Source organism: Cupressus sempervirens, chromosome 6, assembly GCF_028749045.1.
Source record: "Cupressus sempervirens isolate cs-2001-9-10 chromosome 6, ASM2874904v1, whole genome shotgun sequence".
NCBI classification, from domain to species: Eukaryota; Viridiplantae; Streptophyta; class Pinopsida; order Cupressales; family Cupressaceae; genus Cupressus; species Cupressus sempervirens.
The window spans coordinates 51,471,614-51,543,702 of NC_143123.1; positions in this window are offsets into that span (position 1 = coordinate 51,471,614).

Here is a 72,089-nt window from a genome sequence, read left to right on the forward strand (position 1 = left end):
TTAGTGTGTGATGTTTAAGGGTGGTTATGCCAAAGCCAAGCTAGGTGTCAACGACCTAGACAAAATTGTTGTTCTCATAGATGTTCTTCCCAACACATGACTTGTCTGCAATGCTAAGAAGATGCTCTATGGAGAGATGCTCCCAAATAGAAGGGAATACTAACATCACGATTTTTCCACCCTCCATATTTCTACTATAGGGGAAGAGGCCCATCAACTAGAGGAGTTCAATGACCAATACTAATATCCCTATAGATCCTTGAAATTATCACTTTTAAAAGGTTAGAAGAAAATGATAGGATATTTACTAATAGCCCATAACACATGTACTAATAGTTGATCATTTATTAGCTTTCTTGGTTGCTAATTGCTCCATTTGTACAAAAAGTACTATTTTGTTTTTGTGGGCAACTATAAGGGGGTTAACATAAAAGGTTTCATGCGAATATTTTGAAATAGCACTTTGTGACCACTTTGCACTTAGCAGAAACATATTTCCCTCTTTATCTATAACAATTTGATCATGTGTAGATTCTTGATTGACTAAAAAAAAAACCTAAATTTTAATGCTCATCTAGATAACAATGTGTGGAGGCTTGTTGGTGCTATTTTACAAGATGGAAGAAAAAAAACATTTGGTAAAGGTCAAACCACACTATTGTTAGTGATTGAACTTGATCCTATTTGTCTACCGTGATAAAGGAAATGCATTTTGTGTGATGGGAAAGATAACAACCCGGTACTTTTCAATGAGTTGTGTGGCAGTCAGCTATTGCCCTACATTTTAGTCTTATCAATAATTTATACAGTATACATTATAGAATCTCATCAATTTGTCTTTTGAAAAAGTGGCTTAGATGATACTAGTAGTGACTAAATTATTTATGATAGTAAGTCTCCCAATTGCTATTAACCCTTGTTTTGTTTTCCATATAGAATCTCAGTTTAGACGAAATTATAGAATCTCATAATGTATACAGTATATAGTATAGAATCTCATGAATTTTCATTTTGAAAAAGTGGCTAAGATGATAGTAGTAGTGACTAAATTCTTTATGATAGTAAGTCTCCCAATTATTACTAACCCTTGTTTTGTTTTGTTTTCAATATTTTACAATATTCTCTGCACATATATTCAAGGAAAGTCATTATTGGAAAACATTGTGAAGCCCAGCTTACAATACACATTTGTGTGTATTTGCAGCTATGTTACCAGAAATGAGAAATGAGAAATGTAACCGCAATGGTGACGTGACGAGAAATAGAATTTTAAAAAGTTGTGTAAAAGAAACATATATATATATATATATATATATATATATATATATATATATATATATATATATATATATATATATATATATATATATATATATATATATATATATATATTGATAAATATTAAAAAAATAATTTATTTCTATTGAACTAATTCCTAGCTTTATCTTAAATTGCATCATAAATCTCTACTTCTTGAATTTCAAATATATTAATGCATAATTACATTAAAAAACTAATAGTTAATTGATACTAAAGTGGTCCTATAGATTTACAAAATCTTAAGAACTATTTTTGAAAATATTTAATTAATTATAGTGCATATCCAAATATTAACAAAACTAAAACTGCACATTAGTACACTGCATGTTACATTCCCTCCAAACCCTTTAAAATATATTTATAACTTTTAACCCTTTACAACATTTTAATAATAATATATTCATCTCAAAAATTCTTTCCACACAGCCAGAGAAACGACCGTTGCATGATGGGAAACCTATTTCGACTGTTGAAACGTGAAACAAGGCTTTGTTGTCATGTTTCTAGCAACTAAGATTTGCAGGACAATTTTAATGAGAGCATATGAAAAGGATTTCTTATTTGTTGATGATGATTAGATTTAGAATTGAAACCTTATCATTAGGCCCAATAATTATGGAATCAGAGAGTGGTTTCATATATTTCAAGAGGATGAAAAGGACTAGTTTTAAAAGTAGTTTAAGTACCTATAATGCTTTCCCATGTTGTAAAAAAAGAGAGAAATGGTGAGTACATACAAAGACATAGTTGTGATTTTTCCTTTCTTCAGTTCAGATTTAGTGGTTTGTAAAGTTTTAACAGAGGAGATTGAGACATGTATTCTTGGAACCAATAGCAATTTGCTTCAAATTCATTGGAGCAAATTTAATATTTTTTTAGTTTACTAGATTTTCTTGGCTTTAGTTGTAAAATCAAAGTCCTGAAATGTTGTAGCTTGACTATTTTTGTTTGATTACCTCTTTCTAATTTCCATCATAGATTTTTGAAATTTTGTGATACTTTGTGTTGATTTCTGTCCTACTGTACTCTCCTAAAGATTATTCTGTAGTAGGCCCTCTTGAATAGATTATTTCTTGATAGTTATCTTTTATGAAGATAAATATCATACATTACACATCTCTGATGACTTTTTTCATAGGATTTGAATAGAACACTTAAATTTGTAGTAGCCATGGCAGACACAGAGCTGATTCCCCACTGCAATGGCACACCAGTACCAAACAAGGTTTTATTTAACATAGGAGAACCCAAAAATACAACGCAAATGATATCTGCAGCTCTATCACAAAAATGCAAGCCAAATGATATATGCAACTCTTGTATTGGTAGCTCTAACTTTGGTCGCATTAGATATGATGCTAGATCTTGATTTCCTCTATCAAATCATTGTGAAGAAGAAATGGGCAGTTCACACTGCATTCATGGGTGTCTAGGCATTTGCAGCTATTTTGATCTCTTGTGAAGTATGTCGTCAAATATGTTGATAACATTTTGGTTAGGACTATGGTCATCTTTCTTTGGTGAACCAATTTTAAACATTGGCCTAGTGTAGAAGGCATGGATTGAAATTTGTACAAGGTCATCAAAGAATTAATTATTCTAAATATATTGAAGGAACTTTTGGTTACTTTTCTTTCTGAATTGCATTCAAATATATTTCATTCATGTGGATTGGGGAAAAGTTTTAATATGTGTTGTCAAGCTTAAATATGCAAATATTAGCACGGTAACACATAATAAATATCAAGGCATAAACAAAAATTGAAAATACAAGATTTTTTTCATAACATCTGATTACACTAAAACAAGTGCATTTGTAAAGGCATGTTTGATTCGCTCTATTTTATATATGTGTGTATGCTCTCTCTAAACACAAGAAAAAAAATCCCCAAATGACTTTTATTTGTAAGTGAATGCAAGCTACAAATGTTAATTAATGAGGGAGGAAGCATTTAAAAGTTAGTATGAAGAACTACTCTCAAACTTCCAACCTTGAATATTGATAGAGATACAATAGTAAAGCTATGAATGATATGCATGTCATTCTCAAAATTTACAAGACAAAAACACAACTTATTTATTTATTTTTCTTGTCATGTAAGGTCCTACTTACCCTTGCATATTAAAACATTAACTAACTAACTTACATGTTGTGTATTATTGTAATTCAACTTACAAACTACATGTTATCCACCACTAATAATCTACATGCTAAACAATTCTCCTTTGGGCCTATAAAAGTAACATATAATAAGGACCAAAGATACATCAAATGCCCTAAAATGATTTCAATATTCTCCATATATTAAGTGCATTGGTTAAACATCATTGGGTGGAATTTTGTATAAGTTGTTTATACATATTTCTACAACAAACATAACTTACTTCCATTGAAAGATATGTATATATATACATTTCTTGAATTAACAAGTATAGTTAGCATAAGATAATACAAACAATAAATATATATGATTCTTCAACAATATTTACATGTATAAGATACTACACCATAACCAAATAATACCAATCCACTCACTAATTGGTTAATTATACTATCTAAATTTCAGACCGTCCCTACCCTCTTACTCTAGCACTAACACTTAATTTAATATTACCTAAATCATTTCTTCTACTAATTGAACTTCATGTTTACAAGTCTATCATTAATAGGCTAGTTCATGTTGTATCCTAAGACCGAGCCTTTAATATTTCACTACCGGGTGAAAGCACAGACCTGTGTCACCCTTTTGTAAAGGAAAAGGCTAACAAAAATATAGCTGTTCACCTTCAATGACATAAAATTGGTATTATTATTTTGAATTTGAAAATGAAGTAAACTAATGAAATGTGTAGAAATGGATGAAGTTTAGGATTATAATTTTCGATAATTATTTGTAATAAGAATTGATATATTTTCTTAATTTTTATAAACAATTTTTTAGCTGTTAAAAAATGCTGAAAATTGGGGGCCTAGTTCTCACCACAAAACTATAGGAAAATAAATTTATTTCATTTTCATCTCAGACTATGTTATAGATAACATATATAGCTAGAACAATAAAAAATAAAAATTAGGTTTAGACCTATATTTTCTCTTTTATAATGATTCAAATTTTAACTCACTTGAAATTGATAGTTTTCATCTCCCACCACATTTTTCAAAACAAATCTATTCTAAACAAGAGAAAAATTATACATTCTAGAAGATGACTCTCTTCTCTAGAACATCATATAATTTTTAGATTCTTTCTCAAAATTGACATCTTTTCGAGTATTAAAATACGTGCTTGTAAATTTTTTAAATTACAATATACTATATCTAATTAAAATAATATAAATTCTATACGAAAATATTCATGACTCTAAGCTCTAAAAAATGGTGTTTATATGTTATTAAAAAAAAATCATAAAAAATCGTAAGAGTTATTGAAACACCACTTTTCTGAAATAATTTATTTCTATAGTAATTAAATACAAGCTAGTATTACACATGCATTTAATAGTATGATTTGAAGAAATGCTAAAATGTTTTGTTTTGATGTAAATTTCAAAGATTTAGACATATTTCTTGGAAAATGACTTCCAGCATTCAAATGTTGACAAAAATTGTAAGCAATTCTGTGCTATATAGATTTTAGTGAAGATTTAAGCTATTAACAGAAATTAGAATATCTTTCATTGGTTTTTTAAGAATACAATAGAAACAAATGGATTTCTACTTTAATGGATTTACATTTGATTGAGATGATTTGATTTTTCAAAGTCTAAAGAAGAATTAATTTTCGTAGTGTGCAAGGAAAAAGTCTTCCACATCACTGAGGCACATGAGAAAATGCTATGTAGCATAAAGGCATAAATCTATATAACAAGATTTCGTGTAGAAGTGGACTTCCTTTGCAATTTAGCTTTAATTGTGCATAAAGGCATAAATCCATATTCGCATTACCTATTCTTTACTAATTTTTCTGATACTCTTTAAATTCTTCAGTTCAAATTTGTAGGTACGTTTTGAGACCAGGATTAGCCACAGAAAGTAGAAAAAATGCACCATTCTATTTTTGCTCAATATGTTCTGTTTCTCCTCTACATTCTTGTTTGTGCAGGCAAAGGCAGTGGAGTAAAGAATGTTAAACACAAAGCGCCAGCTTTGTTCACTTTTTGGGATTCAATCGTTGATTCAGGAAATAATAACTGGGCATTGTTCTAATGGCAAGCTGGTATGTTTATAGTATTATGTATTTGGTGTACGTTCTGATGTGTTCCTGATAACTTGCATGTTTTTACTATGTAGTTTTTGTGTTTGTGCAGCTGAATCTCTTGGAATTAAAGAGACGGTGCCGCCATATTTAGATCCACAGCTAAATTTTAGAGGCCTCCTCACTGGAGTGAGCTTCGGTTCAGCTGGAAGTGGATATGACAATCTGACTGCAGTGGCCGTTATGCGTCACTAGGGTTTTTTATAAGATTTTGATGTGATGTTGATATGTTACATTATGATATTGATGTTAGGGTTTGATGAAAACGATGCTAATGAGAAATGGTTCAGTAATATCTATATATATATTTTTTTTATTAAAGTGAATTTAGCATTTGTTTATTTATTTTGTGTGTTTGTGAGAGAATCATTATTTATAAAACATAGGTCAATAGGTTCAATAATGATTTACAAGAATTTATTTCTTATGAGAATGAATAGTACTCTTAACATTTCAGCCATTTAGATGATGCTCATCTGAATCGAGGATCACCTTCCAAGCATTAAACTCGTTTATGTAGACATTTATGCCATTGTCTCAAACCTCGTGAACCATCCCCATAAATACGGTACTCATTGGAGGTTTCAGGTTTGTGTAATGAATACAAGTTTATAGCTAGACTCTGCAGCCTTTGCCAACATCCCTGTCATATCCAATCGATCAAAGGTTAAAAGGATAGGGGCATTTAGTCATGTTTAAAGCTTAGTACAAGGATGATTGAGAGTTTTTGCAGCTGCCCTAAAAAATATCATTCAAAATATGGAGGCATACAACACACACTTGGTTGGATATGTTGTGTATTTGATAAAAAAATAAGTTTAATTTTCAACCTTCATTAATATTTCATTAATAATTTCAAACCTTTTATTAATTTTAATCAATTTTGTTGCACATTACACTTTTAAATTTATTTGATTTCTTTTACATATTTTTTGAATCATGCGAATCAGACTCTTAATAATTATTTGCAAGCACTTCTGAATTTGATTTGTGAAGTTTTTTAGCATCAATGTTTCGAATCTCACTTTGTGATCCATCGACAAGATGAAAGCATAATTTGAGAACAAAAAGAGAAATGTATCTATATTATTATTATGAAATGCACCTTTATTATTATTTATCCATATTAAATGTTTTCAAATTTAATTGTTTTGGTATGCACACATTCTTTAACTATTATGTACCATATATTATTGTTGACCATAGTTTTTTTTGTTTGCAAAAAGAGAGGTGGTTTAATCAATCAACTTAATCAACCCAAACTAGGGCTCCTATGGCACTTTGATTTATGGGTTTTGAACTAGTACAATTTCTTGCATACCAACTCTATATCCTTATGAAATGTAATTATCAAAGTTAAATTGTTACCTAAGTCTTGCAACTCAAACTCACCTTATCTTGTCGTCGTCTTTCCACAATGTATTTGATGTCAGTATGTGTGTTAACATAGTTGTTATTAGAGATCAAAGGATTATAGTTCTAAAACAATATTTGGTATATGCACAAAATAATCTACAAAAGATTCCTCTTTTTAATATAACTATATATGGATTAATTTAAAATGTGGAGTGTTTGTCAGAGGTAAAAGTAGGTCGACTATGCAGCCTAACTAATGATTTAACTATAAATGTAGATATATAGAAGTAAGTCCTTGACTCTCAATTTTTCCAATAACCTCATGTCAAATTCACAAATTTATCCTTCAAAATCTTATGGATAGTTGTAATTGTTTACAATTTGGTGTGTCTTCTTCGATAGTTATAACAGCCCATAGGTGTAGGATGTACCTTGTGAGAGTAGAACAACCTGGACATGGTCCTTTCAAATAATGGCTATTTAGTCCATGATTAATTGGATGTTTAGTGCAATGCCAAAAAATTGGAATGCACTCCCAAGTGCTAGAGGACTGAATAGAGTATAGGAGCAATAATGACAAATAATGACCTAGAATCAAATGAATATGTTGTTTTATATTTTTGACTTTTTATCTCTCTCTATTTCTATATCCATATGTATTTTTGTAATTCACACTCTCCCTATCAACCTCGCTATCTATATCTTTATATGATTCTTTCTCATACACATCAAAAATCATTTCTCCCTCCTTATGTCTATCTTATCTTACCTCTTTCATTACCATTCGCTTCATTGTTTCTATATCCTATTTCCTTTAATTCTCTTTAATCTATTATATATGTACAATGTACATCAATCTATCGAATCCAATACACACATATTACCTTATATATCTTTATAATTATCTCTCTCTTCCTCCTCTCCAGTTCTTACTTCTTTGCCTCCCAATACCATCCTCTTTTTCCCTCGCTTGACAACTATCATCCACTTTGATATTGAATCTATCTACATACTATCTCTCTTTATGTTTTCCTGTCTAATTTTATCTACATCATTTTTTTCAGCTCTCTACCCCTCTTTTTGTTTATATTATTCATCTCTCTCTCTCTCTCTCTCTCTCTCTCTCTCTCTCTCTCTCTCTCTCTCTCTCTCTCTCTCTCTCTCTCTCTCTCTCACAATAATTATCTACCCCTCTAATTTTTATTTCTCAAATGAAATGGAAAAATTAGCTATTTAAAACTAGTATTTTAAAATCTTCTTTGTCTCATCCTCTTCATCTTAATATAAATCTCTTTCTTTATTTTTATATCCTTATGTCTCTCTATCTCTAATTCACACTCTTCCTATGTAGCTCCCTATTCTTTCCTTTATATATTTCTTATACACGCATACACTTCTTTCTCCCTCTCTCTTTATCATTCACCCGTTACTATCTATATTCTATTTTTTTCTGTCTATTTAATCTTTTCTATGTATGTATCTATCTACTATCTATCACGTTAGATATATTTATTATGATTTATCTTCATCTCCCCACTCTTCTCTTCCCTCTTCCTATTTCTCTCCCTCTCACTTCCTTCTTCTTTGCATTTTCCTTCATATTTATCTCCCTCATACACACTCTCTTTAGCTATTTTCCCCTACCCATTTTGTATCACTATCAATATTTTCACCTCTCCATCTTTCTTCTCTCTTAATATTAATCATCTTATTCACTCCCTCTGACCTCTCTCCCATTATCCCTCCCTATATCTATCTACCCTTTTAACTTTTGATTCTTATATAAAATTGAAAACCTACTCTTCTGACAGACACACAGTATATCATCTTATTGTAATTTTTTCAATATATATATATATATATATATATATATATATATATATATATATATATATATATATATATATATATATAAGGAAGGATTTGGTATTTATTTCATTGTAAACACTTCACTACTTGTCCAGAGTTAAATATAATTACTGGGTTGGTTCTAGAAATCACTACAAGGGACTCATGTGAGTAAGTAGGTTGGGATTTGGTATTTATTTTACTATAAACATTTCATTATTTATGAGCTTGGATTTATACAATACATTTATTTCTACCATGGTTTTCCCATCTTGAATTTTAACATATATCTAATTTTATGAGTTTAGATTTATACAATAGAGTTATTTCTACCATGGTTTTCCCATCATCAATTTTAACATCTATCCAGTGCTCTTTTGTACTTAAGCATTTTTGTTTATCGTTCAACGATTTCACCTTATAGAATTTGCAACATCTACATTAAAATATTATTATATGAAATCAATATGTTGTTTACCCTCAATAACAAAACATTCCCACCATATTGTCAAGTCAATCATAGTAAAAAAAAATCCCCATCGTATTATGAAATCATGCATAGTTGAACCAAGTATCCCAACATATCAATTAAAAAAATATGCAATTGAATCATACATGGTGAAGTTGTCACCATATACTACATTGAAATCATGCATAGTTTTTGGATAAATATAGCATTGAAATATTTTATAGGTTTTCATTTGGATATTTAATAGAAAAAATCATTCTAGGAATGGAATGTCTTTTCTAGAAACTTCTCTTAGAATCCATTTGAATTTTCCTAAAAGTAGTTTACATCAAATTCTGTGCCACTAGCTCATCAATCTTATCTTCCTCTTGGTTCACAAGTTCCAAGAGAACAAACTTGTTGGCTTAGATTTGGCGAATCTTTGATCTTTATCATAATGCAACAACTCAACATTATCAACCTTCTGATGCTCGGCACATAATGTGTCACTTAGCATCAACTATAAAATCACTCGACATCAAATAGATTTTACTAGTGCTCAGCATCAACTGAAATTTACTCGGCATCAACTATCTTGCTCCACATCCACTAGAAATTTCTTTCACTCAGCTTGAACTAACTTTCTGCAAGTAGCTTGCACTAACTTTGCTTGTCACCTACTAACCACTCGGTCAAGCTTGGTAGACAAACTTTATTTAACTTATTCTTCTAAATTTTCTAAGTGTAGCCAACCATTTTGTAACCTTAAGTAGATCATCACTACATCATGTCATCATTGTCTTAACTGATCCTTGTACTTCATTACATAAGCATAACTCAACCTTTCCCCTAGGTGCTTTTGTTACATCTTATTGATCAAATCCTCCTCATCAATCAACTAACTAATAGTACTTGAATCTTGTAAGAAATTATCTTAGCGTCAAATAACAAGTTTGACATCAGTGACAAAACAATGACTAAAACACATAATCTTCTTCAACAATCTCCTTCTTAACAATCTTTCTAGTCAATGATCATTTTAATCAGATTTCAACATCAAAGTATTCTTTGACAACAAAGTTCTTTTTTCAACCACTAAAGGAGTCAAAAAAATTTCTAGTCCATGATATGTTCTCTACAACCTCTAGGAAACAAGAGATTGATGTAGGGGAGTGACAACTTCATAAGAGAAGAGGCAGAGGAGGCAAAAAAGTGGATGTTGGAGTTGAGATCAAGTAGGGAAGACAACCCAACATGAGCGAAGGACCAAGAAAATGGCAAGGGAGATTGCAAATGGTAAGAAATCAACCTTGGATTCTATTACTTAAGCTAAGAAATGAAGTTCCACTCATGGAACATAAGGGGTCTAAATGACCCTCAAAAAGTAGTTATCTCTAAAGAAAATTATCTATTATTGTCACTGAACATGTTTCTATTAATATGTTCTATTGTATTCTAAATATCTATGCTTCCAACACCAAAAGTTGGAGACATAATGCTTGGAAAACAATATCCACTTTTATGGATAAAAATAGTGGCAAGAAGTTTCTATGTATGTGTGACATTAACTCACCTCTCTACCCCTTATAGAAGCTAGGAGGGTTAAACAATTTCACAGATAGTATGCAAGAATTGGTAGACTTTACTAATCTTAATGATCTCATAGATGTGGACACACAAGGCCCCTCTTTTACCTAGTTGAATAATAGGAAAGACAAGGATCTATCCAAATTAAGCTGCATAAACTATTAGCTGTCTCTGTTGATTTGCAATATCTGGTCTCCTCCACTTTAACTTGCCTTTACAAAAATGGTTTTCGACCGAGCACTGCAATTGTTTAATTGGTTGGATGGAGGTTGTAGTGCCCCAAAGCCATTTAGATATGAAATTAAAATTTGTGTGGAGGAATGTTGGAAAGTCAAAATTGATGGCATTGCCATGTTTTCACTTACTGCTAAACTCGATAATGGTAGGAGAGATTCCACCCATTGGGGGAAGTCCTTGTTTGGGGATATTTTTAAGAAGTAGGAAATGGTTGAGTCAAAACTAGAGGAACTTTGGAAGGCTATGGCTAAGGGGGATTTGTTTGCTGACACTATCAAGGAGGAAGAAGTATGGAGGAATCAATAGGAGGTTACTACCAATCAGGAAACATATTATAAACAAAGATCTAGGATCAAATGGTTAATGGAGGATGATAGGAATACAAATTCTTTTCATAGGTAAAATGTAGTCATAAACTCATTTGCATTATGTAGACTTTCAAAACTAGATAGCCCTTTTCATCCTGGGCATCACCCACTAACGAAAAAGTGAAGGTTGTCTACATTGTACACAATGAGACTACAACTAGTGTTACCAACAATTTGGCAGCTGTACGGAAAGTGTTGGGTAGGAATGAAAATATATGAGTGCTTTCCATCTTCAGAGGTAGATTTTACAATCAAATATAAAATATGCTTTTGTTTCATTTCAAGTTTTTTTGTTGAACATTTAGTGTGAACCCATACTCCAAGTTTCTCAACTAAATTGTCAAGCCCAAATTAGCCCTTCACCCTGAAATTCTCTTCCCTTCCCAAAGGATGAGTGAAGTCCTCACCCATAAACATCAATGTAAAACTAATAAATATATTTAAAATAAGAAATATAAAACATTTGACTCTATATTTGAACTTGTTAAGAAAAATAGATTGTGATAATTAATATTGATTAGACATTCATTTTTGTCTAAAGTGGTGTGAGGTGGATGTTAAAATGATAATTGTTTTGAAAAATCTAATCAACTTGTCACAAATGTGGAAAGGATAAAGTTGTAATTAATGCATGATAGACTTGTTAGAAAATGTTTGTATTTTTGTTGAATAAAAACGAATTACCAAAAATATTATGGTCTAATACAATGAATGAAAAATGTGATTTATAAAATAATAAAAAATTAGAAAAAGATATAAACATTTGAGTTGTTTTCTGATCTTTTAAATTCTATGAGTTGATTGCTCAACTGAATTGAAAAAATGAGTTGAATGAAACCATCAATGACCCTTTTATTTGAATGGTGCCATTATATATGTAGTTTGAATAAATTCCTTATGTTGTTAAGATGCATTTAATTGTTTTTGACAGTTGTAAAAAGTAAAGTAAGAAAAAAAAGCCAAGTTTGTGGCTACTGAGAAGAGATGGAATATTTGCCACACTAATTATATTCACAGCCTTTTATGGTTTCCAGAAACAGAATGCAACTCAACTGTAGTGCCTACCCCTAGTATACTTTTTAGTTATTATTGTCGAACTCTTTTAGGCCAGCTTTATGTTTATGTTTGATGATCAATGACATTTGCTTTCTAGATTGTTGGATATTTTTTCATACTCAATTGATTATATGATAAGTTACTTTGCTACTAGTTATTTCATGTATGCATGATTATTCTTCGATGATGATGATTGTATTTAGTGATTCCAATTATTTCATGATGATAGTTAGATGGATTATTTATATGTGTTTTCTATGGATTTTTACCCAATACTTGCATTTGTATGGTGTACCTGTATGTTTTACTTTATGTATGATGTTTTTGATATGGTTGAGGGAGGGAGTTGTAGTCACCTGCTAGTCAGGATCTACATGATGCACCACTTCTCATCATTGCCTATTTAGTTTAGAATATGTGTGTATGTGCATGCATGGATTTTATCTAGATTGCAGGTACCAGGTATTGGCTTCCCTGATTAATAGGATGAGCATACCCTATTACAACATCTCAATGGTAAAAGAGGGGAGCTAATTCTTGAGTCCAAATCCTAAACTTAAGCCAATTGTCCTAGAAAGTAGGACAAGTATATGAGTTGTCTACCCTTCTGAAATTGTCAAGTGTCGTAAATTTGTGATTATAACCCTTGAATTTGATCTAGTTATCTGTACTTTATTATAGGTTTTCGTAGTTTGTCTTGTGGATCTGTGATGATTTTCTATTATAATTAAATCAAATTAAAAGAGTATTTAATAATTTAATTTAATGGAAATTTTATTAAGAAAATTTAATATTTAATTATATTTAATTAATTCAAAAATTTATTAAATAAAAGAATTAAATTAAAAGATATAGTTAAAATTCTAATTTTTTGTGTAATCATATTTATTTAATATAATAATAAAATATTTTGGAGTTTTATTTTTAAAATAAACTCTGAATATAATTATTAGTTAAATTAATAAATATTTTATATAAAAAATGTTTTGAGAATTAATTAAAGAAAGAAATAATTAGATTCAATAAAGATATTTAAATTAAATTGCAAAAGGTTGCACATGAAAATTGAAATATAATAAAATAATAAAGGATAAAGCGTTTTCGCGTGATTGCACAATCGAAGCCCTAAATTGGGGAAAAAACTCTTTATTAGAGATTTAGAATTCATTTCTTGATTAGCGAGATTTTGAGGAGAAATTTCTGAGAAGAAGGGTTTCAGAAGAAAAGGGAATACATGTGTGCTATGTGAATTGTTGTATTAGCATCAAATTCAAGTAGAATCTTGTGGTTTATTTGCACAGTAATTTTTCGTTCTTTGAATTCTTGTCTTCTTCATGTCTAGATAAATTTATTTTCAAATTTTTTAATTTGGTTGAAACCCTTGTATTGAAATTTACCATTCTTTGTTGTTGAATACGTCTATGAATGAATTAATTAAATTGAAGCCCTGGTGTAAATTTTAATTATTCTTTGTTCTGGGATTTTCTATATATGAGAATTGAGATTTTAGAAACCCTGGTTCTGTTAATTTAATAGAATGGTATTTTAATCGGGTAGGGTTTGGAAAGGAAATCAATTTATAAAATGCAAAAAAATTGATTGGTTATTTGGGTTTTCCCTATCAGATCTAATTCATAATTTTATATTAAAAATTAGAAAATATATGTTAATAACAATTATCACATATAATTTGTTATTGAAAATCGTCAAATTGAAATTGTAATGGGGGTGAGGGGGCATCTACGATTTTGGTTTTCTTAAAAATAATAATAATAAATCGTGAGTGGGAGGCAGGCCACCACACCCCACCTCCCCTCATCTCCTTTTTCCCACACCAGCAATTACTACTGAGCAGACATCAGACCTGTTGCTGACGCAATAGTACTCTATTGCAATTGCAGTAGGCTATTGTGGTGACCTTTTAAAGGCAGGTCAGTGGGCCTCTAAACTTGCATGTCTTAATATGATTTTTTTAATAGTTTTTTCTTAATAATTTAAAATTATTAAATTTTTATTATTTATTAAATATTTAAATTTAGATTTAGATTAATGTTAATTAATGTTAAATAATATTGTTATTATTATTATTACTAATTAATTAAATTAATATTAAATGTTATTTAATGAATTTAAATTATTTTTTACTATATTATTAATTAGTGATTATGTTTATTAATAACTGAATTGAATTTATTAATAAATTGATAATTATTAATGCTAATAATTTAATAATTATTATTTAAATTATTTTATAATATTTAATACAGGCATTGTTATTCTTAAAGGTTAGTGGTAATTGTGCAATTGAAATTAAAAGAAAATGGATTCATTCATATGGGAAATTGTAAACCTTTTTATGAGAAAAATCTTTAGCAAAATGTAAACTTGAACCATATTGTTAAAACAAAAATTATATGTTTTCAAGACCAAACAAAAAGTATGAAATTATAGTGCTAGTTTTATGTTTTCTTGTGTGTTAGGTTTGGGGTTGACTTAGAGTGTTGACTAGTTTCAGGATGTCTACCAGAGGCCGAGACTTATCGTGTTTTGTGATGTCATGGTTTTGTACATATGTGTACTTGATTTTGGATCAATCCTGTCGAGTGATTGTATTGGTGAAATATGTGATTTTTGATTAGTAATATTTCAATACTTTCTAGTTGCTTGTTTGAACTAATGTGTGATTTATGGTCGTATGAGACCTTCTTTTACTAAGCATAGGGTAGGTTATATGTATGTCATGTTGGGAAGTGGCTAGCAATGAAGGCTAGAGCCCTAAAGAGGCTACCTAGGTAACCCATTGTAGGTTATGTTAATAAGTGATATAACATTTCATTAAATGAGAGTAAAATGAATTAATAAGAGTTCATTATTTTCCTTGCCCATGCTTCGAGTGCTAGTATAGGCTAGGATGGGAGTAGAGAGGATGTTTGGTTGTGACCTTGCTTCGTTAGTATGCCTTGCCTATACGAAAGGATACTGGTGTCGCATAGAGTCACTAGGGGGCTAGCATCCAGTGGGACTACTAGGGTAACGTTAGAGTTGGCTCATGCAATGACACTTGTCTACTTACATAACAAATTTCGTATACATGTCATTATTGCCTCTAGGTTTAGATGTCATTTGTGTCTCGATAACTTTGAGTTAGATTCCTTTCAGGTTTTCGTTGACCTAGATGTTGGATTTGACTTTTGAGTTTGATATCTTGTTTGGGACTTGAGACTATCTCCTCAACGTGGTGGGAGTGGACCATTTAGGTTTCATGAGGTTGGGTGGTAGTGCTTTGTCGCATAGAGTCATTAGGGGGCCGGAGTCCAATGGGACTACCAGGGTAACCTTAGGATTGGCTCATGTGATGACACTTGTCCACTTACACTAGATTTCCTATGTGTCATTATTGTCTTTGGGTTTAGATGTCATTTGTGTCTCAGTACCTTTGAGTTAGATCCCTTTAAGGTTTTCGTTGACCTAGATGGTGGATTTGACTTTTGAGTTTGATATCTTGTTCGGGACTTAAGACTGTCTCCTCAATGTAGTGGAAGTGGACCATTTAGGTTTCACAAGGTCGTGTGGTAGTGGTTTTTACATTTACCATTGACATCCGACAGTTCGATGCCACGGTTGGAGTTCCATATTTTGTATTATCTTTCATTTTGTTCTTATGTACTATGGTGGATGGTTGTACTCTATTATATTGTATTTGATTTCATAGATCTTACGAGATGTTGTTACAATTTGTTTTATGATTTATATTCTTTTAGCCTTTCATACCTTGTGATTTCTACAGTGGATGATTGTGCATTTTGATTATTGCCAAGTGGCATTCGAGATAATTGTATATTATTTAAATGGATTTGTACTTGTAATTATTCTTTGATGTGGATTTGTTATATATTGTTTTTAGTGTTAATTAAATTTAAATGTGATTTAATGTCATCGAACCCTTAAGAGATGTAATTTGTTTATGTGTTGCTCATGTATATGTGTGTGTTATTGCTTCTGCTATTTTAAATCTATTGTTGTTTATTATCTTTCAAAAAAAAAAAAGTTTGGCAAACTTAGTGAAAAGTTTATGTAAATTTCTTTTGGGTTCTCTAGTAGGGCATTACATCAACTTTTGTCTTTCGTGAGTGCATCTTTGGCATTTCAAGGTTGGAAGAGTTTTCCTACATTTCTCCTCTCACAGTTTCCATTTTCACAATTTATTTTTCAATAACTTCAGATTTTGGTTTGATAGAGATTTTTCCTTTCTTTAGCTCAGAGTCAGTGATTTGTAAGTTTTTAATAGAGGAGATTGGTTCATCTATTCTAGGAATTTAGTGAGTTAAATTTAGTGATGCTCTTTCTTGCTGCAATTAACTTCATATTTAGCTTCATATTCAGTTCAACTTTAATATATTTTTCTTGGCTATTGCTATGATCAAATTTCCCATAGTTTGAAGACCTACCTTTCCTTGGGCATGAACAATCTCAATATTAGCATTCATCCCTCTTTGAAAAGTCTTTAATCAATATTTTTGAAAGAGAACAAGACTGTACCTGTAAATTTGCATTAGTTAGATTAGATTTGGGCACATTCCCAATTCTTATGAAATCAAATTCACTCTCCAATTTTTTAAAAAAAAATCTCCAAGAAAATGGGATCTTTCTTTCAATGATTTGTCAGGCTGTAGAATCTCAAATACAGGCAAGAAACATAGAAAATGTAGATTCACAATTCAATTGATGCACCCACACAGAAGAAATTTATTTAGTTTAATGGAGAGCTAAATTCTTTGCAAGATGAATGACACTCTGACTATCTATAAACAAATAATTATCCCTCTGAGGGTGTCCCAATTCTTCCAAGAAGAACTGAAGCCATATCATCTCCTTGGCTACCTCTGTAGTGGATAAAGCATTAACCTTCTGCAATCGACAAACCCAACTCATGGCTACCCCAGCAATAGCAATTACATAACCTGTAGTACTCCACCTGGTATCAATATCCCCTACCAAATCTAAGGAGACATATCCTTGTAAATCAATAGTAGAGCCCCAAAAGTGTAAACAATTACTGGATGTTCCTCTCAAATATCTAAGAATCCATTTGATTGCATTCTAATGCTCAATTCTTGGATGACTCATATACCTCCTAACAACTCCCAGTCCATGTGCAATATCTAACCTTGTACATACCATAGCATACATCAAACTTCATACAGCTGAAGCACAAGGTACCTTGGACATCTTATCCTCCTCTTCTTGTTTCTTGGAAAACATCTCCTTAGTCAACTTCAAATGACTAGGTAAAGGTGTGATGACAGCTTTAACATTCTCTCTAGAGAAATTTTGCAACACCTTTGCAATATAATCAGTTTGGGATAAAGTCAATTTCTTGTTCTTCCTATCCCTACAAATCTTCATACCAAGGATTTGTTTTGCTGTCAAAATATCATTCATAGAAAATGCATGTGCTAATTGGCATTTCAATCCCTTAATGTGATCCATGTTAGACCCAGCTACAAGCATATCATCAACATATAAACATAAAATAATGTAGTTGTCATTATCCAACCTCTTACGATAAACACAATGATCTAAATGACACCTACTATATCCATGCTCATGCATAAAACTATCAAATTTCATATACTATTGTCGAGGTGCTTGCTTCAAGCCATATACACTTTTCTTCAATTTGGAAAGTAATTTCTCCTTACCTTTGACCTCAAATCCCTATGGCTATGCCATATATATCTCTTCATCTAAATCACCATGAAGGAAGGTTGTTTAAACATCAAGATGCTCCAAATGCAAATCTTCAGTAGCCACAATACTTAAAACAATACAGATATAAGTCATTTTAATAATAGGAGTGAATATCTATTTGCATCATCAATAAATATAACATAATAATGAGAGCCACCAAGGGAAGATACCTGAGCTAGTCCCCATACATCTATATGCACAAGCTCTAATTTCTCACTTTTATTTTCCTTCCCTGTCTTCACAAAACTCACTCTCTTTTGTTTTCCATACACACAACTTTAACAAAAATCCATATTAACATATTTCAAACCTAGTAAAACTTTCTTTGAATGAAGTACTTTTATACCTTTCTCACTCATGTGCCCAAGTCTATGATGCCATAGCATTGTATGAGAATCTACATCAATCATTTGTTCTCCCTGCTCAACTGCAGCAACTGTTCATTTTTCTCTAAAACAATTAAAGTAGAAGGAACATTATGAGCTGTACAAAGATATAAGGTGCCTACTTTCACACCTTTTTCTACTACAAGGGAACCTTTTGAAACCTTCCAATTTTTATCATTAATAGTAACTACACAAACCTCATCATCGAGTTGCCTTGCTGAAATTAAATTCCTACTCAGTCTTGGAACATGTCTTACCTCATGTAGTAGCCAATGATTCCCATTTTGCAACTTAATCTTAAACTTCCCCTTTCCAACGATCTAATAGGGTTCATTATCCCCCAAATAAATTAGCTCAAAATCCCCTTGGACATAATCAATGAAATAACCTCTAAGAGGTGTAGCATGAAATGAAGCACTAGAATCTAAAACCCATGAATTATCAACACTTTCTAAAGAACTTGTCTAGTTCAAGGCAAACAACCTCACCGATGGTTTGTGCAATAGCTGTCAAGAATGACCAGCAAGGGATAGGAAATCTAGTGAACTCCACCCAAACATGGACCTTAAGCTTGCTATCATCAAAAATAGTAAAATCATGCGACCAATGTTGAAAAACCAAGAGGGAGGGCCTAACAGTCTAGGGACCTCGAACAAACATATGTTCAGCTTGGTTTGAGTTGCCAAAGAAAAAAAGGAAAAAGCCTTTGGTAAGACTTTGAACACCTTCAAGGCAAACACCCTGAAGTGTCCAAACCTCTGAAACCCATTCCCATAGTATGCTTTCAAAAGGAGTGCGACCCACAAAATACCTAATAAGGATTTGTTGTTGTAACCAAGTGCATGCACTGTCAAACTCCTTCACATTTAAAACAATATCAAGAGGGGAATTACCTCGTGAAACACTTGGAGACAAATTTGCATGGTCACTTATTTGGCAATGCCATTCTCTCCAACAACAACAACTCCAGCTCTAGCATCAATTGCTTAGCCAGAGAAAGCTGAGGTCATTATCAATGAAAACTATTCTCGTAGTAAATGCGATATGTTAGGAGGCAAACCAGTGAAGGGTTAGATGGAAGATGTACAAACTTTAGAAGAGCACATTTTAACCTTGCTCATTTGAACTAAGAAACGTTGCAAATTTTGGCAATAGGAAAGATATGGATGCGAAATCAAAACAAGGTCAAATCTCCAAAAACTGAGATAGGTTGTTGTAGGCCTCGACAACGTGATCCTGTAGCACTTGACAGTTCATCAATACCTCGCATGAGCTCAAAGAAATGCTCAATCAAAGATCGCAGCTCGATGGTGCTTAGAGACCCTTATAGATGCTTCTCTTCATTGTGGTTGATATTATTGAAGGAATATTGTGGCTGAAATGAGGTTGGTCCTAGCCTAAACCCAACCAACCGGAGCTAACATAATAGTTGTGGATTGCTAGGAATGCATTAGAAGCTTCAAAACCCTAGTTGCTAGGAAAGCACAAAATGAAGGAAAATGAATGCAATCTATTTTACTAATTCAAATCAATCCATTGAAAATGTGAAAGCAATCCCAGGATTGGATTCAATTAGCTCATCACGCAAAACCAAAAAAATTCTTGTAAAACTACAGATCAACACTCTAGAAGGAATAAAAAATTGCTCCAAAAATTGTCTTCTTGATTCCAACCAAAAAATTCATTGATCTCCAACACATATACACTCCTCTAGGTCATTTTTTCATTGCCCAACCAACTTTTGCAAGAAATTGCAAAAATTGCACTTTTGCAAAATTTGCACTTTGGAACTTTTTCATAACTTTTTGCACTATTATTAAATTTGACTCCAACTACATATGAAATGATCCCAAATATTTTCTAAAGCCTAAAGATGAACAAAAATGATCAAATCCAACTTTGAGTCTACCTTTGAGAAAATGTTGACTATGTTTGACCAACTTAGAACAACCTAGACAAACAAACACTAGGTGATCTATTGGTCTCCAAATGAGTGCACCAGCCTATCAAACATTAACAAAAGGGTCTCTAGGCTCAACCTACCCAATTTTTTTTCCCTTAGAGTTTATTGGCCAACAAAATTGATGATTCCACTAACTAGACCCCTTGTCTACCTTGTGCTCCTGCACCAACTGGTTGCTTCAGCGAATAGTTTTGGGCTTGTTCTTGGATTGGTATGAACCAACACACAGATTCAAGAAAACATGAGAACCAAATGGTGCACAAGTGATAGTGTGGATCTTTAACTGCTAACCACCTACTATCATTCAAAACAAAGAAGTTTCTCACAAAATGCTTCAAGAAGTTGATTGCAAAAACACACAATTTGTAGGACTTCCAGACCTTCTCATAGTTGGGTGGTTATTCACACTTTAGGACTCCTCTTCAATGCTTCGCAACTTTCTTGCCAAAAGTTTCTCAAGCAACTTTTGAAAGCTGCAAAATTGCACAATGCAACTTTTACATTTTTTTGCAACTTTTCTCCAATTTGGTCAAATGACCTTCCTATCTTCTCAAACTTAACCATAAACCTTACCTATGGTAGAATACTCACCTTGACTCTTCCTAGATCCTATTGACCTCATGATGATGGCATCATCATGCATTGTGCCAATTACAGAGCTCTTTTAAGCCTAAAAAAGTGTGTCATACTGTGACAGCAAGGATACAGTCCAAAACAACCCATCCAAGCTTTGTATATGTTTTAGAGAAGCCAAATGGATATCCAAATCTATAATTTATTTTCTTGATGTTTTTGAAAATATGAGAGAAAAATGCAAGAGGGCATCCATCTAAATCCATATAAGTTGAAGATAATTGAACATTTTTTTAAGGATATCATAATACCCACAAAAAAGAGTTCAAGAGACAAATTTATAACAAATTTATAACAATAATGTACAATATTTACATCTCTTATCAGTTTTATATACAAAATTTGGCATCTGAATATGAACATGTGACATCTCTTATTGGATTTTCATACAAAATATGGTATATAAATATGCACATGTTACATGTCTTCTCCTTTTTATATACAAAATTTGGCATCTACATATGCACATCACTGTGAAGTTGCAACATTTCGCATAACATATATACAACATTTTCAAAATTATTCTACCATATGTAGAATGACTCGACTATATAGTACATAATCAATCAAGGGAATCTTCTGGATTACCTCTAACCCTTATTGTGTTGAGTATTGCCTCGTGATCAGATCCACATACTTTACACAACATCTTTTTTAGAGGCCTTCCACGATATGGTATCAATTGAATATTTGTTGTAACAATAAGGTTAGAGTAATGAAGAATATGTTTGTGTGTCTCAAAATCTTCAAATAACCACGTGGTAGAATTCTTGATAGGGTATCTACATTTAATTGTAAAGACAATTTAAACTCAAAATTGATACATTATACATGAAAAATTGGCTTAAAGAGATTTTCATGGAAGGGGAAAAAAGTACACTACCTTCTAATCCATGTGCCTATTACAACGATATATCCTATTGGGTATTCAATATCCTCACCATGAATGACTATATCTATCAATTTCTTTCTGGGCTCAATACGCTGACATAGAAAGTAATATGTTCCTTCATCATTATTGTCATATGAAATAAATGCATATACATGACCTACATTATATAGAAGGATACGTTAATGCCAAAATTGAAAGTAATCTATTTTAACCAAGTATTTAATTGATAACTTAGTACCTGGTTCAACTAGGTCAGATACATGCTCAAAATTTATTGACGCTTCAATTTGGTTGAGTTGTACTGATGTATGAAGTTGATATTAATAAATTGGATGCAAATGTCTACAAGACCACTGGTCAACCCACTCTTTTGATTCACATTCGTCCCATAAATGATGCATACAAGAAGAGAAAAATCATGCAAGATTTCTAGTATGAACAGCTAGTGACGCTGCATTTGAATTTTGAAATAAATGCATCTCTCTTGATATTGTAAGTGTACAAAAATCTTGCAAATTTTCAATGTTAGGTTCATGTAATAACCAAAAATATCTAGAAACTATATTAATGTAGACTTACTTGTATTACCTAGTTCCACTATAGAATTGCACCATTGGACAATTGTTTCAATATTTTCTAATATTGCACCACCTTCGCACTTTAATTCCTCTTTACTAAGGGTTATTTTCACACATGCTCCAACAACATCATGCTCTCCCTTTCAATGTCTCATCTCAATGAAATTCCAAAAATGTTGCACTACACTTGTCACATGCAACCTACTCAACCAATATAACATCCTTTCATTCTTGAATTGTGTGGTGCAATTGTCTGACCAAATAATGTATTGATTGTATCTTTCATCTCTTTCCCTTAGACTTTCATAGAAGAATATAAAACATCCTTTCATCACAAACTCTGATGAATGAGTTTGATCATCGTTGAAATAGAAGTGATACTCTCTTAATACTTTTATGTCATCCTCTGTGCTATCATGTGCTTGAATAAATGCTATGTGTACAAGAATTGACACTGAGTTTTTATACATTGGTTGCACTTTTTTTTGAGGTTTTAGTTTATAGTTTTAAGTGAAGTCAACAATTGGTACAATCATATCCAAGGGAAAAGTGTCCTTACACAACTTGAATTGCTCATCTAACATTCTAGCTCTATGTGTATGACCTATGTAGTCAAAAAATCAACTACACATACATCACTTTTCACTAATTCACACATCTTTAATTATTTTTCATCTTTAAAACCATATATAGTTGAGTTGTACTTTCCAAGCGAAACTAGCGTCTTACCAATTTCATGTGTGCTATCTAGATGTAAGCACCTATGCAACTTTTGCAAACTACTACATTAAGGAAAAAAACCTTTCAAACATATGGTCTTATTATAAATGCACCCATCATCTCATTTACATAGTACACTTGCAATAAATTCTCTAGTTGACTTAGGAGGTAATTGTAGACCACATTCCTACAATATTTTGTTAGTATGCAAAGTACAATATATATAACGATAAACATCATAATGCATAGAAAGCTCAACATGAACCCTACAACAAAATGTAGTGCATGTATGATTTGTCTTAACATAGAACATGGTTTTGTCATCTCAAATAACCTTTGGCTGATTTTAATTTGAGGAAATATTTCAAGAAACATTTCATAAAATTGTGTTTGAGTCATATCCAAAAATTGTTTTGCATGTGGCTCATGGTTTGTTTTTCCAATTCATCTTTTCACAACATTTTTTGGTTTGGTGAAGCCCTTATGTTGTCACGCAAAAAGTTTTCTATTAATGTTCTTAGTGAATCAACAATAACTTTATCCTTATGTGGGAGTCTAACTTGGAATGACTAAAAAGAAGTCTCATTAGAATTCTCAATTTTCTCTAGCCTCACTAAGGCTTTGACTAATGTTGTTCTACTTATCCTTAATGATTTACTTGTTTTTCTTACCATGTGAGTTTTTGACATTTCCTTTCCATTATGATTGATGTAAGGACTTGTTGACTTGTATTAGCATCTTCAGTATGTGCTTTTGAACCAATGGATTGGTATGCATCAAGGAGATTTCTAACAATGCTTCCTTCACCACTATTTTTAGATGTTCTTAACCCCAAAATTCTCATTGTCTCTCTAAATTTCAGATTTTTAACCATTTCAACAACAAGTTGGCATCTTCCACTTTGATTTAAATTTTCAAAATAGTTATTCCAAATCTTTTGAACAATTCTCCTACAATTTCTTTCTGACATTTTATCAAGCATTGGCTTCAAAATATTTCCATTAATGTAAATTAGAAACTTTGGTTTTCTATGAATTATTGTACGAGAATTTGATGTAGTCGCATGCTCTATATTTTTCATTACTTACATTATGTGCATTCATCATTTCAACTTGAGATATCACATTAGGGGTATTAGGTGACCTAAGTGTAATTATCATAATCTTTTCAATTGGGGTATGTTGAACATTTTGGTTTGTCAAATTGGTGTGTTTGCGACATTGGAGGCATTTGATGATGTACCTTCATGTAATCTCCTCATATGCTCCCTTGTTTTTAACTTTTTTGCCTCTCATTTTTAAACCATTCCTCTCTTATTTTTTCTCATGATTATAGACACAAGTTACCCTACAAAAAATAACATGAATAAAACACACAATAAAATACAAAACTAAACAAATTTGTATGATTATTTTATGCTCAATCACAAGATACTAAGATAAAATAAGATGTTGGCACATGAAAAATATAAAATTTAGCATTTCCAACCATAAAAAACCTTACACAAGTTGCATACCTAGTATAGAAATACATGTGAAATATCATTAGAATCTAGTGGACCACACTGAAACAACATAATAACCATTGACATGTTGTTTTCTTTACAGTTTTAAATAACTTGATTGGGTTATGTATTACTACTACACAAAGGTAGATTGAGAGAGAGAGGGGGGGGGTGGTGTGTGTGTGTGTGTGTGTGTGTGTGTGTGTGAGAGAGAGAGAGAGAGAGAGAGAGAGAGAGAGAGAGAGAGAGAGAGAGAGAGAGAGAGAGAGAGAGAGAGAGAGATGTGATAGAGAGAGAGAGATTAGGGGATGTGTGTGTGTGTGTGTGTGTGTGTGTGTGTGTGTGTGTGAGAGAGAGAGAGAGAGAGAGAGAGAGAGAGAGAGAGAGAGAGAGAGAGAGAGAGAGAAAAGGGGATAGGAAAAAGAGAGGGGGGGATAGGATATGATAGAAAGAGAGAGAGAGAGATTAGAGGATATGATACAAAGAGTGCGAGCGAGAAGGGGATAGGAGAAAGAGAGAGGGGGGTAGGAGAAAGAGAGAGGGGGATAGGCTAAAGAGAGATAATGTGTGTGTGTGTGTGTGTGTGTGTGTGAGAGAGAGAGAGAGAGAGAGAGAGAGAGAGAGAGAGAGAGAGAGAGAGAGAGAGAGAGAGAGAGAGAGAGAGAGAGAGCGATTAGGGGATAGGATAAAGAGAAAAAATGAATGTGTGTGTGTGTAAGAGAGAGAGAGAGAGAGGATGGGATGGACACAAGGATTAGGGGATATGATAGGTGCTTATGTAGTATAATACATAACCTAATCTCTCTCCCTCACTCTCTGCCTCAATCTACCCTTGTGTAGTAGTAATACAGAACCTGATCAAGTTTTGAATGCATTTTTTATTTTCATAACCCGATCAGGTTATGGCTTGGTGGTAGCCTCGGGAAACAACCCAAAGGCTTGGGAGACTATTTTCCCTCCATTTTTTACTTTAGACATTTTTTCATCTTCTAAGATGAATTCTCATCTTTGTCTTCATTAGGTACGCTAGCGGTGAACTGGGTATCTCTAAAATCACCACCATAATCTTACATGTCTTATTAGCTTCCGAATCATACAATTTTTTTCTTTTTTTGGACAACGTTAACATTGTAAACTTTAATTACTTTTACCAATGCCTTGAAATTCCTCACAGACATATGTCTACCATTTTTTAAATAACTTTTGATATACTTAACCAAATTTTAAATAAATTACATATTATTATTCTACACTTGATTATATATACATTTATTTAAAAAGTTTCCATTTTCAATTATTTTGATGCAAGTTATGCTCAACATATGCATAGGTACCAAAATTTCAAGATGTAGTCTGTTCAATAATTCATAACAAAAAAATACTCATCATAAAATTACAAAAAAATATAGAACTTCTATATATGACTCTTAACTATTATCCTACCAAAGGGATATACAAAATAGTAAACATAACTATGTCTTTTGTGTTGCACATGAAAACAACTATGTTTTGTTTTCTAAAAAAATTAAGAATTGTTTTTCGTGTGCGTAGGGTGTGACCTACCTAATCCTATCCATTTTGTAAAAACTCTAGTATTTTAGAAAGTATATTCAAAATACTACAATTTATATGTTTTATACATCTTTTCATTTTTTGTGGATGACCCTCAAATGTTTCATGCAAGTTCAAGTTTACCTGATTTCAGAAAAAAGGTGTCCAATTATACCCCCCTTTTTGTACACCATCTTGGTGCACTCACCCAATGAACCATTAGTTCAATACTTAAGCCTAGTCATTATTATTTCGAAGAAATTAAAGTAATTATTATTTAAACAAACCTAATGGGTCACAATCCTTAAACCCAAAGGCAATAAATAATGGTAGGAAGAGACCATATGTGGAAGGAGGAAATAATCAAAATCATATCAACATTTACCATCAAATAATAGATGATTGGAGATTTGAAAGGAAACTAAAAATCAAAGTCCTAGGCAACCCATGTCATGTGAAGAATGAAGCATAAGGTGGAATAGATTATTATTATATCATAAGGTATCCCTATTTCATTAAAATGTAGTATGTAGATAAGGAAATGTAAATATATTAAGCATACAATAAAATATAATAATAATAATTCAAAAAAGGTATCGATGTGGTAAAGTAATGATTTCAAACTTCATGAAAGGGTAAAAATTCAAGGCTCCTTTTACAATAGACAAGGTGAAATTTCATAAATGTAAGTGTATGGTCTGTATTTATTATTGTGAGGAAGCTCTTGATCTATGCAGCTCTTGTATCGATAGCTCTAACTTTGGTCGCTTTGGATATGATGTCAGATCTTGATTTCCTCTATCAAATCATTGTGAAGAAGAAATGGGCATGGGCTGTTCCTACTGCATTTTTAGCTATTTTGATTTGTTGGGTGACTTGGGCCTAGAAATTTTCATTTGCTGTTTAATTGGAAAGAAATTAAGCTTGAAAAAAAAGTCAATTTTGACTATTTAACACTTTTATTATAAGAATTAAGTCTTCGTGTGTGATGTTTAAGCCATTGCAGGAAAGAGTAAGAAGACATAAAATATGATTTCTCTTCTCAAATATGTTGTGAAACATGTTGATAACATGTTTGTTAGTACTATGGTCACTTTTCTTTGGTGAATTAATTTTATACATTGGTGCCCTCTAGAAGGAATGGATTGAAATTGATTTGTATAAGGTCATTGGAGAATTATTCTAAATACATTGAAGGAACTATGTTTAAAAGGTCTTGTTTACTTTCCTTTATGATGTTCATATGAAAAGTATTTCATCCAGGTCGGTGAGGGAGAGTTTCAATTTGTGTAGTCAGGCTTAAATATGCAAACATTAACAGGTTAGCAAGCACATAATAAATATCAAAGGATAAAAAATAAATTGAAAACACAAGATTTTCTTCATTGCATAATATTAAACTAAAATAAGTGCATTTCTAAAGGTGTGTTTGATTTGCTCTATTTTATAGATATGGATGCTCTCTCTCTAAACACAAGATTTGCTCATAACATCATATTAAACTAAAATAAGTGTATTTGTAAAGGTGTGTTTGATTTGTTCTATTTTATAGATATGGACACGCTCTCTAAACACAAGAAACAAATCTCTAGATGAATTTTGTTTGATAATGGGTGCACGCTACAAATGTAAACCAATGGATGGAGGAAGCATTCAAGAGCTAGTATGAAGAACTAGTCTCAAACTTCCAACATTGAATATTGATATAGAATCAATATTAAATTTATGAATGATATGCAATTAAGAACTAGATATGATTCATTATTACCAAATGGAAGACAATAATTTCTATGATAGTACTAAACTTGCTCTAGAAAACCAAGATAATAATAATGTGATTTTTAGAGAGATGATTTCCTCTTGGCAAGGGCTCTATTTATAGGTTTTTGGAGCAAGTTGGGGGGCTTGGATGAGGTGGCACCTTTATGTCATCCATATAGGAGTTACATGGGTGAGGATAATAGCATGTAAATGGAAAATTGTTCACCTATGTGTGAGTAACCTGGGATGGTGACTTGTCTATGACAAGCGAGGACAAGTGTGTAAGAAAGTGGATGCTCAAGATTTGGAACATGAAAGGGGAGACAAGTGTAAGAGAAACAACTTCCATTTGGGGTAATGAGAACGTGCCCCATTTTTGGTATGCTTGTGTGAGCAACCACTTAGTTCTAAGAGGGTTAGGAATCACCTTTTAATAATGATTAGTGAGTGATTAGTAAAAGTATTAGGCTTACTAGGTGAGGTGATGGGTGTAGGTTCAGATCTGTAATCACCCAAAATTTTAATCATTATAATTTATTTTTATCATTTGTCATTATTTGTAAAATTTGTTTGACAATAAATCGTCAAAAATAAATTTACATTAGGTGTAGTATTGGGTTTCACAATGTTCTAAGTCAGATTCGCCATTGCAAACACTTCTACAAGAGATATAAATATTTCATTATAGTGTGATGATAAATAATCTACAAAATCTATACCTATATACATGAGAGAAAATTGAGAGCATATATTAAATGTGAGGTTAGGTACAACTATCAGCCAACTACTTGAAATGAGAAATGATAGAATATATCTAACCTTAATCAAAAAATAGTATTGACAAAAATGGTATGTTTTAATATTACTCATGAATATACATTTTCACAAACCTCAATTATCAGACTTTTCAATCTTTGCCACTCTCCCTCTTCAAATCCTTCTACACTATACAGCTTATCACACCGAACAACCATTTTTCTTGTAGGGTTTCTTGCTCTTCTTGTGGAGGGTTTTCATTTTGATTTTGTTGATTAGGTTGGTGATTTGGTGGTTGATTATTCACATTTCTTGATACAAAATCAATTACATTTTAAATAAATAAACAAATTTGAAGCAAAATTTAAAAAAATACAAAACAATGCAAAAAGAAGAATAGAAAACATACTTGACGATCCCGATCTTGATTTTCGATGATGAGGAGCCATTTTGAGGAGGAGAGTGAGAAAATTCCTCAACTTCCACAAACCATGTGTGCGCTATTGAGGGGAAAGAAGAAACTAGCACAAAGAAATAAGGGAAAATGGAATGGGTCACAAGTTTGCAGCCCATCTATAGAGTTTTTAAAAAGCGGACACGCGCTTTTAGAAATTTAGAAATTTTAGTTGTGTGTCATCTTTTTGGCACCACAACTTGGTGCATTTTCCCTAAGACATTGTGTAACTTTGTTGATAATATTTTTTTCACTTGCATCAAGATCCACAACAGATTATCCATCATTGAAAGGAACTTGAAAATTGTTAGGACTGATACTCTTGATTCCATAAAAATGCTTGAAAATGAATTTCTTTACTTTTTAGTTACATTTTAAAATAAATTTCTTTAGTTTTCAATTACACTTTGAGTTTTAAAAAAAATTGACACTATACAATATTGCCAACAAATACAAAAACTTGATACAATCTCCTCCTGCCGAAACTACCACCAAGGGTAAGAACTATGGGGCAAGTGCCACCTGTTATTATTATGTATTGAGATTTATTATTATTATGTGTTAAAGTTATAGAGTTTATTCCAATCTAAGACCTCCCACATTAGCAACTCACAATTTATCATTGTGTTGTAGGCTCTTGCCTATTTTCATTCAAGGGACACAGATTTACTCAAATTGACAAACAATTATACATTTAATGTAATATAGAGTTTTAGTTTCATTTTTCTATTAATATTGAATGGAAATAAAATATAGAAAGATTCTACTCAAATCTAGATTTTAGTTTTAAACTTGTTTTAAGATTTTTGATGATTCATTAAATAATATAAAAAATTAAACTTAATTTAATAAAGAAAAGTGAATTGATTTGCATTCACTATAAATGTTTAAATTACTAAAAAATAAAATATTAATTCATAACTATAAATATTGTATCAATGAGCCCTTGGTCTACTGGTGAAGTTGAATGGCTCACAAAGAGCCCACTAGGGATCAAGTCTTGTTTAGTGGAAGGCTCTGACGTGATAAGGGATGAGGTCAGGATTGTACCCTAGGTGATTTTGATGGCGTGGATTCCCCTTAGTCCTTGGCTCTAAGACAAAGAGGTTTTAGGCATGAGTGGGCATGTATCGAGTCCCTAAATCATCTATGTGGTGGCCTTCGCTAATTGGTAGCTCGTAGGCTTCATACCTCCTTAGGTTGCCTCATAGGTCTAGACCCTCCATTAAAAAAAAGTATAAATTTTACTAAACTAAAACTACTTCTACTAAATGCTACACAATATAAGTATAACTTGAATTAAGAATTTATTAATAATATACAATAAGTATAATAAAGATCAATTAAGGTTCAATCTAGATCAAGAAATACAAGAGATAAAGAAAAAAAACTAATCCAAGAAATAAAAATAGAAATGTTGAAAGTTACTATTTGGTAAAACTCAAGTATAATTATTTATGAAATTTTAAAAAATTAATAGATATTGAAATTAACGTTTCTTCACTCTGCCTCAATAACAATAAAGAGAAAGAGGGAGAGAGGATTTGGGTTGGAACTTGTTTCAATGAGGGGTATTTAATGGTTGTTAATGATATTTAATTCTATTGAATTGATCTGGGTTGGAACTTGTTTCAATGAGAAATGATGTAAGGTCTATTTGTGCATGCACCAATGGCGATGCAGACATTTCAAAACATTCAAAGTGGTTTGAAGATTAGATGTGCTAAATTGTGATTTGAACGAATGGATAATGTTGAAAATTTGGCAGGCATTTATGCACACAATCTTCTTTTTAACAAATTAAGTGTCAAATCTATGCAGCCAAAGTTCCTCGTTTTCAAAGATTTATTTTTTAATCAATCATCATTTGTCATTCTCCTTGTTAAAGTTATCTTTAAATGTCTTAACGAGTGCAAATATAAATTAGTATGTTTTCTCTTGTATAATATTTCATGTAAAAATTGAGTTGCAATTTCTGTTGAATTATTAATTAACTTGATAAATTCATTATTTATTGATAGAAAGAGTGAGGGATAGATACATAGAGTGGGTAGGGGGAGAGAGAGAGAGAGGGAGAGGGAGAGAGGGAGAAAGTGTGTGCACACACACACACAAGAGGGAGGGGGAGATACATCTGATTGGATGCTTCCATGTTCAAAAAACCACAATGAAGAAAAATAAAATGAAGGGATGTATTGAGTCTTGCAACAAAGTTGTAGTTTCTTACAACAAAAAGCTCAATAAAATCATCACGCAGATCGAGGATCACCTTCCAAGCATTAAAATCATTTATGTAGACATTTATGCCATTGTCTCAAATCTTGTGAACCATCCCCATAAATACTATACTGATGGTAGGTTTTAGGTTTGTGTAATGAATACAATTTTATAGTTGGACTCTGCAGCCTTTGCCAACATCCTATCATATCCAATCGATCAAAGGTGCCCATAGGTGCAGGATGTACCTTGTGAGAGTAGAACAACTTGGACATGGTCCTTTCAAATAATGGCTATTTAGCCCATGATTAATTGCATGTTTAGTGAAATGCCAAAAAATTGGAATGCACTCCCAAGTGCTAGATGAATGAACAAAGTCTAGGAGCAATAATGACAAATAATGACCTAGAATCAAATGAATATGTTGTTGTATATTTGTGAATTTTTATCTCTCTTTATTTCTATATCCATATGTATTTCTATAATTCACACTCGCCCTATCTGCCTTGCTATCTATATCTTTATATCATTCTTGCTCATAGACATCAAAAATAATTTCTCCCCCCTTATGTCTCTGTTATCTTACCTCTTTTATTACCATTCACTTCATTGTTTCTATATCCTATTTCCTTTATTTCTATTTAATCTATTATATATATGTACACTATACATCAATCTATCAAATCGATTACCCACATATTACCTTATATATCTTTATAATTCTCCCTCTCTCCCTCCTCTCCTCTTCTTACTTCTTTGCCTCCCAATCCCATCCTCTTTTTCCATCCCTTCACAACTATCATCCACTTTGATATTCAATCTATTTACATACTATCTCTCTTTATGTTTCCCTATCTAATTTTATGTATATCATTCTTTTCAGCTCTCTACCCCTCTTTTTGTTTATATTATTCATCTCTCTCTCTCTCTCTCTCTCTCTCTCTCTCTCTCTCTCTCTCTCTCTCTCACACACACACACACACACACACACACAAATTTTTATATACATGGTGAAGCTGTCACCATATACTACATTGAAATCATGCATAGTTTCTAGATAAATATAGCATTAAAATATTTTATAGGTTTTTATTTGGACAAAATAGAAAAAATCATTCTAGGAATGGAATGTCTTTTCTAGAAACTTCTCTTAGAATCCATTTGAATTTTCTTAAAAGTAGTTTACATCAAATTTTGTGCCACCAGCTCATCAATCTTATCTTCCTCTTGGTTCACAAGTTCCAAGAGAACAAACTTGTTGGCTTAGATTTGACAAATCTTTGATCTTTATCATAATGCAACAACTCAACATAATCAACCTTCTTATGCTTGGCACATAATGCGTGACTTGGCATCAACTAGATTTTACTAATGCTCAACATCAACTGAAATTTACTCGGCATCAAATGTCTTGCTCGACATCCATTAGAAATTTCTTTCACTCGGCTCCAACTGACTTTCTGCGAGCGACTTGCACTAACTTTGCTTGTCACCTACTATCCACTCGGTCAAGCTTTGTAGAAAAAAATTATTTAAGCAAAAGCATAACTACATAAGCATAACTCAACCTTTCCCCTAGGTGCTTTTGTTACATCTTATTGATCAAATCCTCCTCATCAATCAACTAAGTGATAGTACTTGAATCTTGTAAGCAATTATCTTACCAGAAAATAACAAGTTTGACATTAGTGACAAAACACTGACTGAAACACATAATCTTCTTCAACAATCTCCTTCTTAACAATCTTTCTAGTCAATGATCTTTTCAATCAAATTTCAACACCAAAGTGTTCTTTGACAACAAAGTTCTTTTTTGCACCACTAAAGGAGTCAAAAAATTGTCTAGTCTATGATATGTTCTATACACCCTCTAGGAAACAAGAGATTGATGTAGGGGAGTGACAAGTTCATAAGAGAAGAGGTAGAGGAGGAAAAAAAGTGGATGTTGGAGTTGAGATCAAGTAGGGAAGACAACCCAACATGAGCGAAGGACCAAGAAAATGGCAAGGGAGATTGCAAATGGTAAGAAATCAACCTTGGATTCTATTACTTAAGGTAAGAAATGAAGTTATACTCATGAAACATGAGGGGTCTAAATAACCCTCAAAAAGTAGTTATCTCTAAAGAAAATTATCTATTATTGTCACTGAACATGTTTCTATTAATATGTTCTATTGTAATCTAAATATCTATGTTCCCAATAGCAGAAGTTGGAGACATAATGCTTGGAAAACAATATCCACTTTTATGGATAAAAGTAGTGGCAAGAAGTTTCTATGTATGTGTGACATTAACTCTCCTCTCTACCCCTTATTGAAGCTAGGAGGGTTAACAATTACACAGATAGTATGCAAGAATTGGTAGACTTTATTAATCTTAATGATCTCATAGATGTGGACACACAAGGCCCCTCTTTTACCTAGTTGAATAATAGGAAAGACAAGGAGCTGTCCAAGTTAAGCTGCACAAACTATTAGTCTCTGTTGATTTGCAATATCTGATCTCCTCCACTTTAACTTCCCTTTACAAAAATGGTTTTAGACTGAGAGCTGTAATTGTTTAATTGGTTGGATGGAGTTTGTAGTGCCCCAAAGCCATTTTGATATGAAATTAAAATTTGTGTGGAGGAATGGTGGAAAGTCAAAATTGATGGCACTGCCATGTTTTCACTTGCTTCTAAACTGGATAATGCTAGGAGAGATTCCACCCATTAGGGGATGTCCTCGTTTGGGGATATTTTTAAGAAGTAGGAAGTGATTGAGTCAAGACTAGAGGAACTTTGGAAGCCTATGGCTAAGGGGGATTTGTTTTCTGACACTATCAAGGAGGAAGAAGTATGGAGGAATCAATGGAAGGAGGTTACTACCAATGAGGAAACATACTATAAACAAAGATCTAGGATCAAATGGTTAATGGAGGATGATAGGAATACAACTTTTTTTTATAGGTAAAATGTAGTCTTAAACTCATTTGCATTATGTAGACTTTCAAAACTAGATAGCCCTTTTCATCGTGGGCATCACCCACTAATGAAAAAGTGAAGGTTGTCTACATTGTACACAATGAGACTACAACCAGTGTTACCAACAATTTGGCAGCTGTACGAAAAGTGTTGGGTAGGAATGAAAATATATGAGTGCTTTCCATCTTTAGAGGTAGATTTTACAATCAAATATAAAATATGCTTTTGTTTCATTTTAAGTTTTGTTGTTGAACATTTAGTGTGAGCCCATACTCCAAGGTTCTCAACTAAATTTTCAAGCCCAAATAAGCCCTTCACCCTTAACTTCTCTTCCCATCCCAAAGGATGAGTGAATTCCTCACCCATAAACATCAATGTAAAACTAATAAATATATTTAAAATAAGAAATATAAAACATTTGACTCTATATTTGAACTTGTTAAGAAAAATAGATTGTTATAATTAATATTGATTTGACATTCATTTTTGTCTAAAGTGGTGTGAGGTGGAAGATAAAATGATAATTGTTTTAAAAAATCTAATCAACTTGTCACAAATCTGGAAAGGATAAAGTTGTAATTAATGCATGATAGACTTGTTAGAAAATGTTTGTATTTTTGTTGAAGAAAAATGAATTACAAAAAATAGTATGGTCCAATAGAATGAATGAAAAATGTGATTTATAAAATAATGAAAATTTAGAAAAAGATATAAACATTTGAGTTGTGTTTTAATCTTTTAAATTCTATGAGTTGATTGGTCTATTGAATTGAAAAATTGAGTTGAATGAAACCATTAATGACCGTTTCATTTGAATGGTGCCATTATATATGTAGTTTGAATAAATTCCTTATGTTGTTAAGATGCACTCAATTGTTTTTGATAGCTGTAAAAAGTAAAGTAAGAAAAAAAAGCCAAGTTTGTGGCTATTGAGAAGAGATGGAATATTTGCCACACTACTTATATTCATAGCCTTTTACGGTTTCCAGAAAGACAATGCATCTCAACTGTAGTGCCTACCCCTAGTATACTTTTCAGTTATTATTGTTGAACTCTTTTAGGCTAGCTTTATGTTTATTTTTGATGATCAACGACATTTACTTTCCAGATTGTTGGATATTTTTTCATACTCAGTTGATTATATGATAAGTTACTTTGCTACTAGTTATTTCATGTATGCATGATTATTCTTCTATGATGATGATTGTATATAGTAATTCCAACTATTTCATGATGATAGTTAGATGGATTATTTATATGTGTTTTCTATAGATACTTACCCAATACTTGCATGTGTATGGTGTACCTATATGTTTTACTTTATGTATGATGTTTTTGATATGGTTAAGGGAGGGAGTTGTAGCCACCAGCTAGTTAGGATCTACATGATGCAGCACTTCTCATCATTGCATGTTTAGTTTAGAATATGTGTGTATGTACATGCATGGATTTTATGTAGATTGCAGGTACTAGGTATCAACTTCCCTGAATTGCCATGATGAGCGTACCCTATCACAGTATCTCAATGGTAAAAGAGGGGAGATAATTCTTGAGTCCAAATCCTAAACTTAAGCCAATTTTCCTAGAAAGTAGGACAAGTATATGGGTTATCTACCCTTTCAAATTTGTCAAGTGACGTAAATTTGTGATTATAACCCTTGAGTTTGATCTAGTTATCTATAAATGTGTGATTATAACCCTTGTGTTGAAATTTACTATTATTTGTTCTTGAATATGTCTGTGAACGAATTAATTAAATTGAAGCCCTATTGTAAATTTTAATTGTTCTTTGTTCTGAGATTTTCTATATATGAGAATTGAGATTTTAGAAACCCTCGTTCTGTTAATTTAATAGAATGGTATTTTAATCGGGTAGGGTTTGGAAAAGAAATCGATTTATAAAATGCAAAAAAATTGATTGGTTATTTGGGTTTTCCCTATCAGATCTAATTCATAATTTTATATTAAAAATTAGAAAATATCTGTTAATAACAATTATCACAATAAATTATTTACCGTGGTAATTTTTATCACATATAATTTGTTATCGAAAATCATCAAATTGAAATCGTAATTGGGGGGGGTGGAGGGGGTGAGCATCTACGATTTTGGTTTGTTTAAAAATAATAATAATAATAAATCATGAGTGGGAGGCAGGCCACCACACCCCACCTTCCCTCCTCTCCTTTTTTCCACACCGACAATTACTACTAAGCATGCAACAGAGCTATTGCTAACGGAATAGTACTCTATTGTGATCGTAGTAGGCTATTGTGGTGACCTTTTAAAGCTAGGTTAGTGGGCCTCTAAACTCGCATGTCTTAATATGATTTTTTTAATAGTTTTTCTTAATAATTTAAAATTATTAAATTTTTATAATTTATTAAATATTTAAATTTAGATTTAGATTAATGTTAATTAATGTTAAATAATATTGTTATTATTATTACTAATTAATTAAATTAATATTAAATTTTATTTAATGAATTTAAATTAATTTTTATTATATAATTAATTAGTGATTATGTTTATTAATAATTGTATTATTTTGTTAATAAATTGATAATTATTAATGTTAATAATTTAATTATTATTATTTAAATTATTTTATAATATTTAATACAGACATTGTTATTTTTAGAAGTTAGTGGTAATTGTGCAATCAAAATTAAAAGAAAATGGATTCATTCATATGGGAAATTGTAAACCTTTTTAAGATGAAAATCTTTAGCAAAATGTAAACTTGAACTGTATTGTTAAAACCAAAATTATATGTTTTCAAAACCAAACACAAATTATGAAACTACAGTGCTAGTTGTATGTTTTCTAGTCTGTTAGGTTTGGGGTTGACTTAGAGTGTTGACTAGTTTTAGGATGTCTACCAGAGGCTGGGAGTTATTATTTTTGGTGATGTCATGTGATGTCATAGTTTTGTATATGTGTACTTGATTTTGGATCAATCCTGTCAGGTGATTGTATTGGTGAAATATGTGATTTTTGATTAGTAATATTTAAATGCTTTCTAGTTGCTTGTTTAAGAACTAATGTGTCATTTATGGTCGTATGAGACCTTCTTTTACTAAGCTTAGGGCAAGTTCTATGTATGTCATGTTGGGAAGTGGCTAGCAATGGAGGCTAGAGCCCTAAAGAAGCTACCTAGGCAACCCATTGTAGGTTATGTATATAACTGGTACAACATTTCATTGCATGAGAGTAAAATGAATTAATAAGAGTTATTATTTTCCTTGCCCATGCTTCAAGTGCTAGTATAGGGTAGGCTAAGAGTAGAGAGGATGTTTGGTTGCGACCTTGCTTCGTTAGTATGCCTTGTCTACATGAAAGGATACTAGTGTCACATAGAGTCACTAGGGGGCCGAAGTCCATTGGGACTACCAAGGTAACCTTAGAGTTGGCTCATGCAATGACACTTGTTCACTTACATAATAAATTTCCTATGTGTCATTATTGCCTCTAGGTTTAGATGTCATTTGTGTCTCGGTACCTTTGAGTTAGATTCCTTTCAGGTTTTCATTAACCTAGATGTTGGATTTGACTTTTGAGTTTGATATCTTGTTTGGGACTTGAGACTATCTCCTCAGCGTGGTGGGAGTGGACCATTTAGGTTTCATGAGGTCGAGTGGTAGTGCTTTGTCACATAGAGTCACTAGGGGGCCGGAGTCTAGTGGGACTACCAAGGTAATCTTAGGGTTGGCTCATGCGATGACACTTGTCCACTTACACAAAAAATTTCCTATGTGTCATTATTGCCTTTGGGTTTAGATGTCATTTGTCTCTCGGTACCTTTGAGTTAGATTCCTTTTAGGTTTTCATTGACCTAGATGTTGGATTTGACTTTTGAGTTTGATATCTTGTTTGGGACTTGAGACTATCTCCTCAACATGGTGGGAGTGGACCATTTAGGTTTCACGAGGTTGGGTGGTAGTGCTTTTTACTTTTACCATTGAGATCCGACAGTTCGATGCTGCAGCTGGAGTTCCATATTTTGTATTATCTTTCATTTTGTTCTTATGTACTATGATGGATGGTTGTACTCTATTATATTGTATTTGATTTCATAGATCTTATGAGATGTTGTAATCTATTTTATGATTTATATTCTTTTAGCCTTTCATACCTTGTGATTTGTACAGTGGATGATTGTGCATTCTAATTATTGCCAACTGGCATTCGAGATAATTATATATTATTTAAATGGATTTGTACTTGTAGTTATTCTTTGATGTGGATTATATATATATATTTTAGTATTAATTAAATTTAAATGTGATTTAATGTCATGGGACCCTTAAGAGATGTAATTTGTTTATGTGTGTGTTATTGTTTCCACTATTTTAAATCTATTGTTGTTTATTATCTTTCAAAAAAAAAGTGTTTGGCAAACTTAGTGAAAACTTTAGGTTAATTTCTTTTGGGTTCTCTCGTGGGGCGTTACATCAACTTTGTCTTTCATGAGTGCATCTTTGGCATTTCAAGGTTGGAAGAGTTTTCCTACATTTCTCCTCTCACTTCCATTTTCACAATTTATTTTTCAATAACTTTAGATTTTGGTTTGATAGAGATTTTTCCTTTCTTTAGCTCAGAGTCAGTGATTTGTAAGTTACTAACAGAGGAGATTGGTTCATGTATTCTAGGAATTCATTGAGATAAATTCAATGATGCTCTTTGTTGCTACAATTAGCTTCATATTTAGCTTCATATTCAGTTCTACTTTAATATGTTTTTCTTGGCTATTGCTATGATCAAATTTCCCATAGTTTGAAGACCTACCTTGCCTTGGGCATGAACAATCTCAATATTACCATTCATCCCTCTTTCAAAAGTCTTTAATCAATATTTTTGAAAGAGAACAAGAATATACTTGTGAATTTGCATTAGTTAGATTTGATTTGGCCACATTCCCAATTCTTATGAAATCAAATTCACTCTGCAATTTTTTTTTAAAAATCTCCAAGAAAATTGGATCTTTCTTTTAATGATTTGTCAAGTTGTAGAATCTCAAATATAGGAAAGAAACACAGAAAATGCAAATACACAATTTAATTGACACACCCACACACAAGAAATTTATTTAGTTTAATGGAGACATTACATAATGCCTCTATATGAAGTATTTCACTTCCTTGCAGGCTTTATATGGACTCCCTTATTTTGGAGTAGAGCACTCTATTTTTTATTAGATGTTCTCTATTTTACTTTCTATTAATTCTTGATTGTTGGAAGAGGGCAACATAGAGCTTCTTATAGATTTTTATGCCAAAGGCATTCCCCTATATGAAGTGGGCAAGCTAATTATTGCCATCAACGATTCAAAAGGTCTAAAAAAGTTTACACAACCATCCGAATCATCTTGGCCACTCTTCTCACATTACATTTTGAACCTTTTCTCTTACACATTTTATTATTATTTTATTAGAAAATATGATCGTTGGACGTATAAATTGGGGAGATTTGTTTATTTTTCTTCTTTACTACTTTGACTTTACTTTCAAGCTCCTTCTCATATGTAAGAGTTTGATTCTACTAATTATTTATTTCTTAATAGTTCTTAGAATAAGGAATTGATTTCTTTAAGTGCTTCAGATTCTCTTGTTAGTACTTGTCGGTAAGCTAAGTACTATTGTACCACTTTTTCGATTACTCACATTAAATAGTTATTAAATGAGTTTCTATTCTACCAATAATATATATTTCATTTGATAATTTTTATAAATATTATGTTTGATATAGAATAGATTTCTAACTTTTGATTAGATGGATGAATAAGAGTCTTATATGGGGATTTGTGAGTTCACAAGATATGATTTTTAAGAATATAATCAAATTTATTTCCTTATCCACACATGTTTTAACACATTCGTTATCTATGTACATTAAATTTCTATTTTAAAACTTTAATTATTGTATATGAATTTTAAGATAGAAATGTATACATTATACTAATATAATGAATAATTTGATCTTTCATACTTTTCACCATTATAATTTTTTTTTTTAAATTGTAAATAAATAGATTGAAATTTTTTTTTTTTGAGATTTTAAATGTTTAGTTTAATTATTTATTAAATTCTTAGTTGAGTGCTATTCCATTCAATTTTTATTTATTAGTGATATTGTGAAACACAAAATATTATTCCACTTATATAATAAATATATAATATAATTACAATTAAATTCACATATAAAATTAAAACTAATACTATTAAAGGCAAGTACTAAGCCACTACATGGCACTTGTCTTAATAGTTTTTTTTCAAAAGTTAGTAATGGTTAATATATTGAATGAGATTATTAAATAATTTCTAAAACTAAAATCTAAATATTTAGATAGGATTATTTCTAAGAGTGAATTTAGATTATCTTTAATGATTTTTTTATTATTTTAGCCATGATTTTTCTATTTATTTTGCTTAAGATCAAATTTGGCTCAAAACAATAGTCTATGTTTTGATTTGTTTAGGTGAGATTACTTTAATATTTATTTAATTATTGTATAATCCAATATTTATTTAATTTCTTATAAATTTTAAAAATAATTATTGTATAATCTAAGATTTATTTAATTTCTTATATATATTTAAAAACATCTTATTATTTATGAATAGTGAGCAATTCAGTTTTACATAAATAACTTTTTGATTTATATTATTTTATGATTTGTTTTTCAAATTATTTACCAACAAAGTCATGTTATGTTTCAAGTCTAGACTAAGAGAGAGATCTATGGGGAGATCTAGCAATAGAAAGAGGGAGATATAGAAGGGGGAAGAGTGAGAGAGAAAGAGGCAAGTAAACAACAATACAAAGGAAGAAGAAGATGAAAATAAAGATGGAGATGAAGATGGAGATGGAGGAGAGGGATAAGTAGAGAAGAAAAGGGATAGATAAAGAGAGATAGGTAGATGGAAATGGTAGAGATAAATATATATATATATATATATATATATATATATATATATATATATATATATATATATGTATAGGAGACATAAGGAAATAACTAGAGAGAGAGAGAGAGAGAGAGAGAGAGAGAGAGAGAGAGAGAGAGAGAGAGAGAGAGAGAGAGAGAGAGAGGATTAAACCATGGATAGAAATAACAATTACATGCAAATATAAACAATAACATGAAATAATAGATTGCACAAAAGAGAACACAAGACACCAAGATTTAATGTGGTTCACCCAATCCCTGGGCTACGTCCACCAAACAGTATTTCTAATATTATTACGATCAAGTGATTACTGTATATGAGAAATATGTGAGCAAAGGAATACTAATCTATTAAAAGAACAAAGCATTAACTAACAAAATTACTACAACATATAAGAGAGACCAAAAGAGAAACCGTCAAATGAGAATATGAGCCATGGAATGGCTCTCTCAATGAGATTATTTTCTTGATGTATGGATGAGTCTAATGGATTAGTTTGGTAGGATTATGAGATATATGGTCAAGCTTCAAACTAGCTTCAATGGAGATTTTTAGGATTTTTAGTGTGGATGTATGAGATTGGTATAAATTTGGTTTTCAAAAGGGCATTATAACTTTAGCTTAAGGATTGTGATGAAATGGATTGGGAGGGGATTTAATTTATCGGCTAAGGGCTTGAGGGATGGAAGGCTAAGATGCAAGGAGAGATGAGAGCTTAAAGAGGGCTAGGATGCACTCAAAGAGGAGCACATGGATTGTGCTTGTTTAGCACCAACTAGGGAGTGACACATGTCACAGGGTGAGTGGATGGAGGAAAGGGCAAGGATGAGTCAAAAAAGGAGGCTCAAAGCCTTAAATGGCCTTCATAAGTGGTTGTAAGAGAATTCATTGGGCTTGTAAGAGTCTTGATGGCTTTGTAAGAACATTAAAGGCTTAGTGGTTAGGATATTTTGGAGAGGAGACTTTGGTTTGGTTTAGGAAAGTCTTAAGCTCACTTAGGGAATGTGACAAGGTTAGGAGGGGGATTAGGCTTGGGTTTAGGATTAGATTAGGGATGTTAGAGATGTACAAGTGGATGGCATTCATGAGGGTGGGTGAGTTAGTGGCTAAGCTTGGTTAGTATGGGTGGATGGGGTGGATTAGGCTAAATAGAGGATTTAGGAAGAGGTTAGGGGTTATTAGATTTGAGGGTTTTATAGATTTATTTAATAAATGGGGATTTTGGAATTAGATAGAAGAATAGGATTTAATTGATAAATGATAGGTTATTTGATTTATCAATTAGGACTATAGATGATTAATTAAATTAATCAGCTAAGCGATGGCAAAGGATTAATTAAATAGGAACTTAATTAATGATGCCTTTAGAGATAACTAAATAGGATTACCAAAGTACTGTAATCAGATTTAGGTGTCTACAATTACAACTTGATTACAATATGTAATTCCTTATAACTCAATACTACTACAAGAAGAAATTTTCACATCACCCACAATGAAAAAATCCCTAACCCTAAGCCCTTTTTATAAAAGTATTTTATCCGCTTTAGCGGTAAAATTAGTTATAACATGTCGGCCATAAAATGTCGAACCCTATTGAGTAATTATGGAGTATGTATAGTACTTCCCTGATTAGTCACCACAATATAACAATCTCCCACTTGGGGACTGATCAGGTTCCACACTAAACAACAATCTCCTACTTGGAGATTGATCATGTAGCTATGTCACTACTCCATGAGGCTCCCACTAGATCAAACCACCCTGGACTCTGTTGTTCTTTTATTCCTATTCAGTTTAGAAGACCAACCAAAGCTGAAGAGGAGTGCAACTTCTCCTTTATTACTACCTTTGTAAACATATCTTCTAGATTTTCATCTATATCTATCTTGTCCAACTTTAACTATCCATCATCCAAAACTGACTGAATGAAATGGTACCACAACTGAATGTGTTTTGTCTTTGAATGCAGAGCTAAATTCTTTGCAAGATGAATGACACTCTGAATATTTGTAAAAAAATAATTATCCCTTTGAGGGTGTCCCAATTCTTCCAAGAAGAACTGAAGCCATATCATCTCATTGGCTGCCTCTGTAGTAGCAACATACTCTGCCTCTCTAGTAGCAACACTTACTAGATGTTCCTCTCAAATATCTGAGAATCCATTTGATTGCATTCTAATGCTCAATTCCTGGATGACTCATATACCTCCTAACAACTCCTACTGCATGTGCAATATCTAAAGCATAAGGTACCTTAGACATCTTATCCTCCTCTTCTTGTGTCTTGGGACACATGTCCTTAGTCAACTTCAAATGACAAGGTAAAGGTGTTCTGACAACTTTAACATTCTCCCTAGAGAAATGTTGCAACACCTTTCCAATATAATCAGCCTAAGATAAAGTCAAATTCCTGTTCTTCCTATCCCTGCAAATCTTCATACCAAGGATTTGTTTTGCTGCCCCAAAATCCTTCATAGCAAATACATGTACTAATTAGCGTTTCAACCCCTTAATGTGATCCATGTTAGACCTAGCTACAAGCATATCATCAACATATAAACATAAAATAATGTAGCTATCATCATCCAACCTCTTAAAATAAACAGAATGATCTGAATGACACCTACTATATCCATGCTCATGCATAAAACTATCAAATTTCAAATACCGTTACTGAGGAGCTTGCTTCAAGCCATATAAACTTTTCTTCAATTTGCACACTAAGTTCTCCTTACCTTTGACCTCAAATACCTATGGCTATGCCATATATATCTCTTCATCTAAATCACCATGAAGGAAGGTTGTTTTAACATCAAGCTGCTCCAAATGCAAATCTTTAATAGCCACAATACTTAAAACAATACAGATACAAGTCATCTTAATAATAGGAGTGAATATGTCATCAAAATCAATGCATTTTTCTGTGCAAATCCTTTTAGCACTAACCAAGTTTTAAATCTTTTCTTACCTCCATCTTCTTCTTTCAACTTGTAAACCCACTTATTCTGTAAAGTCCTTTTACATGTAGGGAACTTGCATAGATCCCATGTCTTATTTTTTAGCAAAGAGTCCATTTCGTCTTTCATTGCAAACTCCCACTGAATCTTAGTATCCCCCTCCACAATTTCATTATAACATTTAGATTCACTAGCATTGGTTAGTAAAATAGAGTACAAAGAGGGAGAAAATATTTCTGGAGGTCTACTTAGCCTTGTTGACCATCTAACATTCACTGGGTTATTTCATATTTGTTGTTGCGATTGTTGCACATCATGAGGAATTGCTGGAACATCATTTTTTGGAGTATCATCCAACACTACATAATCATCTTCTTTCTTTTCATGTTGTTGCAACAGATCTTTGTACAACACTTTCTCATTGAATATGACATCCCTGCTTCTTACAATTTTACGATTTTTAAAATCCTAAAGCCTATAATCAAATTCATCAATGCCATATCCAACAAATACACATTTCTTTGACTTAACTTCCATCTTGGTTCTATTTTCAAAATCTATATGAGCAAATGCTTCACAACCGAAGGTTCTAGGAAAAGAATAAATCACCTTCTTACCAGTGCATGCTTCCTATGGAATACCACAACCCAAAGGAGTAGAGGGACCTCTACTAATAGAATATAAAATAATATTGATAGCCTCCACCCAGATGTTTAAGGGAAACCCTACATGCAACCTCATGCTCCTTGCACGCCCCATTATAGTTTGGTCAAATGACCTTCCTATCTTCTCAAATTTAACCACAAATCTTACCTATGGTAGAATACTCACCTTGAATCTTCCTAGACCCTATTGACCTCATGATGATGTCATCATCATGCCTTGTGCCAACTAGAGGGCTCTTTTAAGCCTAAAAAGGTGTGTCATAGTGTGACAACAAGGGCAAAGTCCAAAACAACCCATCCAAAATTTGCATATGTTTTAGAGAAGCCAAATGGGTATCCAAATGTATAATTTATTTTATTGATGTTTTGGGAAATTTGGGAGAAAATGCAAGAGGACATCCATTTAATCCATATAAGTTGAAGATAATTGAACATTTTTTTTAAAGATATCATCAAACCCACAAAAAATAGTTCAAGAGAAAAATTTATAACAAATTTATAACAATAATGTACAATATTTACATCTCTTATCAATTTTATATACAAAATTTGGCATCTAAATATATACATGTGACATCTCTTATTGGATTTTTATACAAAATATGGTATATAAATATGCACATGTTACATGTCTTCTCCTTTTTATATACAAATTTTTGCATCTACATATGCCCATCACTATGAAGTTGCAACATTTCGCATAACATATATACAACATTTTCAAAATTATTCTACCATATGTAGAATGATTCGGCTATATAGCACATAATCAATCAAAGGAACCTTCTTGATCAGCTCTAACCCTTATTGTCTCGAGTATTGCCTCGTGATCAGATCTAGATACTTTCCACAACTTCTTTTTAAGAGGCCTACCACGATATGGTATCAATTGAATATTTGTTGCAACAATAAGGTTAGAGTAATGAAGAATATGTTTGAGTGTCTCAAAATCTTCAAATAACCACTTGGTAGAATTCTTGATAGGGTGTCTACAAGACCATTGGTCAACCCACTCTTTTGATTGACATTCATCCCATAAATGATGCACACAAGAAGAGCAAAAGAATGCAAGATTTTTAGTATGAATAGCTAGTGACGCAACATTTGAACTTTGAAATGAATGCATCTCACTTGATATTATAAGTGTACAAAAATCTTGCAAATTTTCAATGTTAGGTTCATGTAATAACTAAAAATCTCTAGAAACCATATTAATGTAGACTTACTTGTATTACGTGGTCCCACTATAGAATCGCACCATTGGACAATTATTTCAATATTTTCTAATATTGCGCCACCTTCGTACTTTAATTCCTCTCTACTAAGGGATCTTTTCACACATGCTCCAACACCATCATGCTCTCCCTTTCCAGGTCTTGTCTCAATGAAATTCCAAAAATGTTGCACTCCACTTGTCACATGCAACCTACTCAACCAATATAACATCCTTGCATTCTTCAATCGTGCGGTGCAATTGTCTGACCAAATAATGTGTTGATTGTATCTTTCATCTCTTTCCCTTAGATTTTCATAGAAAAATATAAAACATCCTTTCATCACAAACTCTGATGAATGAGTTTGATCATCGTTGATATAGAAGTGACACTCTCTTAATAATTTTATGTCATCCTCTGTGCTATCATGTGCATGAATAAATGCTATGTGTACAAGAATTGACACTTTTATAGAGTTGTAATACATTCGTTGCACTTTTTTTTGAGGTTTTAGCTTATAGTTTTTAGCAAAGTCAACAATTGGCACAATCATATCCAAGGGAAAAGTGTCCTTAAACAACTTGAATTTCTCATCTAACCATCTAGCTCTATGTGTATGACCTATGTAGTCAAAAAATCAACTACACATACATCACTTTTCACTAATTCACGCCTCTTTAATTATTTTACATCTTTAACACCATATATAGTTGACTCTTACTTTCCAAGAGAAACTAGGGTGTTACCAATTTCATGTGTGCTATCTAGATGTAGGCATCTACGCAACTTTTACAAACCACCACATTAAGGAAAAAAACCTTTCAAACACATGGTCTTATTATAAATGCACCCATCATCTCATTTACATAGTACACTTGCAATAAATTCTCTCGATGACTTAGGAGGTAATTGTAGACCACATTCCTGGAATATTTCATTAGCATGCAAAGTACAACATATATAACGATAAACATCATAATGCATAGAAAACTCAACATGAACCCTACAACAACATGTAGTGCATGTATGATTTATCTTAACATAGAACATGGTTTTTTCATCTCATATAACATTTGGCTGATTTTAATTTGAGGAAATATTTGAAGAAACATTTCATAAAATTTTGTTTGAGTCATATCCAAAAATTGTTTTGCATGTGGCTCACAGTTTGTTTTTCCAATTCATCTTTTCACAACATCTTTTTGGTTTGGTGAAGCCCTTATGTTGTCACGCAAAATTTTTTCTATTAATGTTCTTAGTGCATCAACAATAACTTTATCCTTATGTAGGAGTCTAACTTGGAATGACTAAAAAGAAGTCTCATTAGAATTCTCAATTTTCTCTAGCCTAACTAAGGCTTTGACTAACGTTGTTCTACTTATCCTTAATGATTTACTTGTTTTTCTTACCATGTGAGTTTTTGACATTTACTTTCTCATTATGATTGATGTGAGGACTTTTCGACTTGTATTAACATCTTCAGTATGTGCTTTTGAACCAATGGACTGGTATGCATCAAAGATATTTCTAACAATGCTTCTTTCACTACTATTTTTAGATGTTCTTATCCCCAAAATTCTCATTGTCTCTCAAAATTTCAGATTTTTAACCATTTCAACAACAAGTTGGCATCTTCCACTTTGATTTAAATTTTCAAAATAGTTATATTCGAAATCTTTTGAACAATTCTCCCACAATTTCTTTCTAACATTTTATCAAGCATTGGCTTCAAAATATTTTGATTAATGTCAATTAGAAACTTTTCATTTTCTATGACTTATTCTAGGAGAAGTTGATGTACACGCATGCTCTATATTTTTCATTACTTACATTATGCACATTCATTATTTCAACTTGAGATGTCGCATTAGGGGTATCAGGTGACGTAAGTGTAATTATTATAATCATTTCAATTGGGGTATGTTGAACATTTTGGTTTGTCAAATTAGGTGTGTTTGCGACATTGGAGGCATTTGATTATGTACCTTCATGTAATCTCCTCATATGCTCGCTTGTTTTTACCTTTTCTGCCTCTTATTTTTTAACCATTCCTCTCTTATTTTTTCCCATGATTATAGATGCAAGTTACCCTACAAACAATAACATGAATAAAAAACACAATAAAATAGAAAACTAAACAAATTTATATGATTATTTTATGCTCAATCACAAGATACTAACAAAAAATAAGATGTTGGAACATGAAAAATATAAAATTTAGCATTTCCAACAACAAAAAACCTTACACAAGTTGCATAACTAGTATATAAATACATGTGAAATAACAGTAGAATCTGGTGGACCACACTGAAACAACATAATAACCATTGACATATTTTTTTGTTTACAATTTTCAATAACTTGATTAGGTTATGTATTACTACTACACAAAGGTAGATTGAGAGAGAGAGAGGGGGTGGTGTGTGTGTGTGTGTGAGAGAGAGAGAGAGAGAGAGAGAGGGGGGGGGGGGGATGTGATAGAGAGAGAGAGAGAGAGAGAGAGAGAGAGAGAGAGAGAGAGAGAGAGAGAGAGAGATAGAAATTTGGGGATGTGTGTGTGTGTGTGTGTGTGTGTGTGTGTGTGTGTGTGTGTGTGTGTGTGTGAGAGAGAGAGAGAGAGAGAGAGAGAGAGAGAGAGAGAGAGAGAGGATGTGATGGAGAGAGAGATTAGGGGGAGGGAGAGGGAGAGAGAGAGAGAGAGAGAGAGAGAGAGAGAGAGAGAGAGATTAGGGGATATCATATAAAGAGTGAGAGGGAGAAGGGGATAGGAGAAAGAGAGAGGAGGGTAGGAGAAAGAGAAAGGGGGATAGGATAAAGAGAGCTAACGAGAGAGAGAGAGAGAGAGAGAGAGAGAGAGAGAGAGAGAGAGAGAGAGAGAGAGAGAGCGTGATTAGGGGATAGGATAAAGAGAAAAAATGAATGTGTGTGTGTGTGTGTGTGTGAGAGAGAGAGAGAGAGAGGATGGGATGGACACAAGGATTAGGGGATATGATAGGCACTTGTGTAGTATAATACATAACCCGATCTCTCTGCCTCACTCCCTACCTCAATCTACCCTTGTGTAGTAGTAATACAAAACTCGATCAGGTTTTGAATGCATTTTTAATTTTTAGGTTATGACTTGGTGGTAGCCTAGGGAAACAACCCAAAGGCTTCGGAGACTATTTTCCCTCCATTCTTTTCCTTTAGACATTTTTTCATCTTCTAAGATGAATTCTCATCTTTGTCGTCATTAGGTATGCTAGCGGTGAACTGGGTATCTCTAAAATCACCACCATAATCTTACATGTCTTCTTAGCTTTCTAACCATATAATTTTTTTCTTTTTTTGGAAAACATTAACATTTTAAACTTTAATTACTTTACCAATGCCTTGAAATTCCTCACAGACATATATCTACCACTTTTAAAATAACTTTTGATACATTTAACCAAATTCTAATTAGATTACATATTATTATTCTACACTTGATTATATACACATTTTTTTAAAAAAAAGTTTTCATTTTCAATTATTTTGATGCAAGTTATGCTCAACATATGAATAGGTACCAAAAGTTCAAGATGTAGTTTTTTCAATAATTCATAACAAAAAAATACTCATTATAAAATTACAAAAAAATATTGAACTTCTAGATATGACTCTTAACTATTATCCTACCAAAGGGATATACAAAATACTAAACATAACTATGTCTTTTGTGTTGCACACAAAAACAACTATGTTATGTTTTCTAAAAAAATCAAGGATTGTTTTTCGTGTGTGTAGGGTGTGACCTACCTAATCCTATTCATTTTGTAAAAACTCTAGTATTTTAGAAAGTAGATTCAGAATACTACAATTTATAAGTTTTATACATCTTTTCATTTTTTGTGGACGACCCTCAAATGTCTCGTGCAAGTTTAGGTTTACCCGATTTCAAAAAAGGTGTCCAATTATACCCCCCTTTTTGTACACCATCTTGGTGCACTCACCCAATGATCCATTAGTTCAAGACTTAAGCCTAGTCATTATTATTTGGAAGAGACCATATGTTTGGAAGAGACCATATGTGGAAGGAGGAAATAATCAAAATCAAATCAGCATTTACCATGAAATAATGGATGATTCGAGATTTGAAAGGAAACTAAAAATCAAAGTCCTAGGCAACCCATGTCATGTGAGGAATGACGCATAGGGTGGAATGGATTGTTATTATGTCATAAGGCATCCTTATTTCATTAAAATATAGTATGTAGATAAGGGATTCAAAAGGTAAATATATTAAGCATACAATAAAATATAATAATAATAAGTCAAAAAAGGTATCAATGTGGTAAAGTAATGATTTCAAAATTCATGAAAGGGTAAAAATTCAAGGCTCCTTTTCCAACAAACAAGGTGGAATTTCATAAATGTAAGTGTATGGTGTGTATGTATTATTTAATTTATATGTTATTTCATTTTAATATAACTAAAATATTATGTTTGATATATATATAATTGTTTTTATAAAAAATATTTGATATTTTATGAAGATATCAATATAATTTCTTATGGAGGAAAGATTGACCTTACATGCTATGACGTTAGTAAAAGAGATGTGCATAATTTCCATTTGAGAAACACAATTGAGATTAATATAAACTCTATAATGATAATATATGAGATTGATGTAATCTCCACATGAATGACATGCCTATAATTGATATAATATCTATAATGTTGTTATGAGAGATTCATATAATCTCCATCCAATCAACATCGCCAGAGACTGATATGATAATGCTGGTATGCGAGAGAAAAATCCATCTGATCAACATAACTAAGATATCTTCCAAGAAAAGCCTTAGAGGAAGCACTCTTGAGAAGATGGTGAAGTAATTAAGGATAGTACTATAGTTTATGATATAGCATTTAGGACTTGGAGATCCTCAAGAGGGAGCAGTAATCCCAATTCGGAGATGTCTTTAAGGTTTGGGGTTAACATAAAGCATAGAATAGTATATAAATTAATTTTTTATTCTTTGATTCTAACATTTATTTTGTAGGTAATATTTGTCCCAAGAAACACCTAATAGTGGGGACATTACAAGAAACCCTAGAAACTGACATGGGCGAGGAAGATTCAATTAGGCTTTTATGATTAAGAATTGTGATAGTGAACAACATTCTGAAGGATATTAGATGAATGTGCACCATGGAAATTGTGGAGCTAAAACAATATTTCCTAGGCTCAAAAATAAAAATCATAACCAAGATTTATGATTGATTCCACTAGTAGCTAAATGGACACCAAAAAAGAGTATGACCTAAAAGAAGGTAGATCTCAATGAGAAGGTAAAACCACTAAAAGAAACACTAGAAAAATATCTAAACACACATATGATAGGAGCAATGTGGATAGCTTGGCACTCATCCCATATGCCCCCTTACAACCAAAAGAGGCACTAGAAGAGGAGACCAAAATACAAGCAATGATAGAGCCAACCAATTTGTTTGGAGATGATTTAGATATAGTTAACCAAAGGGCCATATCTCAATCAATAGAAAATATATTAAAGAAATAATCTATAAGGAAGAGAACTATTAGAAAACCAACCAAGTATAAGGAGAAAGAGGATTCCAGTGAAAATAATAGATCAATCAAATTCTACCTTACTAGATCTAAGAAAGTAGCTTCCCTATAAGAAATTAAAAATCCTCAAAAAATGCACACACAAAGACTTGCAACTCTCATTTTGCTAACCATTGGGAATGTAAAATTGAACAAGGGGTGCAAGCATCAAATATCTTGCCTTTAGTTAGGCGGAAAGGGGCTAAAAGATTTAGAATTTGACAACTTTGAAAAACATCGACCCAAACTTAACTAAATGGACCTGGCCCACAATGCTATTAATTCTATTGCTTTCTTAATGCCTTGTGGGTTAGTATGGGTTTTTTTCTCATTCGTTGATGCCTAATCCATCTTGAAAGTACCTTGTTGTTGGGTTATGCATTTAAAACTTAATTTTCATAAATTAGAAATAAATAATGATAAATTTATGTTATATATAATTATATTTAATGAATTAATAAGACCACAGAGTCAACTTTGAAGTGCACAAGATTCCATGACAACATATGAACCACACAGACATGAAATCCACACACTACGCATAGTAACAACTAGGAAACACAATATGAGAAAGATGGACATATCTCTCACATGGCAGTAAATAAAGTTATGCATGCTTATGATGATGATTTAATTTAGGTCCTCTTTAAGATTGCAAGTGTGTGTGGAGAAAGGATGCAAGAAGCAACGACTACTTCTCAAACAACAGAGTAGTATAGAAAACAATAAATGTTTTTGGTTGATGCAAGTTTTATCATTGACCCAAGATGCTCCTGCATCACATGCATAGCTCATTTTCAGAGATCTCCACGATTTTCAACATTCTCTACATATTTTCTTTGTTGATGAGTTTTTCATATATGAGCATCATCATTTGAATAGTTATCTTATATCCTTACACTTATTTTCTCTTTTAGGCAACACAAAAACCATGAAGAATATGGGATGCTTCTTATTTAGCTAAATGTTTCTATCCTTTAGCTACATAAGAAATATGAAGAACGTGAGATGCGTCTTGTTCATTTACAAAAATATTGGACAATTGCATTCAGATGTTGTCATTATAGATGTAGCATGTTGAAAGAATTATAACTCTTAAAATATTTAGAATTAAACATTCCTTATGATTTTCTTTACAAAAATATGTATTTAAATCAAGGATGTTTTGTGCTACACCATTTAACTTGGTGGATATGTGTAATATGAAGGTGTTTTTGCCAATTTAAATATTTCCCTATGAGGCTATAGAGTCAAGGGAAGACAATTCTATTATTTAATGATGGTTTTGTTATGTTGTATATTTTATTGGTTGTGGTCAAAGAACTCCCACATCATTTTGTAAGAAACAAAGTATTGGAAATAAATTAATTAATATGTTTTTTCTAGCCAAGTTAGTTTGTTATGTTACTTTGTTGAGTGTCTTCTAAGAAACAAAATATTGAAAATAATTACAATAAATATTGTACTATTGTTTTCTAAAAATATTAGATATTGATAGTCATAGAAAAAGAATATTAATTTAAAATAATTTTAAAAATATTTTAATAGATCTTTTTAATAACATCTCTAGAAAATCAATGGTTTTATTTGAATGCAAAGATACATTGTAGGTAACATGGGCAGAGACTACCCCAAAGCCCTAGGGCTAAAGATCACATTCCCCTCACAAGTAACCGATCAAGGACTCTTTGAAATCTTGAATACGTTGCCCTTTTATCAAAACAAGCAAGATGGCTTTTTTGAGGGGCTCACCTCCTTGTATCAAATCATCTACATGGAGGAAAATTGTAAAAGTTGGACGAATTGTAGTACATAGAATTGGAAGACAAATTAGTGGACTATTTTCAAAGGAGCAATGTGCGTTTTATGTTTACTATGTGGATTTTGATGCACATGCTAACCAAAATCCCATTCTCGTGTCTTGCTCTTGGCCAAGACATTCTGTGGTTTCAATGTTGCAAATACAAGAGACTACCATCATTGTGGAGCAAATCATATGACACTAGCATGGTAGATGGCAAGTTGGCAGTATAAGTTAACTGTCTACTAGAAACTTTTGGATACTATTATATTTTTTATTTTTGAATTGAAAAAATAATAAAACCCCTTGTAAAATTAAAAGTGACCAATCAAAATTAAGAAATTGATTATTAGATATTATTTTAAAAATTAAATAATCTATATTCTTAAAATTTAGAACTTTAAAATTTTTTTATTGTGAAAACTAATTAGACATGGAAAATGAAAATATTAATTCCATGCCTAAATATAGACTAATAAAAAATACATGGTTGGTGGTATGATAAATTTTAAACAAGTGACACTAAATTAAGAAAAAGAAGACTAATAAATTTAGTGGAATTGTAATTTAGTTACTTGTATAAAGTAATTGAATATAATTGAATTAGGTATAATATGATTGCAAAATCTATTCCTAATAGTTTAAATACAATCAAATTTAATATAATATTTTCATAGAAAAAATAGATTGTAAAAATCTAAACTATACAACACCAAAATTTATATTAAATTGAGTTACACAATTTAATACTTTAAATGGATTATAATTTAGTAATTGTTTAGAATATACCAATAAAAATACATAATGCTTATTAGAATAAAAGACTGACAACTTAAACTTAGTTAGACAATTGTATAGGCCCTTTAATAAAAATATACTAGCTTCATATACAAACTCAAATATATCTTACAAAATGTATTTTTGAATTGAGAACAACCATAATGATTGGTGAGTAAAGCATCACATTAATTGATAAAGTAATACGAATTGACAAGGAAAAGGAGTGTAATAAGAATTGACAAGGAAAAGGAGTGCAAATTCAAGATTTTATGAAGATAAATCAAAGTCCTCAAATGTTGCAGCTCGATTATTTCAGTTTGATTACCTCTTTCTGTAGTAGGTAAATAAATATCAGTGGAAAATCATGTTTTATGAAGATAAATATCATTCATTACGCCTTTCTGACTTTCTAATAGATCATAAACTGTGATGAGTTTTTTCATAAGATTTGAATTGAACACTTAAATTTGTAGCAGCCATGGCAGACATGGAGCCGATTCCCCACTACAATGACACACCAGTACCAGACATGGTTTCCTTTAAGAAAGGAGAACCCCAAAATGAAATGCAAATGATATCTGCAGCTCCATCACAAAGTGCAAGCCAAATGATCTATGCAGCTCTTGCATCGATAGCTCTAACTTCGGTCGCTTTGGATATGATGCCAGATCTTGATTTCCTCTATCGAATCATTGTGAAGAAGAAATGGGCATGGGCTGTTCCTACTGCATTTGTAGCTGTTTTGATCTGTTGGGTGATTTGGGCCTAGAAAATTTCATTTGTTGTATTATTAATATTTCATGTAAAAATTGAGTTGCAATTTTTGTTGAATTATTAATTAACTTGATAAATTCATTATTTATTGATAGAAAGAGTGAGGGATAGATACATAGAATGGACAGAGAGAGAGAGAATGTGTGTGTGCACGCACACACACAAGAGGGAGGGGGAGATACATAGAGGTAAGAGGGAAGAGGGGGTAGGTTGAGAGAGGGAGAGAGGAATGGGCCATATATGTAAGTGATGTATGTATGTGCGTAAATGAAGGGAGAGGGAGAGATAGAAATAAAAAGAGAGGAAAGAAGTTGAAATAAAAAAAGTGAGTGAGTGAGAGAGAGAGAGAGAGAGAGAGAGAGAGATGAACCTATTTCTAATGGAGTTAGGATCTTAATTATCTTCTATTTGTAGAGGTTTGGTTTAAGACACACTTGGATCCTTTTAAGTGGATGCATAGTTTATTTCAAGCTATCATACACTAAACAAATATATACATAAATAGATCAAATTTAGTTTTTATCATCAAAATATCTTTGGCGTACCTATTGCACACTAAGGTGTGATTGCTAGTTGAATGAAGCATGTGACTTTATTAGAAAGATATAATTAGAAGATATTTCTTTTGTGCGGAGAATTTTATTGAGGGCTTGCAGAATTCATTGCAGCACTGAACTAGAAAAGTGTGTGGTAGAAAAACATTTAAAACTAGAACCTAGAAATCCTTAATGGTATGAATTGTTGTGAGATGTGTATAGTGTCCCTAGTAGGATGGATGGTATAATTAAGATGAAGAAGATGATGAAAGAGAGGATGGTAAGTAAAACATCTGTAAGAATAATAGTTGAGGTAAATTATATGGTTATTTTGGAGATTACTCATTTATGTCATCTTTGTAATTAGCGCTTGCACAAAACTCCTTGCTAACTGATACAATAGCATTCATTGCCCTCGTTAACTTCATAGTAATTATAATGCAACATCACACTTAAAATGGAATATATGAATACAGTTAGAAAATAAATATTTTAATATAGTTATCTTGTTATCTAGAAAACTTTAACACGGTATAATACAAATAGTTTATCTTTATATTCTACACATATTGGAACCTTAAAATGGTGAAATAATGGTTATAATATGTTGACCTATATTAAAATAATAATATATTAGTTTTTATTTATCAGCAAAACATCTTTGACATACCTATTGCACACCAACAAAGTATTTGTCTATAAATATTTCCCCTTCTTAGTTTTTTCTATAAATTATTCATTATATTATTATGTATAGTAGACCTTCCATTCTAAAATCCTTCCTACACTACACATGGAATTAGGTGGTGCCTTTGAGCCAATGTCGAACATCAACTTACTTGAAATGGATTAGTAAAACTTGGAGAGTAGTGAACGCTCGCACCATCTAGTAAATGGTACACCTACACCTAGCTAGGAACCCTTAAACATCACACACTAAGGGAAGAATTAAGCTTGTGAAAACAAAGTCAACTTTGACTATTTAACATTTTTGGTATAGGAATTAAGCTTAGTGTGTGATGTTTAAGTCATTCCCACCTGGCTACCTCATTTAGCTTTAAGTGTAAACTGAAAATGCTCGAAAAAATGGAGGAGACTGTCAAATCATAAATGTTTGCAACTTGTAGACTTTCATGTATCTGATTCGAAATCATTAATCGATTGAGAACAACTACATTGGCTACAATGAAGTAGAACAATAGATAAAGAATTGTAAGTAATTAATTTGAAGCAAGTTTTACAATTATATGATGTGCTTCAAATTTTGGATCTTCTTTATGCTCTTGATCGGCCATCAATGGATCTTCCCATATCCTTGGCCAAGTTGTTACAGAGTAAGATCACATTATACACAATATCACAATAGGTTTGGACTATTTTGTTTTAAAGTTGCTTGAAACTCAACAACAATGTGGGTTTTTTTTGCAGGCATTTGAATAGTGGAGCCATCGTGGTCCCCGTGTGAAGTAATATTTGCCTACAACGTGGATCCTCAGTGTTGGTTCAATCACATAGTAATCCTTTGTTGCACCATCGATCTCTTCAGTGTAACACATTGCTGCAAAAGCACAATATTCTCATAGTCATTTCATTGTTATGGGTAATTGATACAACTGTATTTATAGTGTTTGAAATTAATAAAGATGTACGCAAATCTAGTGTAGTGTGTGCCATGGGCGGAGAAGGCAGGGAGGTCTCTCTTGGTGTCGTCAAAAGTTCACAGGATTTGAACTGAACACTTAAATTTGTAGCAGCCATGGCAAACATAGAGCTGATTTCCCATCACAATGGCCCACTAGTACCAGGCAAGGTTTTCTTTAGCATAGGAGAAACGAAAAATACAATGCAAATGATATCTGCAGCTCTATCACAAAATGTAGGCCATCCTTAAACATTACACAATAAGGAGAAAATTAAGCTTGGAAAAAATAAGTCAATTTTGACTGTTTAACACTTTTAGTGTTGGAATGAAGCTTTGTGTGTGATCTTTAAGCCGTCTACAAAATACAAGCCAAATGATATATGCAACTCTTGTATTGGTAGCTCTAACTTTGGTTGCATTAGATATAATGCCAGATCTCGATTTCCTCTATCAAATCATTGTGCAAAAGAAATGGGCAATTCACATTGCATTCATGGGTCTCTATGCATTTGTAGCTATTTTGATCTGTTGGATGACTTGGGCATAACAAGTATAAAGATATAAAGCACGGTTTCTCTTGTGAAGTATGTTGTCAAATATGTTGATAACATTTTTGTTAGGACTATGGTCATCTTTCTTTGGTGAATGAATTTTAAACATTGGTCTAGTGTAGAAGGCATGGATTGAAATTTGTACAAGGTCGTCAAAGAATTAATTATTCTAAATATATTGAAGGAAGTTTTGGTTACTTTTCTTTCTGAATCTCATTGAAATATATTTCATCCATGTGGATTGGGGAAAAGTTTTAATATGTGTAGTCAAGCTTAAATATGTAAACATTAGCAGGCTGGCACATAAGAAATATCAAAGCATAAACAAAAAGTGAAAATATGAGATTTTCTTCGACATAACATCTGATTACACTAAAATAAGTGCATTTGTAAAGGCGTGATTGATTTTGTCTATTTTATATATGTAGATATGCTCTCTCTAAACACAAGAAAACAAATCCCCAAATGACTTTTGTTTGTAAATGGATGCAAGCTACAAATGTTATCTAATGAGGAAGGAAGCATTCAAGAGTTAGTATGAAGAACTACTCTCAAACTTCCAACATTGAATATTGATAGAGATTCAATAGTAGAGATATAAATGATATGCATGTTATGCTCAAAATTTATAGGACAAAAACAGAACTAATTTATTTATTTTTCTAGTCATGTAAGGTCCTACTTATCCTCGCATATTGAAACATTAACTGACTGACTTACATGTTGTGTATCATTGCAATTCAAATTACGAACTACAAATTATCCACCACTAATAATCTACATGCTAAAAAATTCTCCTTTGGGCCTACAAAAGTGCCCTAAAATGATTTCAATACGCTCCATATATTAAGTGCATTAGTTAAACATCATTAGGTGGAATGTTGTATAAGTTGTTTATATATATTTCTCCAACAAACATAACTTACTTCCATTGAAAGATATGTATATATATATTTAGCATAAGATAATACAAACAATAAATGTATATGATTCTTCAACAACATCTACACATATAATATACTACACCATAACCAAATAATACCTCTCCACTCACTAATCGACTAATTATACTATCTAAATTTCAAACCATCCCTACCCTCTTACTCTAACACTAACACTTAATTTAATATTACCTAAATCATTTCTTCTACTAATTGAACTCTATGTTTACAAGTCTATCATTAATAGGCTAGTTCACGTTGTATCCTAACATTGAGCCTTTAATATTTCACTACCGCTATACTAAATCCCTACACTATTAACTAGCTTTATAACTTTTGAGATGACCATAGTAAAATATTAAATCTCCATATACATTGACATTATTACGTAAAAATATTTGACTTAATCATTTAAAGATAAATATATGAATTAGTATATATAGGACATAAGAATGCATTATTTAGTATATATATACTAATGCAATGTATTTTCTAAAAATGATAAACATATAATTATTATGCTACTAAACATATATACAAAATACATATTACTTAATATATATCACATAACATTTTATTACTTAACATATAACATCATTATATAAAATAGGACCATGTAATAACTATGCATTTACCTATATTATAACTGTTACGTACCCCTCTATGACCCACGTGATTCTCCCTTTTAAAACCATTTCTAACACCTCTAGCAAATGACCTTTATTACTAATTCACTAATATAAACACACTCTCTAATACCACTTGTAATTCCTAACAACCAACCCCTGCTGCTGACCCCAAGGGGCCCCTCTCACCCATGTTTAATGTTGATTTCTCTGGAAGAGTCTTGGGGTCTTGATGCCCATGCAATATTAAATACATATATGTCCCCATTCCACTACTGTGTGGGGTTTAAGTGTGGGTTCATGTCTAGGCTATACTTATTCCATTTCTTTTTCCTTTTTTCTTATGCTTCGCAAGTCCTATGTTTCTTTCTTACTTTTATTATATGCTCATGCAAGTCCTGTATTTCTTCCTTTCTTTTATCATATGCTCGTGCAAGGATTGAGTATCCATATAATCTAGTCGGGTCAAATATATTGACATCCACATTATCTCTTAGACTAGGTAATTAAGCCAACAAGCTTTCTCCCTAGGAGACTTTCATCAGAATTTTAAGAGTTTCTAACGTTGTCGAAAACCTAAAAAGGCCAAAGCGAGGTCAGTAAAGAAAATGGTGCCGGTGTTTCCTTGTCATAAAATAATGACAATGGTGTCAGAAAAAGTGAACAACAAGCTTGTGGAAAGCAATAGGAGTCATTGGCATTCTTTCGAATCTACACTCAAATTGGTGGATAAAGCTTGTGGAGATAATATGAGTTGAACAAATGCTAAAATGTTTTATTTTGATGTAAATTTTAAAGATTTAGACATATTTCATGGAAAATGACTTGCAGCATTCAAATGTTGGCAAAAATTGTATGCAACTCTATGCAATATAGATTTTTGTGAAGATTTAAGCTGTTAACAGAAATTAGAATATCTTTCATTGGTTTTTTAAGAATACAATAGAAGCAAATGGATTTCTACTTTAATGGATTTACATTTGATTTAGATGATTTGATTTTTCAAAGTCTAAAGAAGAATTAATTTTCGTAGTGTGCAAGAAAAAAGTCTTCCACATCACTAAGGCATGTGAGAAAATGCTATGTAGCTTAGGGCCCGTTTGGTCATAGGCATACAAATGGAGAATAGGCATGTAATATTGGGAATAGGAATGGCTATTCCAATAACAACCATATTTGGGAATGGGTATAAGCTCATTTTAGAGGCAAAATGGGAATACGTATTCCTATTCCCTATTCCAAGTGACAAACCAAATAGAAAATAGAAAACGTATTCCAACTTTTCTATTCCTATTCCAACTATCAAATGGGCCCTTAATGACTCAGCAAAGGGCATAAATCTATATAACATGATTTTGTGTAGAAGTGGACTTCCTTTACAGTTTAGCTATAATTGTGCACAATCAATCCATATTCACATTACCTATTCTTTACTAATTTTTCTGGTAATATCGGCACATATCAACTATGTGGGCTCCTCATATAACTATTCTCCACTTTGCATCTAGTATATGACAATTTTAAATATTTTATTTTATTTTAAAAGAAATATGTAGAGCGTACATGGCAATTCCACCCTAAGTTTGAAAGATGTTGATGGTTGATTGCAAGTATAAAAATTTTCAAATAAATGAACATCATACTCCCGTTCCTACTTAATGCTTCGTTTATTAAAAAATTGGGAATAAAAAAAGTATATTTTTAATTTGAAGATTTTTTTTATAGTAAATTTATTATCAAAGTTCAAATCTATATGAGGGCTGAACACAAATTTACAAATTAACATTGATGTCACATCAATGGGGAATCTAGGATAGGATTGTGTAGCATGTGTGATCATAAACTCTAGGAAGAAAAGATTATAAGGATGGTAAGAAATAGACTAGACCAAGCTTTGAATAATGGGTTGTATTTTCAAGTGACAATGTTAGGGTTCAATTTGGTTTGAAAATTAGGTTACCAAAGATTATACCAAGAAGGTGATTTCCAATTCATTATGAATGAAATCTACATGAGCCAAGTCCAAAATACTAAATTGGATATTTAATATCTTGGATATTCAATTCATACAAGATTTTATTGTATATTTAATATCTTGGATTTCATTTTATGAAGTATATTTATAAATGTGATTGGAATTATTGTAAGCATATGATTTATAAGATTGGAGCCTAAATAATTATTCTGTTTGGATTACCTCTTATTGGATGCTTGCCTATTCAGAAAACCACAATGAAGAAAAACAAAATGAAGGGATGTATTGAGTCCTACAATAAAGTTGTAGTTTCTTTAAAAAAAAGCTCAATAAAACCATCATGCAGATCGAGGATCACCTTCCAAGCATTAAAATTTTTTACGTAGACATTTATGCCATTGTCTCAAATCTTGTGAACCATCCCCATAAATATGGTATTGATGGCAGGTTTTAGGTTTGTGTAATGAATACAAGTTTATAGCTGGACTCTGCAGCCTTTGCCAACATCCTGTCATATCCAATTGATCAAAGGTTAAAAGGATAGGGGCATTTTGTCATGTTTAAAGCTTAGTAGAAGGATGATTGAGAGTTTTTGCAGCTGCCTTGACAAATATGATTCAAAATATGGAGGCATACAACACACACTTGCTTGGATATGTTGTGTATTTGATAAAAAAGTAAGTTTAGTTTTCAACCTTCTAATGATTAATATTTCATTAATAATTTCAAACCTTTTATAAATTTTAATCAATTTTTGTTGCACATTACACTTTTAAATTTATTTGATTTCTTTTACATATTTTTTGAATCATGTGAATCAGACTCTTAATTATTATTTGCAAGCACTTCTGAATTTGATTTGTGAAGCTTTTTAGCATCAATGTTTTATATCTCACTTTGTGATCCATCGTCAAGATGAAAGCATAATCTAACGAAAAAAAGAGAAATGTATCTATATTATTATTATGAAATGCACCTTTATTATTATTTATCCATATTAAATGTTTTCAAATTTGATATGTATCCATATATTTCATTTAGATTTTTTAGATTTAATTGTTTTGGTATGCACACATTCTTTAACTATTATGTACCATATATTATTGTTGACCATAGTTTTTTTTGTTTGGAAAAAGAGAGGTGGTTTAATCAATCAACTTAATCAACCCGAACTAGGGCTCCTATAGCACTTTGACTTGTGGGTTTTGAACTAGTACAATTTGTTGGATACCAACTCTACATCCTTATGAAATGTAATCAAAGTTCAATTGTTACCTAAGTCTTGCAACTCAAACTCACCTTATCTTGTCGTCATCTTTCCACAATGTATTTGATGTCAGTATGTGTTTTAACATAGTTGTTATTAGAGATCAAAGGATTATAGTTCTAAAACAATATTTGGTATATGCACAAAATAATATACAAAAGATTCCTCTTTTTAATATAACTATATATGGATTAATTTACAATGTGGAGTGTATGTCAAAGGTAAAAGTAGATCAACTATGTAGCCTAACTAATGATTTAACTATAAATGTAGATATATAGAAGTAAGTCCTTTCCTCTCAATTTTTCCAATAACCTCATGTCAACTTCACAAATTTATCCTTCAAAATCTTATGGATAGTTGTAATTGGTTACAATTTCGTGTGTCTTCTTTGATAGTTATAGTGGCCCATAGGTGCAGGATGTACCTTGTGAGAGTAGAACAACCTGGACATGGTCCTTTCAAATAATGGCTATTTAGTCCATGATTAATTGGATGTTTAGTGCAATGACAAAAAATTGGAATGCACTCTCAAGTGCTAGACGAATGAATAAAGTTACCAACAATTTGATAGCTGTACGGAAAGTGTTGGGTAAGAATGAAAATATATGAGTGATTTCCATCTTTAGAGGTAGAGTTTACAATCAAATATAAAATATGCTTTTGTTTCATTTCAAGTTTTGTTGTTGAACATTTAGTGTGAGCCCATACTCCAAGGTTCTAAACTACATTGTCAAGCCCAAATAAGCCCTTCACCCTTAACTTCTCTTCCCTTCCCAAAGGATGAGTGAAGTCCTCACCCATAAAAATCAATGTAAAACTAATAAATATATTTAAAATAAGAAATATAAAACATTTGACTCTATATTTGAACTTGTTAAGAAAAATAGATTGTGATAATTAATATTGATTAGACATTCATTGTTGTCTAAAGTGGTGTGAGGTGGAAGACAAAATGATAATTGTTTTGAAAACTCTAATCAACTTGTAACAAATGTGGAAAGGATAAGTTGTAATTAACGCATGATAAACTTCTTAGAAAATGTTTGTATTTTTTTTGAAGTAAAATGAATTACCAAAAATAGTATGGTCCAATAGAATGAATGAAAAATGTGATTTATAAAATAATGAAAATTTAGAAAAAGATATAAACATTTGAGTTGTGTTTTAATCTTTTAAATTCTATGAGTTGATTGGTCAATTGAATTGAAAAATTGAGTTGACTGAAACCATCAATGACCCTTTCGTTTGAATGATGCCATTATATATGCAGTTTGAATTAATTCCTTATGTTGTTAAGATGTACTCAATTGTTTTTGACAATTGTAAAAAGTAAAGTAAGAACAAAAAAGCCAAGTTTGTGGCTACCGAGAAGAGATGGAATATTTTCCACACTACTTATATTCATAGCCTTTTACAATTTCCAGAAACAAAATGCACCTCAACTGTAGTGCCTACCGCTAGTATACTTTTCAGTTATTATTGTCGAACTCTTTTAGGCTAGCTTTATGTTTATGTTTGATGATCAACGACATTTGCTTTCTAGATTCTTGGATATTTTTTCATACTCAGTTGATTATATGATAAGTTACTTTAGTACTAGTTATTTCATGTATGCATGATTATTCTTTGATGATGATGATTGTATATAGTGATTCCAATTATTTCATGATGATAGTTGGATTATTTATATGTGTTTTCTATGGATACTTACCTAATACTTGCATGTGTATGGTGTACCTATATGTTTTACTTTATGTATGATGTTTCTGATATGGTTGAGGGAGGGAGTTGTAGTCACCTACTAGTCAGGATCTACACAATGCACCACTTCTCATCATTGCCTATTTAGTTTAGAATATGTGTGTATGTAAATGCCTGGATTTTATGTAGATTGCAAGTACCAGGTATCGACTTCTTTGAATTGCCGGGATGAGCATACCCTATCACAGTATCTCAATGGTAAAAGAGGGGAGATAATTCTTGAGTCCAAATCCTAAACTTAAGCCAATTGTCCTAGAAAGTAGGACAAGTATATGAGTTGTCTACCCTTCCGAATTTGTCAAGTGACATAAATTTGTGATTATAACCCTTGAGTTTGATCTAGTTATCTGTACTTTATTATAGGTATTCGTAGTTTGTCTTGTGGATCTGTGATGATTTTCTATTATAATTAAATCAAATTAAAAAAATATTTAATGATTTAATTTAATGGAAATTTTATTAAGAAAATTCAATATTTAATTATATTTAATTAATTGAAAAAATTACTAAATAAAAGAATTAAATTTAAAGATATAGTTAAAATTCTAAATTTTGTGTAATCATATTTATTTTATTTAATAATAAAATATTTAGGAGTTTTATTTTTAAAATAAACTCTAAATATAATTATTAGTTAAATTAATAAATATTTTATAGTAAAAAAATGTTTTGAGAATTAATTAAGGAAATAAATAAATAGATTTAATAAAGATATTTTAATTAAATTGGAAAAGGTTGCACATGAAAATTGAAATATAATAAAATAATAAAGGATAAAGGGTTTTCGCATGATAGCACAATCGAAACCCTGAATTGGAGAAAAAAACTCTTTATTAGAGATTTAGAATTCATTTCTTGATTACCAAGATTTGGAGGAGCAATTTCTAAGAAGAAGCATTTCAGAAGAAAAGGGAATACATGTGTGCTCTGTGCATTGTTTTATTAGCATCAAATTCAAGTAGAATCTTGTGGTTTATTTGAACAGTATTTTTCTGTTCTTTGAATTTTTGTCTTCTTCGTGTCTAGATAAATTTATTTTTAAATTTTTTAATTTGGTTGAAACCCTTTTGTTAAAATTTACTATTCTTTGTTCTTTAATAGGTCTATGAACGAATTAATTAAATTGAAGCCTTGTTGTAAATTTTAATTGTTCTTTGTTTTGAGATTTTCTATATATGAGAATTGAGATTTTAGAAACCCTCATTTTGTTAATTTAATAGAATGGTATTTTAATCGAGTAGGATTTGGAAAAGAAATTGATTTATAAAATGCAAAAAAAAATGATTGGTTATTTAGGTTTTCCCTATCAGATCTAATTCATAATTTTATATTAAAAATTAGAAAATATATGTTAATAACAATTATCACAGTAAATTATTTACAATGGTAATTTTTATCACATATAATTTGTTATCAAAAATCGTCAAATTGAAATCGTAATGGGGGGGCGGGGGGGGTGGGGGCATCTATGATTTTGGTTTGTTTAAAAGTAGTAATAATAAAAAATCATGAGTGGGAGGCAGGCCACCACATCCCACCTGTCCTCCTCTCCTTTTTCGCACACTGACAATTAGTATTGAGCACGCAACAGACTTGTTGCTGACGCAATAGTAGTCTATTGTGATCATAGTAGGCTATTGTTGTGACCTTTTAAAGGCAGGTCAGTGGGCCTCTGAACTCACATGTCTTAATATGATTTTTTAATAGTTTTTTCTTAATAATTTAAAAATATTAAATTTTTTATAATTTATTAAATATTTAAATTTAGATTTAGATTAATGTTAATTAATGTTAAATAATATTGTTATTATTATTACTAATTAATTAAATTAATAGTAAATGCTATTTAATGAATTTAAATTATTTTTTATTATATTATTATTTAGTGATTATGTTTATTAATGATTGTATTGTTTTATTAATAAATTGATAATTATTAATGTTAATAATTTAATAATTATTATTTAAATTATTTTATAATATTTAATACATGCATTGTTATTTTTAGAAGTTAGTGGTAATTGTACAATCGAAATTAAAAGAAAATGGATTCATTCATATGGGAAACTTAGTGACAACTTTAGGTTAATTTCTTTTGGGTTCTCTAGCGGGGCATTACATCAACTTTGTCTTCCATGAGTGCATCTTTGGCATTTCAAGGTTGGAAGAGTTTTCCTACATTTCTCCTCTCACTTCCATTTTCACAATTTATTTTTCAATAACTTGAGATTTTGGTTTGATAGAGATTTTTCCTTTCTTTAGCTCAAAGTCAGTGATTTGTAAGTTTCTAACAGAGGAGATTGGTTCATGTATTCTAGGAATTCATTGAGATAAATTTAGTGATGCTCTTTGTTGCTGCAATTAGCATCATATTTAGCTTCATATTCAATTCTACTTTAATATGTTTTTCTTGGCTATTGCTATGATAAAATTTCCCATAGTTTGAAGACCTACCTTGCCTTGCGCATGAACAATCTCAATATTACCATTCATTGCTCTTTCAAAAGTCTTTAATCAATATTTTTGAAAGAGAACAAGACTGTACCTATGAATTTTCATTAGTTAGATTGGATTTGGCCACATTCCCAATTCTTAGGAAATCAAATTCACTCTCCAATTTTAAAAAAAAAATCTCCAAGAAAATTGGTTCTTTCTTTCAATTATTTGTCAGGCAATAGAATCTCAAATATAGGCAAGAAACATAGAAAATGCAGATGCACTATTCAATTGACACACCCACACACAATAAATTTATTTAGTTTAATGGAGAGATTACATAATTCCTTTGTATGAAGTATTTCACTTCCTTGCAGGCTTTATATGGACTCCCTTATTTTGGAGTAGAGCACTCTATTTTTTTATTTGATGTTCTCTATTTTACTTTCAATTAATTCTTGATTGTTGGAAGAGGGCAACATAGAGCATCCTGTAGATTTTTATGCCAAAGGCATTCCCCTATATGAAGTGGGCGAGCTAATTATTGCCATCAATGGTTCAGAAGGTCTAAAAAAGTTTAGACAACCATCCAAATAATCTTGGCCACTCTTCTCACATTACATTTTGAACCTTTTCTCTAACACATTTTATTATTATTTTATTAGAAAATATGATCGTTGGATGTATAAATTGGGGAGGTTTGTTTATTTTGCTTCCTTACTACTTTGACTTTACTTTCAAGCTCCTCCTCATATGTAAGAGTTTGATTCTATTATTTATTTATTTTTTAATAGTTCTTAGAATAAGGAATTGATTTTTTTTAAGTACTTTAGATTCTCTTATTAGTACTTGTCGGTAAGCTAAGTACTATTGTGCCACTTTTTGGATTACTCACGTTAACTAGTTATTAAATGAGTTTCTATTCTACCAATAAAATATATTTCATTTGATAATTTTTATAAATATTATGTTTGATATAGAATAGTTTTCTAACTTTTGATTAGATGAATGAATTAGAGTCTTATATGGGGATTTGTGAAATCACGAGATATGATTAATATATTGAATGAGATTATTAAATAATTTCTAAAACTAAAATCTAAATATTTAGATAGGATTATTTCTAAGAGTAAATTTAGATTATCTTTAATGATTTTATTATTATTTTAAATACAATTTTTCTATTGATTTTGCTTAAGATCAAATTTGGCTCAAAAAAATAGTCTAAGTTTTGATTTGTTTAGGTAAGATTACTCTAATATTTATTTAATTATTGTATAATCCAATATTTATTTAATTTCTTATAAAATTTTAAAATAATTATTGTATAATCTAATATTTATTTAATTTCTTATATATATTTAAAAATATCTTAGTATTTATGAATAGTGAGTAATTCAGTTTTACATAAATAACTTTTTGATTTATATAATTTTATGATTTGTTTTTCAAATTATTTATCAACAAAGTCATGTTATGTTTCAAGTCTAGACTAAGAGAGAGATCTATGGGGAGATCTAGCAATACAAAGAGGGAGATATAGAAGGGGAAAGAGTGAGAGAGAAAGAGGCAAGCAAACAACAATACAGAGGAAGACGGAGATTAAAATGAAGATGGAGACAAAGATGGAGATGGAGGAGAGGGATAAGTAGAGAAGAAAATGGATAGATAAAGAGAGATAGGTAGATAGAGATGGTAGAGATAAATATATATATGTATAGGAGACATAAGGAAATAACCAGGGGGAGAGAGAGAGAGAGAGAGAGAGAGAGAGAGAGAGAGAGAGAGAGAGAGAGAGAGAGAGAGAGAGAGAGAGAGAGAGAGGATTAAACCATGGATAGAAATAACAATTACATGCAAATATAAACAATAACATAAAATAATAGATCGCACAGAAGAGAACACAAGACAACAAGATTTAATACGGTTCACCCAATCCCTAGGCTATGTCAACAAAATAGTAAGTCTAATATTATTACGATCCAGTGATTACAACTTGATTGCAATTCATAATCCCTTATAACTCAATACCATCGTAAGAAGCCATTTTTGCATCACCCACAATGAAACAATCCCTAACCCTAAGTGCTTTTTATACAAGTATTTTAGTCGCTTTAGAGTTAAAATTAGTTACAACATGTCAGCCATAAAATGTTGAACCCTGCTAAGGAATTGTGGAGTATGTAGAGTACTTCCCTGATTAGTCACCACAATCTAACCATCTCCCACTTGTGCACTGATTAGGTTCCACACTAAGCAACAATCTCCCACTTGGAGATTGATCATGTAGCTATGTCGCTACACCATGAGGCTCCCACTAGATCAAACCACCCTGGACTCTGTTGTTCTTTTATTCTTATTTAGTTTAGAAGACCAACTGAAGTTGAAGAGGAGTGTAACTTCTCCTTTATTACTACCTTTTTAAACATATCTTCTAGATTTTCATCTATATGTATCTTGTCCAACTTTAACTGTCGATCATCTTAAACTAACTGAATGAAATGGTACCATAACTGAATGTGTTTTGTCTTTGAATGTAGAGCTAAATTCTTTGCAAGATGAATGACACTCTGACTATCTGTAAACAAATAATTATCCCTTTGAGGGTGTCCCAATTCTTCTAAGAAGAACTGAAGCCATATCATCTCCTTGGCTGCCTTTGTAGTAGCAACATACTCTGCCTTTCTAGTCGATAAAGCATTAACATTCTACAATCGACAAGCCCAACTCACGACTACCCCACCAATAGAAAATATATAAGCTGTAGTACTCCACTTGGTATCAATATCCCCTACCAAATCTAAGGAGACATATCCCTATAAATCAATAGTAGAGCCCCCAAAGTGTAAACACTTACTGGATGTTCCTCTCAAATATCTAAGAATCCATTTGATTGCATTCTAATGCTCAATTCCTTGATGACTCATATACCTCCTAACAACTCCCACTCCATGTGCAATATCTAACCTTGTACATACCATAGCATACATCAAACTTCATATAGCTGAAGCATAAGGTACCTTGGACATCTTATCCTCCTCTTCTTGTGTCTTGGGACACATCTTCTTAGTCAACTTTAAATGACCAGGTAAAGGTGTGCTAACAACTTTAACATTCTCCCTAGAGAAATGTTGCAACACCTTTCCAATATAATCAGCCTAAGATAAAGTCAAATTCCTGTTCTTCCTATCCCTGCAAATCTTCATACCAAGGATTTGTTTTGCTGCCCCAAAATCCTTCATAGCAAATACATGTACTAATTAGCGTTTCAACCCCTTAATGTGATCCATGTTAGACCTAGCTACAAGCATATCATCAACATATAAACATAAAATAATGTAGCTATCATCATCCAACCTCTTAAAATAAACACAATGATCTGAATGACACCTACTATATCCATGCTCATGCATAAAACTATCAAATTTCAGATACCGTTACTGAGGAGCTTGCTTCAAGCCATATAAACTTTTCTTCAATTTGCACACTAAGTTCTCCTTACCTTTGACCTCAAATACCTATGGCTATGCCATATATATCTCTTCATCTAAATGACAATGAAGGAAGGTTTTTTTAACATCAAGCTGCTCGAAATGCAAATCTTCAGTAGCCATAATACTTAAAACAGTACATATAGAAGTCATTTTAATAATAGGAGTGAATATCTCATCAAAATCAATGCATTTCTTCTATGCAAATGCTTTTACCACTAACCAAGCTTTAAATCTTTTCTTACCTCCATCTTCTTCTTTCAACCTGTAAACTCACTTATTCTGTAAAGCCCTTTTACCTACAGGCAACTTGTATAGATCCCATGTCTTTTTTTTAGCAAAGAGTCCATTTAATCTTTCATTGCAAACTCCCACTGAATCTTAGAATCCACTTGCACAACTTCATCATAACATTCAGGTTCACCAGCATCTGTAAGTAAAATAGAGTACGAAGAGGGAGAAAATAATTCTGGAGGTCTACTTAGCCTTGTTGACCATCTAACATTCACTGGGGTGTTTGGTATTTTTTATTGCGGTTGTTGCACATTATGAGGAATTGCTAGAAAATCATTTTTTGGAGTATCATTCAACACTACATAATCATCTTCTTTCTTTCCATGTTGTTGCAACAGATCTTTGTACAACACTTTCTCATTGAATATGACATCCCTGATTCTTACAATTTTATGATTTTTAAAATCCCAAAACCTATAACTAAATTCATCAATTCCATATCCAAAAAATACACATTTCTTTGACTTAGCTTCAATCTTGGTTCTATTTTCAGAATCTATATGAGAAAATGCTTCACAACCGAAGGTTCTAAGAAAAGAATAACTCACCTTCTTACTAGTCCATGCTTCCTATGCAATACCACAACCTAAAGGAGTAGAGGGACCTCTATTAATCAAATATACAACATTATTGATAGCCTCCATCTAGATTTTTAAGGGAAACCCTGCATGCAACCTCATGCTCCTTGCACGCTCCATTATAGTATTGTTCAAGTGTTCAACCATTCCATTTTCTTGTGGAGTCCTTGGAACTTTTTTCTATCTATGAATACCATTAGTGGAGCAATAATCTTCAAATTCATGACTACAATATTCACCACCATTATCAGATCTGAGACATTTTAATTTCTTACCAATCTCATTTTCAACCAAGCATTTCCATTTCTTAAAAGTTTGAAATACATCAGATTTTTGTCTAAGGAAATAAACCCATACTTTTCTAGTTGCATCATCAATAAATATAACATAATAATGAGAGCCACCAAGGGAAGATACCTGAGCTAGTCCCCATACATCTATATGCACAAGCTCCAATTTCTCACCTTTATTTTCCTTCCTAGTCTTCACAAAACTCACTCTCTTGTTTTCCATAGACACAACTTTCACAGAAATCCATATTAACACATTTCAAACCTAGTAATACTTTCTTTGAATGAAGTCCTTTCATACCTTTCTTACTCATGTGCCCAAGTCTATGATGCCATAACATTGTATCAAAATCTA